General features: G+C 45.3%; 3 long non-coding RNA genes and 1 pseudogene across 4 annotated transcripts in view; 3 read left to right on the top strand and 1 right to left on the bottom strand.

Moving 5' to 3' along the window:
- LOC134471490 (uncharacterized) overlaps nt 1-1,289 on the top strand; it is a 5,501-nt gene extending 4,212 nt beyond the window's left edge. Inside the window, exon 3 of one of the 2 annotated variants that reach the window (XR_010040939.1) lies at nt 598-1,289. This is a non-coding gene — a long non-coding RNA (uncharacterized LOC134471490). Of the gene's footprint in view, nt 1-352 lie in introns of both variants that reach the window. The other variant, XR_010040938.1, reaches the window with a different exon arrangement.
- Nucleotides 1,290-11,669: 10,380 nt separating this feature from the next.
- LOC134471489 (uncharacterized) lies at nt 11,670-30,053 on the bottom strand. The gene is made up of 3 exons (XR_010040937.1): nt 29,946-30,053; nt 26,528-26,646; nt 11,670-11,828 (listed from the first exon to the last, which is right to left on the bottom strand). It is a non-coding gene; the product is annotated as an uncharacterized LOC134471489 (long non-coding RNA).
- Nucleotides 30,054-30,078: 25 nt separating this feature from the next.
- Nucleotides 30,079-70,126, top strand: LOC134471488 (uncharacterized). The gene is made up of 4 exons (XR_010040936.1): nt 30,079-30,254; nt 36,412-36,608; nt 56,885-57,018; nt 69,887-70,126. It is a non-coding gene; the product is annotated as an uncharacterized LOC134471488 (long non-coding RNA).
- On the top strand, nt 38,775-41,489 carry LOC100716072 (transmembrane protein 11, mitochondrial-like; annotated as a pseudogene).
- Nucleotides 70,127-71,914: the final 1,788 nt, after the last annotated feature.

Here is a 71,914-nt window from a genome sequence, read left to right as displayed (position 1 = left end):
TTACCAGAAGAATCTGAGCATAGGTAATGAAAGAATCTTGCCCGGGGCTGAACACTGTAGCTGGGAGGAGGCTGGGAGGCAGAACCAGGGTGTTCCATCTTGAGGTCAGCTTTTTCCACCCCTAGGCAATTTACCTGTGGTGCAAAATGAATACCAATGGGCTACCTGTGCATCACTAATGCCCCTTAGGCACCATCCCAAACCTAAGCTACATGTATGGCCCCCACACCATGTTTCTGACGGAGAGAATGCCAGCCTCTGGGGACAATGCCAGACCCCAGAGGGTCAGGGGGTCTCTCCCCACATTCTTAAAATAAAAGTCATTTATATTTCATACTTCTTATCTTTTCAGCCGCACCAAAATTCTATCAGGTAATCCTTATGGATAGAATTTCTGCAAGTTTCTTGGGAGCCACAGAGAAGAGGAGGTCCCCCTGGCTTCACAGTAGAGAGCTGGAGTGGTCCTAGTGGGAGGAAGGCCTCACAGTGCTCGAACCAGCTCCCAATCAGTCCCCTGCCTCAGTGCATTCTAGCCTGGAGTTCACCCCACAGATCCTTTCTTCTGCCTCCTGACTCCCATATCCTCATGCTTGGCAGTTTTCCTCTGAGGAGCATCACACCTGAGCCCCTGGAAAGAAGATGTGGTGGTAGGGGTGAGAAGAAGCAATGTCTCCCCCTTCAAGCTTTTCCTGAAAAGAAGACAGACACCTGCAGCTTTGAGGTCTTAACTACCACTCCTGGCCATGCTCTTCTCCCCAACCCATTGCTCCTGCCTTGACTGAATCACTACAAAGGCAACACCCCCCAACCCCATCACCATTTGTTGTCTGTGCTCCAGGCTCCCTCAGATCCATATCCCACATCACTCCCTTCAAATACCAACACCTGCCACACAGCATAACTCATCAAGGTTTGTCCTTGGTTCTCAGCATGGAGTCCAGTTTCCGAAGTATACCTCCAAAGTCCTGTCTGATCTCTCACTGGGTCCTTTCTCTTGCACCATATCCAGACACCTGCATTGTTCCCATGTTCTTGTACCTACTTTTCATCACTAGCAATTTCCAGAGCGTTCTGTACCCTATTTTCCCTGGCTTCCCTGTCTGCCAGGACAGTACCCAAGAAGCACCTGCTTTCTTCCTCTGGTCCCAGCACCAAGGACAGCGCCTGGCACAGAGCAAATGCCAATAAGTAATGATGAGCTGATGGGTATCAGACCCTGTCTACCCTCCCTCCCTTCGGGCTGGGTTAGGCACCACTACTGGGCTAGTATTCCTTAGCATTACATTAAAATAGCCTGACTACTTATGTAGTTGAAAAGATTTTAGTATCTTCGTGGATGTGATTTTTCATCTCAATTTTTATTTTCAGCCCAAGCTTTCTACCATTCAGGCTAAGCTAGAATGTGAGGCATCAATGCCTCAGGGAAGGGCTATTTCAGTAGAAAAACAGAAATAGATTTTTCAGCGTTTAATCCTGAGGGGTTAGAAGTGATGAGTCTATATAAAATGCTTAAGATTAGTAGTGAAAGGGACACAGGAGGAAAGCAGTGAGACCCGGACAAGAAAATACTGCAGTGAAAATGTATTAGTTACTATTCCATCACTGGGACAAAGCACCTGACACCTGCAACTTACAGGAGGGGATTATTTTAGCTTAAATTTTTAGCCCATGGCACAAATGGCATGGCAGAAGGGCATGGCAGAAGAAAAGATGCTCAACCCACAGCAGCCAGGAAGAAGGGAGAGAGAAAGGAGGAGTTGGGGATAAGCATACATCCTCCCAGGTCACAGCCCCAGTGATCCTCCCCCTACCAGCCTCTACCCTTAACAGCACACTATTTACTGAACTCATTGTCAGTGGTTCACCCCACTGACAATTTAACCACCGGCCACCATCCAAACACATGGAAAGGGGGTGATTTTAGATCTGAATCATAATAGAGGAACCATGGGAAAGACAATGGTGGGCATCACTCATTATAACACTAAAGGGCCATGCAGTGTATTCCAAACTCCCTGACCTGCTGTGGGCTGGGCTCACAGGATGTCCTCTCTGGTATCTGCAAAGCTCCTGATACTGGCAGCATCTACAATTCTTCCATCTGGCCATGAAAAGAAAAGCCTCTCTGTGTATTCTCTGTCCACTCGATACTCATCCAATTCATTCACAGTAGGCCCCCTCCATTACCACAATATCCCAGAGATGTGGGGCTTGAAAGAGGATGGTGAGGACAGGAGGCTAAAGAAAGAAGTTTCCTATGCCTGTTTTCACATTTGACAGAACAGCTTTCCAAAACATCCCTGCATGCAGGACAGTAACAAAGAATGCACAACCTTGATTTTCTTCTCTCTGTTCAGCACAAGGCCAGGAGCACTGGGTCAGGTATATCCTTAGCAATTAGCATCCTTCCTGGCAGGTTGTAGCTTCTTGATGAATCTGAAATAGTCACTCTCCTCTCTTTCACTATCAGAACTTCAGGTCTATTCAGTGTGATCCACTGAAAATATTTAGATTTCTTGAATTTCTAGCAAGTCTGGTGGCATTAAGACAGCACCTACTTCTGGACAATAAAATATAGGTGAAACAGTAAGATGAAATATACTGCCGGAGGGGCTTCTGGGAAAACTTGTTAAAGGGATGGACTACCTGCCAGCTTATTCCCAGCTTTTGCCTTTAACTATCCATCCTTCGTCTTTCATTCATCTTCCTGCTTGGAACATGGGCATGTCTAGAGGTGTGGGAACTAGTTTGCAACGACAGAGACAAATTTCATACACAGAAGACAGCAAAACAAAATGGTAGATAAAGCTAGCCTTTGATAGCCTTTAGAAGGTCAATTTATACCATCCCTAAATTGCCTATCTTAGACTTCCTGTAGTGATTATTATCAGTTAGCAATAGTTTCAGAACTTGCCTAGCAAACCATCTCCAAAGTCAATGATTGAAATAATAATCGTTTATTCTCACCCGTACATCTGAGGATCAACTAGCTTTGGGCCAAGTTTAAGGTGGATCTGCTCCCCTGAGTCTCAGATTCCCCTAGGCCTACCACCCACCCAGAACATGTTTTTCCATAGAGATAGAACCCAAAGGGGGTAAGCTCAACTGTGCAAGTCCCTGCTTATACAGATGGAGCATCTATAACTTAAAATTCTGAAATTTGAAATGCCCTACAATCCAAAACTTTTTATTTGCTAATATGATGCCCCAGCAGCAAATTCTATGCCATGAAACTTTGCTTCATGAAAAAATTATCTAAAATATTCCATGTATTTAAAATATAGATTGGTATATATATATATATATATATATATATATATATATATATATATATTTACATACACATGACATAATTTCATGTTTAGACTTGGATTATATCCCCAAGATACACCATTCGTGTATATGCAAATATTCCAATGTTCAAAAGAAATCTCCAATCCAAAATTCTCCTGGCTCCAAGGATCTTGGGATCAGGGATACTCATCCTGTGTCCCAACCTCCAGCATCTCATCAGCCAGTGGGTTACATAGAAGAAACCCACACAGTTGAGGGTTGGCAAACTTTATCTCTGGTGAGAGGAACCAAAAATTTGGCAAAGGACATGCATAGATAGAAAAGTGAGGAACTGGAGCCAATAATTAGAAAATGCCTGCTGAGAACCACTGTATGCTAGTTGTTATTTTGGGTGCTTTTTGTTCTCAATCATCTCATTTAACTTTGTAATAACTGATATGAAGCAGGCTTTATTACATTTAACTCTGCAGATTAAAAAAAAAACTATGGCCCTGAAGAGATTAAAGAATATTCTTTTGAGAAAGGAAAGGGCTGGGACTTGATGCTGCTTTTGACCTTCAAAAGCCTGCCCTCATTCATTACACCGTGTGCCCTTACTTCTGAGAAAGAAAAAATGTCTGACTTAGAGAAACAACAGTGGCACTGGAGAGAAGGCCAGCTTGGTATCTTGTGTCTGCATACAGACTGCAGGCCAAGTAGATTCTGAGTAAGGGTAGAAGGTGGCAAAGGCTTGAAAGACGCTGAGAACTCAGATTGTGTCTGTTGTCAGGAGTAAAAAATTAGTCTGGCTAATTTAAGCAGAGGATGGGGTATTGTATGGTTTTCTCAGAACTGCACATAAGGTTGGAAAAGCTCAGAGAAGATGTGATCAGGGAAAGCTGAAAACCCAGAGCAATCTCGAAGCTGTAAAAGGGTCCTTAAAACGCGCATGCCCTAGGCACCACTGCTGGCACTGCTGATGCTGCTGTCCAAACCCAAGGCTGCTGCTGCAAGCACCTGAATTAATTCTTCCCTGCCCTGGGTTTAAAGTCCAAGCAGGGTGCCTCCAGTCCTAAGGATCAGGTAGCTGCTCATGTCTCGGTGACATGGAAAGTAAACTTCTGGCTTCAGCATCTACAGTGGGAGTGGTAGATGGAATCTGTCATGCACTGGGATTCTTTTTAGTTACAAAATTCTCCAAGCACAGGAAAGGGGCTCCAAGATTAGAAAGCAAAATAATAATAATAATGAGGAGGAGGAGGAGGAGGACAAAGAGGAAAATGAGGGACTCGAGGAAGGGGAAGGAGGAAGAGGAAGAAGAGAAGGAGGAGAAGGAGGAGGAGGAGGAGGAGAGGAAGGAGGAGAGGAGGACAAGTGTCCTTTCACAGCCTCTGTCAGTTATCAATAATTAGTGCGGCCAGTGAGCATGACCAGGAGAGGGAGGCCCCTGGATTCCCAGTCCTACTCACACAGCCCAAGGGAGTGGGTGTGGTGAGGCAGTGGAGGTACAGAGCTGGAGCCCGTGCGTCCTGCCTGGTGTCCCCACCTTGACACAGGCCTCTGTCTGATCCTCATTCTCCCCTCAACAGTTTCTAGGCAGATGAGAGGAAAGTCTTAGCCATAGGAAACTGCTGAAGAACAACACTGGGAAAGTGATGGGTCTCAGTCTCTAAGGGTTGTGTCTCCAAAACGGGACTAGACATGCCAGTGGGGGTGTGGCTAAGCCAGGCCTAAGCAGAAGGCAGACATCTCAGGATGGGGGAATGAGGAAGAGCACATTGCTGTGAGTGGAGTTGTGGACAAGAGGACTTCCCTGTCCTTTCCCCACCTCCCACTGAGATATTCCCATGATTCCCTAGGTTGGCCAGCTTTTGCTGAGGCTGAGTCATAGGGGAGAGTGGAGGAGTCCCAGCACTGCACCCAGCTCACGAAGTTTGTAGCTGGCAACCCTTCTGATGTTGGAAGAGTGTAAAAATCAGATCTTGTTTCTGCCCCTGCTGACTTGGAGCAGATTACTTCCCATCTCTGAGACTCAGTGTTCCCATTATAAAGGGAGAACGATGGTGGTGACTCCCTCATAGGTCTGCTGGAGGATTACAGTGAGCTGATTGCATAAAGTGCTCAGGGCATCACCTGACCCATAAAAGCAATTGTGCTGCTTCTGATGATGAAAACACCCTTGAGGATGAAGTGATGAAGGTAGGGTGTATAGGGGGCACATAGTAATGTTGGTTCCTTCTCCTGTCTTGGTTCTGATGGCCCCCTCTTCTACCCCGGGTGTGCAGAATCCTCAGGGTTGCCCCTAGCAGGAATGGGGCTTGCTGTGGTCACAGCCTCCACTCAGGTCTCTAAGCATGGGAAACAGAGTATGTGTCGAGGACAGAGAGGGGAGGAAGGGTGGGAGTGGCTTCACCTGCTCCTGCAACCTCCACACCTGAAAGAGGCTCCTCTTCGCTTATTCAGCCTCAGCCGACTCTGACTCCCTCTGCCCAGGCCGGTGCCCCCTAAACTGCTGAAGCTGAATCCTTTCCTGAGTGGAGGGAGAGCCATGCCTGTGATCCACCTAAGGATGGAAGGCTCTCTTTCCCGCCTCACCTCTATGAACACCCAGGGGGAAGCTCCACTGTAGCCACGAGGCTTACAGATTCTTAAGAGTTGGCTGGACTTCCCTGACCCTCTGGAAGTCCCCCTGCTCTGACACCCCCAGGCAGACACACCCCAACTTTTTGGGGTCAAAATCTGGACACTTCGACCCTCCTTCTCTGCAGACCCAGGCTTTGGCTCACCCAGCTTCTTTTCCAAGCAACCAAAGAACAGCCCAGGATAGGACCAGCCAGGCCGTCTACTCCCCCTCCCATATGGTCCCCAGCACAGAAGCCCTGTTAGGGATCACTGCAAAGCACCACATGGAGATCTAATCTGGGGTGGGGGTGCTGAGCTGAGGCAGGGTGGAAGGGGTCGACGAGAGGAGGAAATTAATGATTAAATAATGGGTTCCAAATGCAGCGGCTCCAAGTGAAATCCCCAGCCGCAAGCCGGCAGGCTGCACGCTCTCGGCCTGACTCCAGGAGCCCAGAGGAGGCCCAAGTAGGCGTTTGAGATGCTGGTGGCGGCGGGCGGGCGGCCCCTCCCAGGCCTGGTAAAACAGTCTCAGCCAGACTCAGGGTCAGCAGGGTGCCTGGGGGGCCTTGATGATTCCTGATGACAGGTGGGAGTCCTGCCACTTGGAGTGTGGCCGACAAGCAGGGTCCCATTGTGGGGACACGGCAGCAGGGGCTGAGCCAAGCAGAGAGGAAGTCTTGGCTGGCAGCTCTGCCAGGCTGTAGCCATTCCTGGCCTCCGTGCCCAGCACCCCCACCCCATTTCATTCCATAGCTTCATCATCCGGGCTACCCTGAGCTTCAGCCCTCCTGGAGGAAGCCCTCAGAAGGAATATGAGGACAAGGAAGGATCTCCCTGCCAAGATCATCATCGCTCTTACACTAAATCATCCCCCGTGGTTCTCTTTCCTCTGTCAGACTGCAATGCTTGATCCTTGTGTGGGGCACACTGTCCCTTCCACTGAAGCTTTGGTCTTGTTTAGAGAAAATGTCTTCCTATCATGCCTCAGTTTCTCCTGAACACTGAAGACTGAGATGCCTATGTAGTATTCTCCTGGGAGCCAGGACTGTTGGCATGTGTCTTTCTCTTTGCCTGGTAGGGAAGGTGCCCGGCCAGCATCCCTGGACCTACACAGATTGGTCCTAGGGAACACTGCTAGGCCCACTGTGTACCTCCTGCTGGTTGGGGAGGCCCAGGCCTGAGAATCTGGGGACAAGCATCTTGGCCTCCTTGCTCCTTTCTTTCTCTTCTGGAACCCCGCTTGGAGGCTGAAACTTTCCACAGTGAACCTTTGGCTGCGGGTGCTGGAACTTTTGCAATTTCCTGACTTGAAAACTGTTCCCCCTGTGCCTCCTCCACATCCCTTGTAGATCTTGTGGGAATGATCACCTCAGCAGGGCTTCAGACCCAAACTGTTGGGAGCACAACCTTGGGCTCTCAACTGTGACCCACGACACTGAAAAGTGCACTGTTGGGCTGTAAGTTCCCATACCATGGTCTGCCATCATCTGTCTGTCCCAGGGCCTGGCTGGAGAAAGCCCTGGCTTGAAGGCCCAGGAGAATGGAGATCAGGGCTCAAGAGGGAAACCAGTCTCCAGGTAAATTGGATTGGATGATGGGAATAGAATTTCTGTGCATAAGTCCAATCATGCAAAACAGAGTTTACTCTAGAGTTTGGAGCCATTACTCCCCTCCAAACCCAGGCAAGAAATGCCAAAGAATGTCTGGGCGTAAGGAGGTGACACCATAGCCCTGAGGAAGGAGCATGGGATTTGAGACCAGACCAGTGATCAAGAAAACTGGAAGCCAAGACACTGAGCCTTGCTCCCAGGAGTGCCTGCATTGCTGAAGTGTCACAGGTTGAAGTGTCTGCCTGTTTCAGAATGCTGCCTGTGCCAGCAGAGAGTGGCCAAGCAGATGGGCACTCTTCAGGAGCCCATAAGGAGGAGCCAAGAGGGAGCCTTACAAGCTCTGCCCAGCAGAGCAGGGTACTGTGACTGCCCACTTGCATGCATTCCTGAAACTTCCTGAGTGTTTGGGGGCTGTTGGACCAGATCCAGCCAAAGCCTGCTATAGACCTTGTGTCATACCCTGTCCAGCTCTGAGGCATAAATCTTGGGTCACTTTTATGGACTTCCATTCTCTATTACTGTGGAAAGGCAGGCCAAATAAGCCTGAGGCCTTCCTTTGCTTAGGTCCCTCCCCCCACGCCTCATCCAAGATCCACACACCATCCGGCATTGCGCGTGCAGAAAAATTTTAATAAAAACAAGCAATTCAGAAGGTCTGGCGGGGCAGGCAGGCTGGTCATGTAGACTTGGTGCTATTCCTGGCCGGGGAGGCCAGGAGGCTCTCCTAGGGGCAAACATTCCCAAGACAAATACAGGGCAACAAGCTGGCTTTGTCTTCTCCCTTTGATGACGGAGCTTCCAGGCAGGGACCTGACCACACAGAATGAGGCAGGAAGGTTTTAGGAAGGAGGGTTGCAGGGAGGTTCGGGGTTGACAGTGGTAGGTATCTGGGCTCTGGTCCTTTGAGAAGCTCCCCGAAGAAAGGTATTTAGGTTAAATGATATAAGCTTACAGGCAGAAAGTTTTACTGGTTTTGCCACCTGTCTGGCCTCAAATTGTCACTTCACCCAACACCCCTCCCTCCTGTCTCAGTCAGGTGCCTGCTGTCCTCAACATGAAAACCAGTCACAGAGGCCCTCAAGCTATGACACAGATGGGCTAAAAACAAAAATCAAAAAGAAAACTGAAAAATTTTAATCCCTTGGTTCTGCGGATATGGATTTTTTCCAAAAGAAATTTAATTAAAGACAGAAAAAGACCAATATAAACCAAGAAATCACACACACATGTGAAAAGTGCCATGAGGGCCCTGGAGTCCTGGCCTAAGAGAGGGGAAGTTTTGGCACATAGTCTCTGGAGCCTTGGAAGAAAGATTTGAGGGGACAGTCGTTCCCCTCAAATCCAGACAGCTTTCAGCCTTTTCAGGTGGGAACTGGCCAACCTGCTGTTCCCAGTCCAGGAGCTCACAACAGTTGTACGTTGAAGACCCAGACACTGTGGTCAGGAGCCAGCTGCTCACCTTGGGACAGAGCCTTTCGCTGCCCATTTGCAGAGTGGTGAGATCAGTGCTCCTTGGTGCTGACCACCTGCCCATCCTGGATAGGTGTCTTACCCTTCTCTCTTAAGAAGCTCCTCTCTCTATCTCTCTATCTCTGTCTCCATCTCTGTCACCTCTCTCATTAAAATATATCATTGTTGTGACTTTAAAACTTGAAAAATTGTCTTAATCCAGATCGATCTAGCATATTGTGGTCACAACTCCTTTAGACCCTCAGGCAGCCAGTACCAAGCACAGCAGGGCTTGGGACACGGCTTAGTGTCCTAAAAGTCCTGCCACCACCTCCTTTGTTTCCCCTTGTGACCTAACCCCAGTCCTCTCGGTTGCTGACATTGCAGCTTATCTTCCCTCCTGAGCTTTTGTGTCATGCCTTACCAAGCTTCTTAGCACAAGCTGGTAGTTTCTCCCTGTCGCCAGGATGAGTGTTTCCCATGGCTGTAGTGCTGCTGCCACCCTGAGGAGATGCCTGCCCCAATTCAGCCTGGCTCTATTTGCCTGTCTCTGGTCATAGCTCCCCACAAACAGTGTAGGTTTACCATGGCACAAAAGTGGGCTGGAGTGAATGAACGAATGGTGAGTAGTGGACCTCTATTTAGATTTACCTTTTCCAAATGGCCAGGCAGGAACCCTCATTCCATAGTAACCCTGGCTTCATAATTCTTGTCACACATTTAGTACAAGGATGTCCAATTTTGATTCTCCGCAGGTCTTCCTTGTGCATCTGTACACCTTTCTTTCATTTAGAACCATGCCTAGTACATAGTAGTAGATGCTTAATGATTATGCGTGGAAATAGTGACCTAGAAGTAACTGAGTTTCCTCACCCTGAACTGTGACCCTCTCACCACCTCTTGTTTCCATGCCCCTTATGAGAAAGCTTAAGTTTTCTTTCTCTTTCTTTTCCACATCATAATCATTCAAAATTTTTCCTGGAAGCACTTTCTGGAGATTGTAGGACTGTATGGGCCTCTGCTAGCTCTTAGGCTGTGGGCATCTCAAGGGCAGTGGGCTTACAGTTTTGTCCCTATGTCCCTTGTCACAGTTTTCTGTCTGGGACTTAATAAATAACTGTTTTAAGAATAAATGGAGATGGGTTAAAGGGAGGCCTGACTGACTGTTTTTCTCAGAGCTTTTGGAAATCACACTAGGTATGGAATGGTCACTATCTTCAGAATCCCTCTCCCTTTCAGCATTCAAATTACTCTCTTCTTTCTGGTCAGAATTAAGTACAAAAAAAAAAGGTTTCCTTTTCCCTCCTTGTTTTATAGACTTCTGGAAGATGACTCCTCTCTTTCTGTTTTCCATCTGTTCTCTGCAGAAGGCATATTGTGGTCAGTTTGGTATTGGTCAGGATAGACCCTGTTAATATGCAGTAATAGCCCTCAAATATCTGAGACCTAGCAATAGACTGAGAGACTCCCCAAAGCAGGGTCCTTCGTGCTGTTGCCCACGTGAGCAGGTGCTCACACCTCAAAGCATGTCCCCTGGTCACTCTTAAAGTACCAGCCTCTCATGCACCCAGAAGAAGAGAGCTAGACACATCAGAACACTAGTGACCCCTGCCCCACTAGAATCAGGGGCAAACTGAGGCCTACAAAGCCAGGTTGAGGTTCTGTCCACAGTTAGGGAGAGGAGATGGGAAACAGAACAATGAGAATAACTCCACGCTGGATCTGGACCAGGACTTGGACTTCTCACTCAAATTATCATACCAGTCACTTCCGATGATTTTTGCCAGGAACTCTGCCAGCAGCTCTGAGTAATCACAGCCTCATAGTCACCATCAGGGAAAACTTTGTCAAGATGCTCTTAGGCTTGAGCTTCAGCCCTGGGAGAATCTCATCCAAGTCTTGCTCCTCAGAGAAGAAGGGAAAATTGGTCACTTGTCACAGCTTCACCCCTGCTGTGACCCTCACCAACCTCTGCCTCTTCCCTCCTGCATCCTCACCCCGACTCTGCATGCTTCCACCATATCTCCTGGAGGTTTTTCCCTTGTGATTTTCTTGGCCTGAGTTCCTGAGGTACAGTCTAGTAGCAGAGCCAGAGAGTGACTTGATATCTGACTTACAGAATAAGAAAAAGAACACATAGGAAGAGAAGGCAGACAAGCATTAAGCCCTCCAATTAGGCCAAGATAAATATGCAGATGAAGTTGTTTGATGCATGACTCTCCCACTAGATTGGCAGCTCCAGCCAAAAAGGATCATATCTGGTTAATTTATGACTAATCTCAAGTGCTGTGTTGAGTAACTGATACAGAGCAAGTGTTCAATAACTACTCTATGAGTAAATACATGAGCTGCTGGTATCACAGTTGGACAGACTGAAGATCAGAATGGCCAGGTTACCTGCACAGTGTGCAAATGATGAGCTTAAGACTTGAACTTGGTTCTGGGAGTTACTGGTTCTCTCCCCTACCATATCACTGCTACCGCAATGTAAGTTTATGTCAACATTGCTACTTTAACCGAAGGACTGGTGGTGGGACATTGGTGGGGAAGAAGCCACAAGGCAAAGTGTGCCACCCGGCAAAGCCACTGTGTTCTCCTTGTAGTCTCAGCCTTGCATCCTTCCCTGTACACCCCACACTGTTTACGTCTTAGCCCATGGTCCTACTGCTGCTACCCTTCACCACCCCAACCTTCCCCAACATACTGGATCTGTGCAAAGTTTATCCATTCCCACTGTTGGGAGCTAGAGAAGTCTTAGTGCCAAGTTCTCCTCTTGATACTTCATGAATGTAGACCTCTCCCTTCTCTGAAGATGGTGGATTTCAAAAGGTGGGGGCCATCATTCTGTACCCTCTGTGATGATTTATGCTGAGCCTGAATGCCAGAAATATATCAGGGAACAAGGTAGTATCTGTGCTACCTCTCATGGAAATTAGTGGAGGCAGACAATTAATAAGTGACTAAATAAAGTTATTTCTGAAAGAGATAATATGGCATTGGAGAGTCTGATATACCTTGGGTTCTGCAAGCAAATGACATCACAGGACATCACAGGCCTACAGGATGGGAGGGATCTGAATGGCCTGGGCTGAGGACTGGGAAGGAGAGATCAGTTTTAGTCAGGAGAAGGGTCTCTTTTACCTCTGGCTCCCCTGGGAAGGGAACTTGCTGAAGATTCTGAGGGAATGTGATAAGGCACCAGAAGATAAGGATGTCTCCTTCCTGTGGGAAGAGATGGCTTCTGTGCTTGTTTCTGTCCTAACCTGGTCTCAGAGCAGATGGTCAACACTGCCTCATAGACTTTCAGTGAGGTCCTTTCTTGGTGCCTATTCTAAATTCATGTAGCTCAGCTTGAATCTCTGAGTTTAGCGCGCAGTACTTCCGGGTACAGTTCATTCATACTGCCCCCTGTCGGTCATTCTTCATAGAGCATGATTGAGCCTTTCTGCAGAATTCTCATGTCTTCTTCCCTGGGCTTACTGAATGTGAGCTACCCATGGTCTGGGTCTCAGAGGCAGGCAGGGAGTCATCCAGCCTAAGGCTGACCCCAGTGTGGCCTTCTGGGGCATGCCACCCTTGCTTTCTCCCCCTCTCCACCACAGCACAATCATGATCCAGTTCCAAGGCTGCTGAGTTCTAACTGAAGTATGCATATTGAGTTTGCACATTTAATTGGAAGGAAACAATCCCATCCTGTGGGTGGGTGGAAGTCAACGCTGACGGCCAGAAATACTCTTTTCAGAGAAGTCCTCACCACTTGGGACTGTTACAGAGGGACAGAGAGGAAAGGACCAGAGTGAGTCACAGATAACTCAGAGGTGAAGACCAGGGCAATACCAGAGCAGACTTTGGGGAAGTACTGACCTCAGGGTCAGGACACTGAGTCTGGGCCCTCCTCTCTGGGGGCACATTGCCTCATACAATGGGAACTGGCTCACCAAGAATAAGTACCAATGGGCAGAAGGTGCCCAAAGGATGGGGCTCTGGGTGCTACTGGCTTAGAGAAATCTTACTAGGCTGCAGTAATGAAATGGGCTTCCCTGGAGCAGAAGATGAAGCTGATGAGCTCAGGCTGTGACCATGTTCTTCGAGGCCTGATAGTGTTCATTGCTTGTTCCTTGTTTTTGTTTTAGGACAAGGCATTTCCTTTCTTCTCTACCTTCAATTTTCAGCCTCTGCTGGGTCTTCTGGAACCATTTCCCTGCCAGTGACCTGCATCAGCCCCTTCTCAGGCTGGGTTTCTCACTCTGAAGGACTCTGCTCCCACCCCCTCCCTGACTCACCCACCCCCACCACTCTCTCCTGCATGCTCCTTGGCTCGCATAGCTTTAACAGTGCAGGTGCACACACTTGGACACTCGCATACGCACATACACTGTCTTAGAGTTCAGCATACTCCTTCTAGAAGCAGGCCTTCGCCTACTTCTCTGTTGTCTCCAAAGCCTTTTTATAAAGCTACATTTCTTCATCTTCCCTGACAGGCAGGACTTTTCCAAGATTAGGGAAAAAACCAAGCCAAACCTGGTCCCCCACACTGACAGTCTGCTGAGACGTCTGACAGAAGGATAAACATTACTAGAAAACAAAGCTGAGTGCCACATTGCTGGAAGAAACACAGAATACATACATCCAGGTTAGGTGTTCCCAAAGCAGACTCTGAGACAAAAATTTGAGGGAAATAGTTTATTTGATAGCTGGTTCCAAGAGTCACCAGCACTGGCATGCCGACATGACAAGGGAAGAGAGGGAAGACTGTGGATGCCCTACTAAGACTGCGACCACTGTGGTCAGCTAGAGTTCATTCTGCTGGGAATTCTCTGCAGGTCAACATAAAGCATGTGTTTAATAATTTCACCCAGGAGAAAGGGAACAAGACATGTTTGGATGGAAGGTATTTTCCTCCAAGATAAAATCCCCATACTTCTAAGCCTGCTTCACAGAGGGCAAAACTTCCAGTGACCAGAGCAATTCTTTGGGACTATCAGAATAGGCCCTGGGAGTTGTGTTGAGCCAGAATGCACTACCATGGAAAGGGCACTAGATACGGGCACTGACATTGTGTGTTATAATGTGCTGAAGGGTTTGTTTAAAGGATGTGGAGGTCAGGAATAGCTTCAAATTAAATGAATTTGGGTAAGGTCTCAAATACCTGAAATAAAAGTAAGAATGAGCTAGGAGAAGGATTTAATTACACAGAAATGAACAAGATCATGGAAGTGAGACACAGGAACATTGGCACCTTGGACTGAGCTGTGGGTTTAACTTTGAAATGAGAAATAGTATCAAGAAATCCCATGGAAAGTACAAAGGCAGGGGTGGGAAATGACAGAGTGTTGTTTCTGACGGGACCATGGAGGGTTTTAGGAGGAAGATGTGACTCTGGGTACCTTGAATTTAAGGCTCCTGTGAACATTCAGGCAATAATTTAAGGTTCTATGAATCATCCAGGCAGAAATGTCTGTTGAGGTAAGAGACCTGAGCTAAAGATGAAAAGTCAGGGGTCATCTCCTTAGAAGTAGAAGTCAAAGCCAAATGATTGATGAGACTATCAGGGAAAAAAAAGAGCAAAGATAAGGGTCAAGGAGAAGATAAGAAACGCGGAAAAATACCTACACTTAAGAATTGGAAATGGGGGAATAATGTCAAGCCAAAAAGCAAATGAAAAATGGGCAGAATTCAAGAAGCCAAAGCCTAAAAGTCTCTAAAAAAGGAGTAAAAAAGCCATAGCAAACCCTATCAAATTCAAGGAGGATAAAAACCATACATATGGAGCAGCTGAGGGGTCCCATCAAAGTTCTCATCAGAAGTGATCCTGGGGTATAATTTAGAAAATCTGATAGTAAAATTTTCATCACAGCCCACTAATTTTCCAAAATTCTTTCCTTTTGTGATTAAATTAACAATTGGAATATGAGCTGAGGAGAAGAGCAGATGATGAAAATTGTTTTAAATATGGAAGGAGGTAAGATTTTAAATAAATACATATGGGTGTATCCACACACACAATAGGAGAAAACCTGGGCGGTGGTATCTGTTGCTATCTCAGATTAAGGCCTGCCTCTGCTATTAACTAGCTGTAGGACCTTAGGAAAGTTATTTAACTACTCTAAGCCTTTATTTTCTCATCTGCAAGGCTGTTTCAAGAATTAAATGGAATGATGAATATGCAGTGTTCACTGGAGTGCCCGTGTTATCTTGAAGAGGCATCAAGTTTCCCTCTATTTTCCATTATGTAAGAGAAGTTGGCTGTGCTTCCACCAATCTAAGAGGTTATGTTTAGGCAATGTTGTAATGTATGAGGGATTCTCAAGTCAGGAATCAAAAAGCTTGGGCTTTAGTGCCCATGTGGAGACAGGAGACCATACACAGACTCATGAGAGTTAAGGAGGGGGCATTTATCTCTTTTTTAATGCCAGGTTCTTGACATACACCCTCAGCAAAATGGTGGTATAGAATATTTAGCTATGCATTTTCTCTGTGTGTCTTCTGGAATTTTAAACTATTTATCCCTCATCTGAGTTTATCCCTCATACTTCTAGTCCTTATAGGATCCTCAAGAAAAGAAGTTTTATCTCAGTGATATCCCCAAGATGCTTGGAAAAAGAAAACAAAAGCTCTGAAGGACAGTCAACCTGATGGCACCAGATTCCTGTAAGTTAGGATTCTCTGAAGGCAGGATTCCGGGTAAAAAATGTCTAGCATAAGCAAGAACTAGTAAATAAGATGTTAGATTTACTCCTGAGAATCCAGGTGCTTGAACTACCAGAAATATAATGCAAGAGAAATGTTTTAGTTATTAAAAACTAAAGAAAGAAAGAAAGAAAGAAAGAAAGAAAGAAAGAAAGAAAGAAAGAAAGAACAAAAATGCTTTCTAAAGAATCCAGGTAAATATGAAAACAAAACAAATACAATCTCTAGAAATAGAGCTGTCAAAATTTTAAAAATCAATGAACAAGCATGTCAAACACAGCTAAAGAGAGAATTGGTAAACTAAAAGACACCCAAGACAGAATGAAAAATGAAAAGAAAATGGAAATTTTAGGTAGCAGTTTAAGCAATGTAACAGGTGTTCTCAGGAAAACAAACTCACAAACTCAGAGGTTAGTACTGTGAGGTCAGAAATTACAGCAAGCTAATTAAAGATCAGCATGTAGGCACATATAAACAAGTATTGATTCTATGAAGCAGGAATTATTTTGAAGATTAATTTTGAGATATTACATATCTGTAAATAAAATGCTTAAAAATAGTGTGTAAGACTTGGGAGCTGCTACTTCTTTGTACTGTCGAAAGAGAGTAAATATTTTGTGCAGCTTTAAACATTGCTAAGCAGTAAAGTAAAAACGTCTTTTTTTTAACCAGGGATTGAACTCACAACCTCATGCTTGCCAAGCAGGTGCTTATGCTGCTGAGCTAAATCCTCAGTCCAAAAAGTCCTCTTTAAAAGAGAAATAAATCTGTATTTTCCAAATAAGAGAGATAAACTGGATGTAATGGCACATGCCTGTAATTTCAAAACTCAGGAGGATCACTAAGAGTTTGGGGCCAGCCTAGGGTACAAAGTGAGCTCAAGGCCAGGCTGTCCTACGCAGCAAGACTGTCTCAAACAACACAAGAGAGATAAAACAGTGTTAGGGCCTCCTATAACACAAAAGAATACAGAAACAGAAAGGGAAAAGAAGGCTTTTAGTGTTCATTCTTTACTAATCCCTGTTTTCCTCAACATTGTCATCAACAATTTGAATGAAAATAATGGCTGGATTCTAATCAATTTAACATACACTATACATAGTAACACCAATAATTAAAATATTAAATGATAGATCCAGAAACCAACATCTTGACTGGTTGACATGGGCCCCCTCAAGGTTCCAAGTCTTAATCCTCATGACCTGTGACTATACATCTTACGCGACATGGTTAAAGGAATCTTGCAAATGTGGTTACATTAAATGTCTCAAAAAAGAAAAATTATTCTGGGACTATGCGTATAGACTAAAAGTAACCTCAAAAGTGCTTTGTTTTGAAGAGGAGGAGCAGGAGATATGATGAAGCAGATTTAGGAAGTGGTTTAAAGATGTTACAGTGCTGAGTTTAAGACAGAGGAAAGGGTCATGAGCCAATGAATACAAGAAATCTCTAGAAACAGAAAAAAGCAAAGAAACTGATTCTGTCCTAGAGCCTCTAGAGGAACACAGCTCTATCCACACTTAGTCTAGTGAAACCCATTTTGGACTTTTGATCCCCAGACCTGTAAGATAATAAATCTGTGTTAGTTTTTAAGCCACAGAGCTTATGAAAATTTGTCAAACCAACCACAGGAAACTAATATACTGGCTGAGATTGCAAGGCCAGACTAACAAAACAAAGAATTTAAAATATAGTGCAGTGGGAAATCCTATATTGAGATTCAAGAAGCAATCAAATCTAAACTTAAAGGATATAGGTAACTAATAGGCAAAAGACATAAGAATGTCTATGAGCTTAGAAAGCAAACAGAGGCACAAAATATATGCAGTCTTAGAAAGGAAAAATGTTCATCATTGTTCATGTCATTGAAAGGTTCTGTGGCTATCACACCATCTTTGATGAATGGCCTTCACTTGTGGGTTCAATCCTATAAACTGGATACTGACAAATAGAAAGGACATCCTAATGGGGAGGGATCTGAAAACCATGTTTCCTTAATAAATAAATTGGGTATGAATATTTCACCAAAAGAAGAGAAAAATCTAAGATGATGTGGCATTTTCCTCAAGGCTGTAACTTATTCTGTGAGATCCCTCACAGGGTAGAATTCAAACCAAGGAGACCTATTTGACTCCAGGAGAAGAAATCTTTATCCCCCTGGTGGTCCTGAAGCAAGATGATTTCTTTGGTATTTCTGCCCCTAAATGTATCTGAACATAGCTCGGGGCTGTCCCCTCTGACCCTCAGAGAGTGTACCTCTTGAATGAAGAGTGAGTTAGGAGTAAGGTTTTGGAAAGGGAAGAGTGATTCCACTTTCTCCTTCAATCATCTCACCTCCAACCAAGCCACAACTGCAGAAATAAACCTAGACAGCTAGCAATCTGGCTTCATTTTGGAAACCCCAAATCCTGCTGATACAAGCGCTTGAGTCCTTGAAGGGTATTCATCCCTATTCCTAATGGAAGGCTCTCTGACCCCTCATTGAACACCAAAATGACAAAAGCTTGTTATTATACCAGTAGTGCTCTCCACAATGAATGAAACCTTAGACTTAAGAAAACATAATACTTACGTCTCAGGAAAAAAAAAAGTGAAGCCCCAAAATTACCTGTAGTATTCTTTTATCCTAGTCAAACTCTATTGATCATGAAAACAAGGAAGCCCCGCCCTCCCCCAGCTCCTCCCTTCTTGGATTACTGGGCACATACTTCTCTGGATGCCCAGTCCTGCTGGGGAGGCATGGGAGAAATCCTTTCTCAAACTGAGGCACAGCTCTTGCCCTCAAGGATGGCTCCACCTCTGCCTTCTTCCTGTTGAATGTCAACCCTAAGAGCTGCATGGGTAAGGGGCAGATAAGAGACACAGATGGATGAAGGGGCAGATGATCCAAGCAGGATCAGGACCACTTTCAGGTTCCAGGGAACAGAGAGCTTTTGGGTATAGGGGTTCTGGTCAGGAGTTTGGGGACTGGGGTGGGGTGAAGCAAGGAATGTCCTGAATGGCTCCTTCCTGGAATGGACCTGAAGTCATAGAGTTGCAATTTCAATCCTCTACATGGTACCCCCCACCCTACTGCCATCTGTAAGGGAATTTCCATCTCCCTTTTGCCCCTTAGTTCACCCTCCACCTTTGCCCAGTCTCTAACACATATGGGAAGTGAACTGCGGAAATTCCCCTTTTAGGAACATGGGAGTTGCAGAGAGAGCAGACCAAAGGGAATACTGAGAAGTGAAAAAGTTTCTTCAACTCCCTGCTCCCCCATATTAATCCTCAGCCAGGGCACCCTCCAAAAGGGAGAGGGACTCAGCACCCTCCAAAAGGCAGAGGGACTCACCAGACCCTTCTGCAGGTGCTGAATTTTCCCAAGGCCTCCAGCCCACCCCCCTCCCATCTCCCAGCCAGTGTATCCCACTGGGGAGTCAGAAGTCCCAGCCGACAGCTGGGTTGTGCAATCGGCAGCCCAGATGTGGCTGAGACTCTGGCTTGCGGCAGCTGCCTCTGTCATCACCCAGAGCCTATGGCCTTCATTTCACCCTTGAGTTGTACTCTAGCAACATTCCTGTCCCTGTCCCAGACAGGCCCCACCCCACCCACCATCCTCCTCCAGCAGCTCCAGAGAATACTTGGCCACAGAGAGTCACAGACCTAGCTTAGCCATACAAGAATATGCTACCAGTTGGGGAGGCCTTATCCTCCCTGGGCCTCAGTAGGTACAAGCTAAATCTTAAGCCCTAAGTGCTCAACTGAATTTTCTTCTCATTCCTGAGATCCTTGAGTTTAGCAATACATTTATTGCTCCCCACAGGAATTGGATAAGATATAAAATCTCTTTTATTGTCCTTGGGTATTCTAATCAGGGCAAGGTCACTTCCCATTCTGCAGCTACCATGACCACTGTTTTCATGAATGCTTGAGTGTGGTCAGCTATCAGGCAATGCTCTTGATTCTTTGGCCTCAAAATTTGCAGTTGGTCAGAGTTACAATCATCTCACTGTACTCTGTCCTTCACATAGGACAGCATGCAGCGCAGATGCATTTGAATTATTTGCCAAATGGAAAAATTCAATGAAGATTCACAGAGACTTATGCAAGGCCATATGGTATACCAGTGGCGGAGACAGGATCAAAGGCCAGGAGTTGGGCACTGCAAGCAGATTCCTTTTCTTTGTGGCAGAGTCTCTGACTGCATAATGGTAGTGGTGGTGGTAATGGTAGTGCTCATGGAAATAAAGGATGAGGAGGATGATGGTGGTGATGGTGATGATGGTGATGGTAATGATAACAATGGTAATTAACACTAGTTGTGATGGTGGTGACCATAATGGCAGTTATGCTGATGGTGATGGTAGTGGTGGTGGTGATCATCGAAGTGGTAGTGGTGGTCCTGGCACTGGTGGGGATTACAGCGGTACTGGGATCATATAACAATGAGTGATAATGCTGTGCTGTGTTAATAGACATGAATTCCCCTCTCTAACACAATTTTCTCTAGAAATACATAGTACATTCAATAATTTTTACTCTAAATTTTGACCTTGGAATGATCTGGATTATGAGTGAGTCCTTATTCAAATCTTTATTGAGTAGCATTTCAGATGCTTTTCTTGGACTCCTCCTAGGCCAAGCACATAGACAGATGGCTCTGGCCAGTGTCCTTTTGATCTGCCACAGCCTTTCTGCCAAAGTCCTGTCTCCCAAGGGCTACTCCAGTCAGTGATCCAGCATAGCAGGAGTACAAATGCGGACTCATTTTGGAAAGGAAAGTCCTCAGCCAGGTGACGCTGGCTTAAGGGCTCCCCGTCAGACTCAACATAGATGACAGTTTCGTAGAGCTGCACTGTGACCTCTGACTCTCCCTCTTCCCTTCCCTCTCTTTTCCACAGAGCCACACCATCATCTGAAAGCCCTCTTTACTTCCTCTTTCTTCCTTTCCTGTATCCTCCACAAGCCATTTCCCGCAACAGTTTTTCTCGAGTCTACCCATATCATGCTCTATGCTGTTCAGAAGACCCCAACTAAGAAACCTGGGCAACCACACTGAATAATACCATTCTGGTGAAAATGAAGATGACAGATAAACATTTTAATGATAAGACTGATTTTCTTCAGTGTCCTGATTTTCAAGAACAGTTTCAAACAGGAATATATTATGTGCTTTAGGAAATGAAGTCATCTGCTATTTGATACACTCTTGTTAAGGACTTAAAAAATAATGCAGGTAAACCATGGCACAGGACCCTGAGACAGGAATAAGTTTGATATGTTCATGGGATTGTAAGCATCTCAAAATGCCTGGAGTGGAGGAAAGGACTAGGGAAGAAGAGAAGTTAAAGCTAAATAGGAGGAAACAGGAAGTGAACCAGGTAGAGACCTTAAAGCGATAGAAAGTGGTGTGGTAGAGAAGCAGGACGGAAAAGGATTGAGGAAAAAGACCACCTGGAGGCTGCTGGGATCATCCAGCGAGAAGTGGGACTGAAAGGGTAGCTGTATCAACAATTCAAAAGCACTGTTGAGAAGGAATTAACCCATCTTGTCTCATTGGATGTAAGAGTTGAGGAGGAGGTGTGGTCTGAAGAGGAAGCCGGTGGCACTTCTCATGGAAATAAGGTGGTTGGAAGGAGTTAAGTTTTGGAGGGAAGGTTATGAATGGTGTTTGCCAGTAGTCATGTCTACCAGGGACTTGAAAATGTGGGCCTGGAGCATGAAAGAGGCTTTAGGCTGTGCTGCCTGCGGGTTTAGAAAGCCGAGGAGTGAACGAGCACTCCTCCAGGAGTGGCTGTGGGTGTCCACAGATGCTGAGAGGGGAAAGCAGAGACTCAGAAAGCACATGCAGTGGTGGCAGGGAGGGAGGAAGTGGAGCCAAAAGGGACGGAGAGAGAGCAGAGAGGGCAGAGCCCCCTCTGACCAGGGGATAGGTAGACATCTGTGCTGCTCCATGATCCTCCACGCCTCCAACCTCAGGTTGGCCCTGGTGGGAATAAGGGACAGGCATCTGGGGGCCTCACACAGACCTCACAGAAACTCTCCTCTAGGGTCATGGCAGAGCCGAGTGGTGACATCCTGGCAGAGCACAGGACGGCTGAGCTTGCTACAGGGCGGCCTCCCACAGGCTGCTCCTGTGGTCCAGGACACGTCGCTCTCCTGGGGTCAGCGCCGGGGCGGCAGCAGCCTCTGTGTGAGGTGGTGGTACTGGCAGCTGCTTCCCTGGATCAGGGACTAGGAAAACAGATGACTTCAGGCTGAAAGCTCTTAGAATCGTTGCTTAGAAGAGGGCGGAAAAGACGAAGCTAAAAATACATGCAGACCCAAATTCCCTACCTCTCCAGAAAAAATGCCAAGTAGCGTGTCCTACGAGAGTGTCTGACGCAGGCCCCTGGAATTGACTGTTCCCTCACCAGCCTGTTGATCATTCTCTTCCACTTACGCACCTGCCTCCACCCAGGAGCACCTCCTCTCCTTCCCCACAGCAGAGCGGGTTCCTTCCAACCGCCCAGCACTGCCTGCCTTCTCCCCTTCCTGATGTGTGCTCTCATCTCTTCTTGGGCCATGCTTGGCTATTCCAGGACTCATTAACTTCCTTTGGAGCATCTAAGTTCCACTTGACAGAGAACCTGAATCTCTCTATGTATCATACATGGGCCCCCTTTTCGTTGCTTTCTGAAGGTTAGGGTCATCTCTTATAACCATAACAAAACCTCCTTAAGGGGAAACAATGTTATGTATTTTCTTTTTCTTATATCTCCAAAAGCATACAGTCCAAAAATAGTAAGATAGTAGGGTGTTGATAAATATCCCTTATGATCAATTGAAAAAGATAGATGCTAAGTTCATTGACTACACTCAGCTTTTTAGGGCTAAGGAAGATGAGGTGGGCAGTCTACAAGGAGAGTATGTAACAGGACGCATGAATGGATGTGGACCTCCTACCTCAGTGTGTGTGTGTGTGTGTGTGTGTGTGTGTGTGTGTGTCTGTGTCTCTGTGTATGTATCTGTGTATCTAACTTTACATATGACATTTTATGGGAGACTCTACTAAACCAAAAGAAAAAGCTAGAATGTTGGTAATTCTTGAGTGATTCCTGGGATTCTCAAGCTAGACCTGGACACATGAGGAGTCAGTGCCCTCAGCTTTTATGATACAGTTTCCTGGGCTTCGAATGGAGATTGGGGAGATTCCTGCTGGTAACATTCTGAGTCAGAAGCTTTTGTTCTGTCGCTGCTGTTGGGACTGATCGGCCTGTGTTCCTGAGTGGTAGGGCGAGGACACAGGACATCAAAGGCATTTCTAAGGGCTGACTCACCATCTCTTTACATTGTATCTTTGATTTTCTGTCAAGAGCTCTCCTCTCCTCCGACTCCACCCAACCCCCTCACTCCTAATTTGGGAGTCTCTAAATGAGAGACTCCTGGGCTAAGCATAGAATCCATCCCATTGTGCAAACCTCAAAGGTGAATGTAGACAGCAAGAAGAAAATGGGAAAAGGAGGGAAGGTAAAAGAAGAAAACTTGTTTTTAAATCTGAAATTCCTGGCAGAAGGATGAAAAATAAGCAATAAATATGCAGTTTCTGCAGCACATTAAATGTAAGGATAGATCATAAGCAGCATGATGACTCACAAACATATGAGCCTGGCTCAGTTTTAACAAAGTGACTATAGATGGTGGCCCAAATATTCAACGTTAAACTCTTCAATATACTAGAGAAAATGCTGATCCCTCCCAGTTCACAGTGACTCAGAGAGGGAGGCATGTCCACCTAGCCTCTCCCTGATCTGGGAAATGTCATGGTGCACCATATTGGACCCTCTCTTCATCTCTCTCCTATCTGCCCTTGGAAAAAGAATTGCGCTAGTCAGCGCTAGATATTCCCCTGGAGAGGTTACTCGGTGAGTAGACTTACAGCACTTGGGTTCCATCTTCTTTTTCTCTCATTTCCTGGGTCTCTGCCTTCTCAGACAGGTCCAGCTGGCTTCCTGCCTGCCCTTCTTCCTGCGCTATAATATGGCTCCCAAAGACAAAAGCAGCCATATCTTTCCTAGCTGGCCTGTGGCAGGGTGGAGGAGACACCGCCAGCTTATAGCTGGATGGGAAAGCAATTTCAGGCTTCTGCCAGGACCAGCTGCTGAAGCAATGGAGAATTGGAAGAGGGAAGTGTCCCTGGGGTTTACAGGAAGGGGCATCCCTGCTTCAGCTCACTTTGTAAGGAAAGCCATGCTCTGGGGACAGAGTGGGCACTTGTTTAGAAGTTAAACTGCTATTTTGATTCCTTTTGGAATTGTATCCTGATGCTTCTGACACCCTTGGCAGGAGACAGCAGAATTCAGGTTCCAGATTCCTCTGGAAGCCCTCTCAAGCTTGAGCAGTGGGAACTCAGTAAAGATACTAAATATGCCATTCTCAAGGTCACATTTTTCCAATGTTCTGTCCATTTGGAAAATTCTACTCACAAGACAGTATGATAAGAAAAGCTTAAGAAAGAGGAAACTTGAGATTCAACCCATCTCTGCTCCTGAGGAAACGTCCCTTCCTTCCACCCTTGGTTCCCTCCAACACAAATTGCAATCACTGAGGCCTTCATAACCTCTTATAAAAAGCAATCTTACGATTTGGATTTTGTTGGATACCTACAGTTTTGTGAGCAGGATAGAAGCTGGCTTGATCCTGGACCTTGAGACTTAACGGTAGAGTAGTAGTTAGGAGAGAAAGCTCACATGTGCAAACCAACTGGAGGAAACTGCAAGGCAGAGTTTGATTGAATGTCTGAGTTAGTGGATCCGACCAGCAGTGCCTGGCTTGTGGGCTGGAACTCTTGCAAAGGATCTGTACATCCAGATGCCCTACAAGCTTCGACCGAAGGCTGAATAAATAATACAACTTGCACATGTATGTGTGACTATTTTTCAAATCATCAATGTTGCTATCATGAATGAAACACAGATTCATATGGGAGTGGTCCTGAATGTACACTGTCTTTGGATGGCTGTACATTTTCTCAAACAGCATATATTATAAAGACAAGCGCTATTTACAGTGAAATAGAATGATATCTGGGATTTTATGTCAAGTAGTCAAGGGGAAAAAGGGAGGCAGTGGATAAAACTAGAAGAGATGTTAATTATTACCCAACTGGATAATGTGTAAAGGGAGGATTATTATGTTGTCTTGACTTTTGTATGTTTGAGATTTTCCATAATAAAATGTTTTTAAGTATAAATGCTCTTATGTGGCTATTCATGAAATCTTTAGACATTAAAACAGGGTTACTTTGAGGAGAGTTCACAATTCATTGTTGAGTGAAAAAAAAAGCACTTACAAAGCTATATGTATGACTTCAACTTTTTCTTTGAAAAAGTGTGTATGTTTGTGTGTGTGTGTGTGTGTCTGTCTGTGTTGACAGGGATTCCTTTTAGGTCATCAGGAAAATGTGGTTAACTCTAGGTATAGAAAATGGAACAATTTTTCTTTATCTTTTCATCGGTATTTCCAATGAACTTATATTCTGCTTGTTATCAACCCAAAATACAACTTTTAAAGTGTTGTTATAAGAGGCCTCAGATTCAAAAAAAGGTGGAAGGTGTTTGCTTGGTCACTTGCATGCTGTAGGAGTTCCAGCATTGGGAAGCTGTCATGGATGGCCTCATACTGAGTCTCAAGGATTTAAAAACCATGTGATGGGTGGGAAAGCATTCAAGTCAACATGAAAATAAGTACATCCTGTCTCGAGAGTGGCCTTACCAGAGCGGGGTGAACCCAGGGGCCAGTGGCTGCCGTGGGTGTGGAGTGGAAATGGAGGGGCTGGGTGGGGCAAAATCTTGAAGGGCTGTGGAGTTCTGGGAAAAGAGGAGCCCGGATGTCTAGTTCAAAATTGTCCTGGGTATGTGTGAGTGTGCACACGCATATTAACTGTGGCATTCAGATCAAGGGATAATTAGAAAAACATGACTAATTCTGAGCCACACGCATTTGGGGACATGTGGCTCCGGTTCCGGGATTGTTCGTCATTCTTTATTTGAGGAAAGCAGGAAGACAAAAGATGAAGCATTGAACACTTGAAGATTCCGATGTCACCGAAGAGTCAACTTCAGGCCAAGACCGCCATCTATCAACAGTCACCTCTTGGGGCTGCCACCACCCTATGAGCATCCCCCTCATTGGAGGACTGTCCATTGCACAATACCAGCTGCCAATCAACACCAGGGACCTCAGCAATAGGAGCTTTCGCACGCTGAGAGAGGGAACCCTGGCACCTTCCCAAGAGCTTGCCGGAAGGGAGCTGGAGGGGCAGCAGGATGGCGAGGAAGAGGCTGCATTACAGGCAAACTGGAGATGATCTGGGAAACTCCCAGAAACCCCAGCACAAACAGCAGAGAGAGCCTGGGTAATCCGCAGGAGCCTAAGTGACCCCAAGAAAAGTCACTGGCTCCCAGGAGGTGAAAAACTGATGGCACACGCTGCTGTGTTATTCCTTACTGGTAACTAAGCAGAGGCATGGGAATAGGGATTGCATGGAGGCTCAGGTCAGACCTTTTGGTGACCCAAAGAAGGTAAAAAACCTTAGAGCATTGAGAGCCTAGGCCAGGCAAGTGGACGCTTGCTGGGAGACCTGCAAGAGAATGACCATGCAAGCCTCCTTTTGGGCAAGGTAGTAGAGGGTAGAGTTGCTAACATGCATCAGGCTTCTCTCGAGAACCTGTCTCTCACTGCTACCACAGGAGGTTGGCTTTATCAAGTGTGTTTAGCTTTGGAAATTTTAAAAGTAGATGTAGTATTACCCAGCCTTAACCTTGCTCCTCGTCAAACACTGAATGCAGTGCTTAGCTCTGAGCACAGACATGAAGGTCTCCTTCTCAGCCTGTGCCCCTGGCTCCCCTCACGGAACTCACCTCTTGCACTGAGGTCCTTAGGAATGAACTCGCTTCCTCTTTGCTCTTCCAGCTAAGTCTCTTTCTCTCTTCACTCATCCAAAATATGTTTTGACTTTCTCACAATGTTTACTGGGAAACTAAGAAACAAACAAGGCAAACATGAAGGCAAGTGACGGAGGTTGAAAAGCTATTACAGGATTCCAGAATTTATTAGCAATCTCGGGTCAAAACCCCAACTCATATCTTCCAGGATTTTTTGTTTCGACATGTGATGATGTTTTATTTTTATTCTTATTTATTGTTCTAGTTCTCCTTCTCACGGTTATTTTGCTAATATTTTTTGAACACATCATGTCCTGAGGCTTTTGCAATGTGATTATTTATTATCAGGCTCAATCAATGTGTACATATATCATTTTATGATGCTCAGAAGGGTTAGATAACCTGTGTATAGCTGCTTTTCTGGAAAGTGGCAGTTCAGAACTGAAACTCTGATCTCAAAACCTCATTTGCTTATTTTTTTAAAAATTTTGTTTTCAAGCTTGATGTATTACATTTGAGATTTTTTCATTCAAAATTATAGTGTCAAGATTCATCCATGTAGTTGTAGATCTTTTCTTCAGTTCTATCATTTAAAACAAACAATTAATTTTTCAAGGTATTTTATCACTTTTGCATGTGTTACATCTTGCAATGTCTCTTGAATTTGTTTTCCATTTTAAAAGACACAACAAAGTGTCTTTATGTGCTTTATTGTGGTTGGTCATCAAAGTCTATTCATGGGTAGGACAATTGGTGTGCATGCGTGTGTGTGTGCACACACACGTGTATGTATGTATGTGTGTATTGTGATTCAAATGGCAGTTTGATTAGATATAAAAGTCTTAATTCACAAATTTCCACTCAGTATTAAAGAACATGTATCCTTTGTCTTTTTACCTGTGCTGCTGCCATCAATAAGCTACCAATATATTTTTATGCTTTTGTAGATCTATACTTTTAAAATGATCTGCCTTTTAAGTTTTTTTTTAAATTTTAAGGTCTTAAGAATAGAGTACAGAGGTGGAAAACAGAATAGTTTCTGCCAGGGCCTAGGGGCAATAGGAAATGGGGAAATTAGTGTTTAATGGATAGGAAGTTTCAACTTGAGAAGACAAAACTTTCTGAAGAAGGCTGGTGGTGGTGGTTACACAACTGTACAGCGTACTTAATGACACTATGCTGAACACTGTAAAAATGATTAAAGGACCAATTTTGTGTCATGTGCATTTTACCATAATAAAAACATAAAATATGAGGTTTAAACACTTAGAATTTTATGTATTAAATTTGCCCTATATCTAAGATTATTAAACGCAGTGTAAAATACCTTTTTTCCTACATTTAAATTATATTTCTATATTCTTAAATTTTACTGTGTTGTATTTAGGAGTAAAGCTTTTCTTCTATCTCTGCATCTCATTAATGCTTTGACCTTTTTTTTCAATGCTGGGAAATATATTTCTATTATTTCATTTCTTACTAAATACTTTTATCCTCATGTCCTTATATTTTTTATCTTTTTCTATGTCTTTTATTAACTGAATGTTAGCGTTTCTACTCCCATCCTCTGTGTTTTTAGATTTTTCTTAGATATGTGCTTTATTTCTTTATCCCTTCCTGCTCCATTTTAGGAGCTTTTCTTCATCTGATCTTTCAGGACACTAATTTGTCCTTCATCTTGTTACTTATTTTTCTATCATGGTTTTTGTTTTATGTTTTAATATATTTTCCTTAGCTAATATTTCATTCTGGTTCTTTTTTTGTTCTTGGATCGTGCCTCAGGTATGGTGTTTCATTTCCATAAATGTATTTAACTTATTTGTTAACATTTCAATCCATTTTCTGAACCGCTTCAGAGAGAACAAGCAGATCAAGCATGGCTTCCCTCTTGAGGTGGTCACACTCCTTCAAGAGTTTAATTATTTGGTTATGTGTGCTGGAGGAGTCACTCTCTGAGAAGATTTCCTGGGGAAAGGAGGGCCAAACTCTCATCATAGGGCACAGTGTCCCAGGACACTTGCTTTCTATCTATGACAAAGCAGCTCTGCAAGCCAGTTGGAAGACAGTCTCCCTGGATACGGCACACTAGCCTGAGGTGGGAGAAGGGCAGATAGAATATGGAGCTGAGTCATTGGAAACCATTCTTCCCAGTGACCTTCTCCGGAGGGGCCAACACTTTGCACTCTCACTACTCCTGTGGATATTTGTCCAGACTCCTGAGTCATTGTCTCCAAAATCTGTGAAAAGAGGTACACTGTGCTTGTCCCAATGCAATTTGGAGACAACGCAAGAACAACTATTAAAATTTTTCTCTAATCTTTGTTATCTTCCATCCGGGCCTTTTCTACACCCAAAGCATGAGTTCGAAGCATCCTGGAACTGTAGTTTGTATGTGAGAGAGACACACATGTGAATTTGTTTACTGGATTCTGTATCTTCTCTTTGTTTGATCCTTGGAGAAGGAGCCATCATGCTCATGAATATTAATTCATGGTATAAACCAAATACCCCTATCTTCATCAATGTTTTATCTGTATTCTTAGCATCCTTCTATCTGAACATTGCTATAAAACACATTGTCTGTAGTTCCTTTGTTATTTAAAAAATCTTCTCAATTTCCATCTACAACACTAAAACACACTTAATACAAAATGCTCTGAGATCACACGAAAGCCCAAAACCTAAGATTTTTCCCGTTAACTTAATGTGGAGAGTTGTAACTGTGTATATGTTAAACAAGTATTTGAGATTCCTACTTCTCGACACCCATTACTAATGCTGTAAATAATTTTTTAAAAAGTTTTCCAAGCTGATAGCGAAAGAATGTAATTCCTTATTATTTTAATTTGTGTAACCAGATATACACAATAGTTGGGTATTGTTTATTGGCTATTGGCACTTTTGCAAATTGCTCATTCTTACCCTTTGGCCAGTTTTGAGTTGTTTACCTTTTTTCCTCACTGATTTATAGTGTGTCTTTACAGATTGTCCTTGACTTTCAGTAGGGTTACAGCTCTCAAAAGCCCATTGTAAGTTGAAAATATTGTAAATCAAAAAAGCATCTAACACATCTAACTGACTGAACACCATAACTTAGCCATATAATATGTTGTGTAGTATTGGTTGATTTCCCTGAAATTAAAGTGCCTGACTGGGAGCTGTTGATCACCATCGACATCTAGCGTCATAAGGGAATATTGTACCAAGAAAAGGTACAGTTGTACAAAAGTACACTTTCTGCTGAAAGTGTCTCACTGTCACACTATGATAAGGTTAAAAAAAACCTCAAACTGTTGTATGTGGTAAATGTCTGCATATATTGCTAATATTAACCCTTGTTATATATTTCAAATATTTTCTGCTCTAAAGCATAGAAAATATGATTTTCACTTACACTGTTGTGGCTTGAAGTAAATGTCTCCCAAAGGCTCATGTGTCCCCATATGATGGCACTGCTGGGAGATGGTAGAACTTTCAGAAGATGGAACCTGGTGAAAAGAAATTACATCATAAGGGACCTTTCTTGGCAGGAATATTGGAACACAGGACTGACTGACTCTCTGTCTCTCCCCCCTCTATTTCTCTCTCTCTCTCTCTCCTCTCTCTCCCTGTCTCTCTATCTCTTTCTGTCCCTCTCTAGCTCCCATGAGCTGAGCAGTTTCTTTCACCATATCCTCCCTGTTGTGATGCACCAGGCTCAAAGGTAATAGGACCAAGTTATCATGGCCTAAATCCTCTAAAACTATGAGTCATAGTAAATCTTATTTTACTTTCAGTTGATTCTCTTGGGCATTTTGTCACAGTAATGGGAAGCTAACTAACACAACAGTATTTATGTCATCTTTGAAAATACAGGTATTGAAATTTTTTATGCCATTGGATCATCTGTGAATATTTTTAACACTTATGAGTTCTGTGCTTTACCCATCAAGGTCATACTTTCTCACAGTTAGAAATATCAAAACCCAGACTAAAAGCCTCCAAAAAATCCAAGAAATTATCTCTCCAGAGCATCTGGCCAACAAACACATGAAAACACATTCAATATCATTATGATTATGGAAATTCAAGTGAAAACTACAGTAAGGTACTACTTCATACCCACTAAGGTGACTATCATCAAAAAGACAGATAAAGGAGATCCAGAGAACATGGAGGACAGATAGCAGCAGCTACGCATGCTCTCTCCGAGACCCAGCTTAGAATCCAGGAATGGTGCGGAGGGAGGAATCCTAACCAAGAGGAGATATACCCTGCTGACCCAAGAACAAACTGGGCTGAGAGATACCAACTGGGAATGCAATACTGGTGCTATAACAGGAACAGATAAAGCCTGAGTGTGGAAGCTGGAGCCCGTGCCATTGAAAGCCGCGACTTGGGTTTCCTGCCGCCGCGGCTGCATCTGAATCAGCTCAGCAGGGAGAGAGACATGGAAAAGCGCTGAGAACAGGAATCGGTGAACAGAGTTAAGAGCTGGGCGGGTGGGGAGCCATGCATCAACCTCCGGTGAGTGAGGGGAACTGGGACTCTCCCACAGTCTAGGAGGTGCCAACAGAGGACATTCTGGGACCGGGCAGACTTGCTGGAACAGGGAGCTGTAGTGACTTCAGTCCACATATCCCCCTCTCAAGTGGGATTGGTGAGCAGTGCCTAGCCTATGTGATGCTGCTGGCTGAGACCCAGTAGGCTAGCACAACCCAGATCCCAGCACCTGAAGGTGCACCCTAACGGTGAGGCCTTTCAGTAGGTTGACCTGGAGGGGCGGGCCCTGCATAGATTGCCTGGTCCGTAACTCCCTGGTGCGAGGCAGTGGGCGGGAACACCTAGCTGATGCAATTCAGTCAGACTGTGGCCCCCAGGAAAGGAAGCTGGGCCTCCTATATATGCTTGTATATATAAGGAACAAAGAATATGGGAAGAGGGACCAACAAGAAAGGCTCCTCGGCCCCCAGTCCTGAGAAACAGGCAATAGCAGACACGCCACCAATAGACATAAAAGGCTATCTCCAGAGCCTCATAGATGAGTTCAGGAATGAAGTTATTAATGACCTGAAGCAAGACATAAGCAGAATAGTCAGAGAAATGCTAAGCACCACCCAAGAAAAAGCAGATGGTAGAATGGAAGAACAGAAAAAGAGGGGAGAATTATTTGATGGAGAAAATAGAGAACACATAGAATACGTGAAGCAGGTTCAAAGAGATTACCAGGAAACTAAAAACTCTATCAAAAACTGGCATAACAGCTTAAAAGAAACTAAGGACAGGTTATCTGAACTGGAGGGCAGATTTGTAATATGGGAGCATGAAATGAAAAACTTCTTTAAAATAACAAAAAAACAAACAGCAACAATACAAAAACTAGAAGATGATAAGAGGATCTGTAACTTAAGAATTCAGAACATAAGAGAAGAAGTGGGGACACAAACAAATGGACTACAAAAGCTATTCACAGAAATAATCCAAGAGAATTTCCCTAATTTAGCAAATGGTAAAGATACTCAGATATATGAGGCATACAGGACTCCAGCTACCTACAACCCAAATAGAGCTACACCCAGGCACATAATAATCAAAATTCCAGAAATCCAATATAAGAACAGAATATTAAAAGCTGTCAGACACAAGAAACAAATCACTTACAAGGGAACACCATCAGAATTACAGCAGACTTCTCAGCACAAACCATCAAATCATGAAGAGCATGGGGAGAAATAATTCAAGCTTTGAAAGATAATAACCTCCAGCCAAGATTGAGATATCCTGCACAACTATCCCTGGAAATTGATGGAAAAACAAGGTGCTTTCAGGATAAAGAGGAACTAGGGGAATATGCAACCACCAATTCAACTCTACAGAGAATATTGCAGGATATTCTAAAAAAGAAAAATACGAAAAATCCAGAAATAGTGGCAGAAAGGCCACAATGAATGGAGCAGAAAAGAAAATGAAGAAGACAAGCTGACAACTAATGACAGAAAAAGAGCTCAAGAGAAATGAGTCAGAGAAAATTGGATGATAGGAACAGCTATCTTGGACAAAACGACATCATAATAGGTAGTGCTGATTTGGTATCATCTTATTTTGAAGTCCCATCAAGCTTTTGTTCTTCTGTCTCCATAGGTCTTAACATGTTGTATCTTATTGGATTTTATTATATGTGATAGTATAAACAAAAAATTTTATAGACAAGGAGATTATACAGAAACCATAGTTCATTATCTGTTAGTTGATTCTAAATGCCCTGTAATACTGTCATTCTCTTGAATGGTTATACATTGTGTTGATATATTTGATGCTACAGTATATGAAGTTATACTCAAAGATCTCAAGGAAAGAGACAATATGGTAACTACTTTTATGTCAGGATTATATTGTGGTGAAACACTAATTTGCTTAAATGGTTATGTATTAATCTGCACTGTTTAGTTGTTATGCCCTCTTTTATCTCAATCTCCATTTTATTATTTACTTTTTTATTTTTATCCTTTTAATTAAAGGAAAAATAAATTTTAAAAAGCAGGATATATTATAGTAACCCACTTTGATATTCTATTAACTTGATTTGAAGCCCTGTATTGCTCTCACCATCTTGTTTTGACTGATGTTCCTCTATTCTGCTTTGCTTGATAGTACCAGATTCGAAAGTTTAGGCAACAGCTGTGAAGATAGTGGGATTCATTATGATGCCCATACTGGTTGACTATTATCTACTTTTGAAGACCTGTAATGTCTCCAATGTTTTGGTTTTGTTGGTTTCATTCTTTACTGTTTTGTTCAATTTTATTATAACTGATGATATAGGCAATTCTATTTGAGATAGTGGGAGGCATTATGGTAACCATTGTTGGTCACCATGTATTATGTTTTTACATTATCTATTATGTCCACCCTTTTGATTTAACCAATTCTGTTCTGTTAAGTCACATTTGGTTTTACTCTCTTTCAAAAAAAACAATAAGAACTGTGGGAGCAATAAAACCCAAAATGTGTAATAGTCATTGTACAAAAGAGAGGAAAAGAAAGTGCTCTAAATGGTATAACTGCATGTAAATTTAAGTGTATAAGATAGACAATGATATTACTGAGTTTTGTTGGATCATTGAACAGAACTGTTTGCAGTCTTGCTGTTTGAATGTCCACTTTATGTACTTTAATCTTGTAACTTGAACAAATATTTCTAAGATGACAGTATGTAATCCATTAACTAGTGATTTCCTACTGTTTATTTTTTTTCTGAAATTCTGTATAACTTGTACCCTTTTTCTGCTTTTTTTTTCCTTTTTCTCTTAAAAAAAAGACACATAAAGACTTGAGGGCTGGAACTCTCATATACTAATGTGAGAATTTTAAATGGTGAAGTCATCTTAAAAAACACATTTACAGTTCCTCTAAATTATAGTTACTATATAATTCAGCAAATCCACTACTAAATACCCAAAAGAAATAAAAATCCAGTGTTCAAAAACTTGTATTCAAATGTTTATAATGACATCATTTTTAACAATCAAAAAATAGAAACAACCCACATGTCTATCAATTGATGAATGAATGAGCAAAATGTATTATATCCATACAGTGAGACATTATTTGGCAATAATAAGAAATGATGCTACAACATGGGTGACCTGAGAAATATTATTTTAAGTGAAAGAAGAAAGTCACAGAGAATCACACATTTAATTTGTGGTTGTATATACATGAAATGTCTAGAATAGGCAAATGTGCAAAGACAGAAATAGAACAGTGGTTGCTTCGGGTTGGAGACGTGGTATGGAGAGAAAAGAATTTTTGTTGTTTCATTGTTTGGATTTTGGTTTCTTTTTTGTGTGTTTCTTGTGGAGTAGTGGTGACAAAAGTGTCTTAAAATCAATTATGGTGATGGTTGTACAACTCTAAATATACACTAAAAGCCATTGAAGTTTATACTTAAAACAGATGACTTAAGTAAAATATCTCAATGAATCTGGTTTTTTAAAAACTCATATTTCACCCTAATTTTATAAAATCCCTGTTTAAATCTTTGAAATATATAATTTGCTATTTTTGTAGGATGTCACAAACTATTTTACTTTTATTTGCAAGAGGAGAGTTACTATTCCCAATTAAATTTTTTGCATAAATTATCTGTTGGCACTTTTATCTAAATAAAATATACTAAATAAAATAATGTGAAACTTTTTTAACTTACTAAATTCCTTAATATACATAGTTCTTTTGCTAGATCTTAGAGCCTCTGTTTTGTCTATTTGTATTTGCATCAATATTTAATGGTTTTGTTAAGTGGAGCTTTATAAGATATTCTACTAGCTGAATATGTCAGGTTATACAAAAGATTCTAAGCTACTTTCTTGCACTTACTCTTCAAAATCAAATCTACAGTGACCTTTTCAATTAGTGTTATCAGAAAAGGTCAGAATTGACCACAGAAAAGGTCAATTAGTGTTATAGGTACCGATAACAAAAGACAAAAAAGACAAAAAAAAATCAAATCTACAATCAAATAATTTCACAAAATAAAAGAAAATTTATATGTGATAGTATTACATTGGCTTTATTGATTGTCTTGGCAAAGTGCTACATCTTTAGAAAATTAAATTTACCTTTATATTGAAATATATATTTATAACATTCAGTGGCCTCTGTGGTTTCTTTAAAAGTTTTGAATATTTATTGAGAAATTCATGATCCTTTTACTATTATTGAGAGATAATTTCAATTCATTTTCTAACTATTAAAGAATACAAAAAATTATCTATTCTTATATATTTATGTTATATCTGGCCACCCCAGGTTACCCCCACATTACTTACAGCTTTTCCATCTATTTTTTTATTTTTGGAGGAATTTTAAAATTTTAAGTTAAAAAGGGGTAAGTTTTTCTCAAATGAAAAGGAAATTTACTCACTCTCAGGATGAAAAACTCCAGTGCAAAGAGTGACATGAGACACATTTAACTTCTCTCCATTTTTCTCCTCGGTCTTTTGATACATAAAATTCATTCTCAGGCTCCAGGTAGTTGATCACATGGCCATCATCAGATAACCCAGAGCCATGGAATGATTTTTTTCTGAAGGAGGAGCTCCATGAAGATCATAGGTGAAGGAGCACATGAAGCAATGACTGTTAAGTGAAATTTGTGAGCTATTTCAGGAATAACAGGAAACTGATATCGAGAGGCAATAGGTATTCAATATGAAGAAAACTGAATCACTGGAAAACAATGGTACTCCTGCCTCTTCATTTTTCACACACTACACATGCTTTTTTCTTACTGCATTGTTTAGGATATTTAGAGCTAATTTGAAAAACTAACAAAAGTATTCTCTGACTACCATTTTGGATACAGTGATTTGGATAAAATTTGATAGTCAGAAATACCATTTTACATTAAGCTAATTGAAATTTTTTCTCAACATTAGACAGCTTCTCCTTTTCTATGAATTCTTTTATGGATGAAGGTAGAAGATAAAAAGAGTATTTTTTCTTATAAAAGGCAATAGATGATTTAGTTGTGGCATTTTTCTATTTCAGATAACGTAGGAATCAATCTATGAGTTTGCCCCTAACCAGGGACAAATGAATGAAAAACAAAAAGACACAGAGATAATTTTAAAAGAAAGGCCAGAGGGCTCTTGTCTCCTTTAGACAGAGAATCCTGAGTATTTTGGCTTTCCTCACTTTTATTCACTTAGCCAGGGGAACGGGCAATTGGAATAGCATCCATCTGCTCCTATTATTTATAGTATATGATCAGGTAAACAACTGGATCTCAGCTGTGTTTACTTTTCCTGCAAAATGCTAGCATATTTGCACATTACCAAAGGAATATAACTTGCTGTTTTTCTCCTTTATGTTCACAGAAAAGGTCAATTAGAACTCCGTCCCGATTATCTGGTCTCCTACCAGGAGATAAGTACTCTTAGTTACAGGAGAAAAGAAACTTCCTAGGCATCGGTGGAGGACAAATATGAGTCAAGATTCAGGACACTGCAATTGACACTTTCTTAGGCCTGTGCTTGTCCAGGACAAAATGCACTGATGGCAGCACGTTATCCAGGTTAGTCCAATCTGTCAACATCTCCTTTTACATGACCTCTATTCGGATAGTCAGGGTGGTAAAATAGACAGGATTATGACAGAGAGAAGAGACACTCAGAGGAAAGAAAAACAGTCAGCACAGTAGACCTAGCCCCTGCTTTCACAGAGTCTAGAATCTAGTGAAACAGTCCACAAGAAATAGCAGAAGTTTTTTGGATTGTGTGTGAAAATGATCTACATATGTTCTCTGTGTATATAAATTTGCCAGAATGAAACTTATAAATATGCATAAATAATAAAAAACAAGTAGTTTTTTTAATATTTCAAATTCTGCTATGAGAGGAAAGTAACAGTGCTATGGGACAGGAAGAAAGGTGATAAGTCATCTCAGTAAGAGTGAGAAAGACTATTCCATGAGTAAAGTCTTAGCAGTAGGAAGGCACTGCCTTATTTGAGAAATTGAATACAGTGTGGTGCACTGTGTCATGAGAGCAACTCATGCAAAATGTCTTCAAAGATGTATCAGGACAAAATCATGCACATCCTCTTTGGCCTTGTGAAAGAAGGGAGCATGAATTTTATTCCAAGAAAAATGTGAAGCCATTGAAAACGTTTCGGGCATGCAAATAAATAATAGCCTTTCTTTAAAAAAGTTTTATCTTCTGTATGTAAAATAGAAACTTGAAGACAAATTCCCAGATGATAAATTATGGAAGTTTGGACCAGAACAGTGTCAGAAATGGAGAAAAGTAAATAAACTAAGATGTATTTTTGAAAGAGAATCAGTGAAATATGCTAACGATGAAGATATTTCAAGAAATAAGGAAAAGAAGAGAATTCACAATTGTTCCCAGATTTTTGGATGGAGAATTTGTTGGACGGTGATGCCATTTTGAGATGGGAAAGATTGGTATAAGGGTGACTCTTGAAAGGGTAAATATGACTTCCATTGAAGACATGCAGAAAATAAGTATCTGTCTTTTCCAAGCCCACCAGAGCAACAAGCTGGGCTTCACCTCTGAGGAACTCCAGTCTGATGGGTGTGATGGGAGTCCTCCCAGACAATCACCAAGGACTCCAGAGCACAGAAGGGCCTTGAAAGATTCCATCACATATTTCTTGCAGTCCCCACAATAGATGTCCTCCAGCTCACCATTGAGCTTCAAGTATCCCTCCCTCATTTCTCCATTTGGATAGGAAGATAAGATCAACCCCCGGAAGCCACCACTGTTGGCCTCCACTGAGAAACTGGCCCCCAGTAACCTCTTCCCCCTATGTCAGTCCTCTTCCCCTAAATGCTTCCCAGCTTTCCATATGGTCTCCAGACACCCCGCACCCTCTCCCCTGGATGCAGTCATCATTCCCAGGGTCAGTTCAGCTCCTTGGATCCTTCCGTCTTGGGGCAGTCATGAGTCCATCTGTCATCACCTAACTCTTGAGGACTAAGGAAGGCAGACAGCCAGGCGAGAGGGCAGAGCACATCTGCCTGTCCTTGCTCAAACCCAGCTCTTCTGGTTAACCTATGGGACATCTCAGCCGGGAAGTCTACAAAACTTGCAGGAATTGCTAGTGTGAACCTTTTACGCATAAACACTCCTTCCCTATAATCAAGCACATCTTGCTCATCATCCCAGACTTAGCTCAGAAGTCTCCTTCTTTGGGGAGATTTCGAATTTCCAGGAAGATCCAGTCACTCCTTCTCCTCTGTTTTCTTGAGTAGGCCACAGAGGCATCCCTGTGCTATTCTGGTCATGGAATGATCTGATGATCTTTCTCTCTTTCTCACTAGGCTTGTGCTAGCTCCCACTAGCCATCTGTGGCATTTAAATTTGAATTAATTAAAAGTTAATAAGATTTAAAAATCAGTGCCTCAACTGTCCTAGACATTGCAGATGCTCAATAGCCACATGTAATTTCCATATTAATCCGCACAGAGAGAATATTTCTATCATCACAGAATATTTTATTGAACAGCATTACATCAGGCTATAAGTTCGCTGAAGACCAAGCTGGGTCATATTCATGTTTGCACCCTGGGCACCCAGCATAGTACCCAGAATACAGATGGTGCTAAAAGCACAGAAGATGCTAGAACATAGATGACACTGATTATATTCTGGATAAAGAGGAATACAGTTGGCCTATATGAAACATGCTCAGAAAACAGGGGCCAAGAAAGAGTATGATGCCAGAAAGGGTAATTCAGTGCAGGCAGGGTACCTCTCCTGTCCTTCGCCACTAGGATACTGTTGCTCGTGGCCTGTGATAGCACCTGCTCTCAGTGCATAGACATGCAGGGCTGCTCATTCCTGCCAACCTGCCTGCATGATTTCTCTTTTCACTTTTCTGCCAATCCTTGTTCCCCATTGCCCTCTCCAATCCTGAGAAGGCTGTGATGGGTAGCCCTGGCTGGTCCTCATGGTGTGTCCAGGAGAATCTTACAGCAACACTTTTGTATGTTCCAGTGGATAACCTCACACTCCTGTTTCTGTCTCCTTTAGGCTGACCAGTGGATTTCCAAGGGTGAGGAGCTATGGTACACAGGCTTACATAGGGTAAGAACTGTAATTAACAAGGATACATACATTCACCAGCAAATAGTGCCTGCTTTCTCATAAGGCAAAAAATGTACAGGGGAGGGGCCACGGGTCTGACCTTGTAGGAATGAATCAGCCAGAGTCCTGTCCACACAGTAGACACAAAGCAGAGCATAGGAAACTCAAGATGACATTTTTTCTCCTCCATAGCCTCAAGGGAGCCTTACACAACAGTATCTCTTCCAGGCAAGTGCCTGGTCCCTGGGCAGTAAGAACACAAGTCTGGGTTTAAGGTTCTGAAAAAACTTAAATCTCTCCTCTTCCACTGTCCATCGTTGTTCTTTTCCTGTATTAACTTCTATTTTGGGACCTTGAGCCTAAAGGCTCATCCTTTTCTCTTTTTTTCCTTTCTAAAAATCCATGGGAGACAGACTTGATTGTTGTTCTCTCTGGTTTTGCACTTTGAGACTTCCTAAATAACCCTACAGCTTTTCTGGTATTCATTGTTTCTTAGAGATATTCTTGCTTTCAGAAATTTTGCTGCCATTTCTCTGGCTGCTAGGCTTGTCTAAAGTGTATGCACAGAGGATTCTGGGAGTAGAATGTTCTGCGATTGAGGTCAGTCTAACTTCTTACCCTGGAAGAGCATAGGCCATTCTCAACAGTAGGGCCAAGGCCCAAAATGGCAGTCCCATCAATAACTAGCATGTGGGGTGTATTGTGCAGTTTTTGCAGTACCTCCAGACACGCACCCCGTCTCACTGGGTTCTCAACACAGTGTTATTCAAATCCTGAAAAGTGGACATCTCTTGTGTTCCATGTACCATTCTCGTGGGTTCTGTCAGCAAGAGAATCTCTTATAATCTTGTTTTTAAAAGTTTAACACACTTCCTCTCTCCATGGAGGGTGTTTTCATCCTGTGTAGTGTGAGAGATGTTAAGGAAGCTTTCTGATGCTCAATGTGTTTTAACATTTGCCCACTAGATCCAATCCTTTAGTCGGAAGTTTGCTTCCCCAGACCCTTATACTGAATGTAAGTCTTCCTGCCTTCCGAGAGGCTTCTGAGGCTTCTTGAGGCCTTCTGAGGGCACACAGAAGGAGCTTTGGTAGTGCCAATTTTCAGTAACTATTCCCATAGAAGAACAGTGTGAGCAGGTGGCCAAACTAAAAACTGTCCCTCTGTTCCTCTTCCCTCAAGTGACACGTCAGAGACTCTTTTCATGTTCAGTGCAAAGGAGGGGGAAGAGCTGGAAGTCATCAGGGTGTTGTTTTTGCCAGTGCAGCCCTTGAAGTGGAGACAGGAGAAAAACAAATAAACTCATGTCATCTCCCCAGGGCCCTGGAAGAGGTCCCTTTCACAGCCAGGAATGTGACAGGGAATGAAGTCAGCCAGGAGGCTGTCTGCAGAGGGAGGGGTGCAGGCTGCCCTGGGGCTGAGGGTCAGGGATGCAGAACCAAGGGATATGGCCATGGATGGCATGTGGATATCCACTGCCACCCACATCCCTGGGGGTAGACAGGGAGTTATCAGAGCTGAGCCCCAATCCTGATACAGAAATATAGCAGTCAGTGGGGTCACTTACAGTCTATTAAGGGAATTCAGCAGATGTTCTTTGGAGAACAGTTTTCTAGTCCACATGCAGTAGGCATCACACAAATTTGTCACCGATTGGTCAGAGTATTCATAGGGGGAAAAGTAGAGACACAAAGCAAAGAGGGTCCCAGCAAAGGGACAATGTGCCAGGCTCAGGCAGAGAAATGGAGGTGGAGATCCGCCCTCGTGGCCCCACAGCACTGACACTGTCCACATGGGCAAGAAAGCATCTGGGCCCAGGCAGCAGTGGGCAGCAGCACCCAAGGGAGTAACCTTGGCAGACTGTTGTACCTGAGATCTACAATGCCCAGGACCGGTTTGACTATGAGCTGGAACAGATCCCGGAAGCCCAGTACAAGTACATTGTCATTGAGTCTACCTGAAATGACGACGAGACAGAACGCTGGTTGCCATGGGTAACTGCCTGCACAAGACACCTGTGCTGGCTGGCACCGCCTGCCCCTTCACCCCATTGGCACTGCCCCTAGGTTATCCCCAGTATGTCTCCTTACCTGCTGGCGGGCTGAGCTTGGCCTGGTACACTCCCTGTGGGAGCTCCTGGCAGTTTGAACTTTGCTGCAAGCACCAGGTAGAGTATGATGCCTAGAAACTGTCTCGACTGCCTCTGCACACACACACCTCCTCCGCCCCGGTGATGCTGGTCCAGAAGGACAATTTGCACAGAAAGAGACTGCACAGCACAACAGCACTGGCCACCTTGGTGTCCTGTGTAAAGATTTACAAACTCTATGCTGTAGGATTCCAGTGAACAGGGAGAGAAACAGGAGCACACAGCCCGCAAGAGATGAGGATGCCAAGGATTTGGATTGCCGCAGTAACACTTTTTGCTCTGTGAGGCAGTGGAGCCTGGGAAGGTGCTTGGTTTAACATTTATTATTTTTTAAAAGAAGATACAGATTATGGGTGTACCAAGGGTTTTCTCAGCTCACTACAAAAGATTTCCATAATCCTGGAAGGAGCCTGGGGCTATGGAAGCCTCACTGGGCAGAGGACTATTCATGGACGCCAATGCTGCTGAGGGGGTGGGAATGCACTTGGAGGTTTTTAAGCACATAGTTTAACTGTACCATTTGGAGCCAACCAGAAGCTATCAACCAATAAAATTATGAACATAAAAAGAACAGGGCTGGAGAAAGACCAAGAGGGTTAAGGTATACAGAGCTTGCCCAGGTCCTTGCATCTCTGTAGGACCCTGACAGACCAAAGCTGGCCACATGCATTAAGAACCTTGACAAGGTAAGACATAACACATACTGCCCACAGCTCTCTGCTATGGCTGAAGCCACCAGACAGCCTTGTCCCTCCACTGGTTCTCAGCTCACTGCAGCCCCTAGGAACCAGGAACCAAGGAAGAAAAAGCAACAATATTCCCTTAAACATTCCCTTTTCTCCTCCTCCAACCTAAATAGTTAGAGTTCTTTAAATCATAATCATAAGATAGCCAAAGTTCCTGCTCTCTGCCCATTTGACGGAAATCCTAAGGTGTTCTGTACTCTAGGTCCCAGAAGTATGAGGAAATCTGGATCAGCTGAGCAGATCTGAAACACAGACCCCATGTACCACAGCTCTCTTTGTAACACTGGGTCTCCCCCAGAGGTCAGGGACTCCATGTGCCCGGGGACCCTGATCCCTCACTTCAAGGCACAGCTGTGGGTAAATATGCAGCTGAATTTGCAGAACACCCAGGAAGCAAAATCAAGAAGCTGCAGCATTCCAAGGGAAGGGCCTCTCCTTGGGAGATCTCCTGCTGAACATGTTGAATCCCTCAGCAGCCACAGACCACACAGCCAGCTACGTACAACTCCCCAGCACGCATCCCTCTGCTCGCTCAGCTCAGGTGGGCCCCAGGGAAGATGGGTATTGGGTTTGAACCTCAAGTGCCATCCAAAGATCCATGTGCCAAAGACTTGTTCCTCAGGGTGTACTAGTGGGAGATGCAGAGCCTTCAGGTGGTGGAGCCTAGTGGGAGGACAGGTACTGGAAAGCGACAAGGGACCCCTGTCCCTTCTTTTTCTCGTTCACTTTCTTACCAGCCAGGTAATTGGTTTTGGTTTGCACACACTATGGTGTGCTGCCTCACACTGGGCCTAAACGCCACGGGGACATTCAATCATGGACTCTGGACCTCTGAACTGTTAGAAAAACTAACTCTTTATTATTATGTTATCTCAAGTATTTATTTTTATAGAAACAGAGAACTCCCCCACACACAAGGATCATGGGTAATACCAGGCCCATCTCTGGCAGCCTGGGTCTTGTAGCCACAGTGTGATAAATGGCTTTACCTTGTACCTGAGATCCAGTCCCCACTCAAACACTCCCTGCCTTGAGATTCTCTGAGCATCTTTGGGAAGCCCTGGCCTAGTCTTGCCTTTGATCTCCTCCCAGAGGAGCAAGTTCTGCCCTAATCTCTAGCCCAATGACCAGAGCTCTCTTCCTGCTCTCAGAATCCTGGACACTTCATACAACTTTCCCCAAATGTCTGGACTCTCATAAAAAAAAGCCCCTTGTAGGCAGTGATCTTGACGTGCCTTGTTCATGGATATACCCTAAGTCCCTTCAACTGTGCTAGCACCAAGGCGCTGCCCAGTATTTGTTAAACAACACATGAGTGAAGGAGTGAATGAATGAGAAGCCTAAGCCAGCTACAAAAGTTGGTGAGAGAAAAATTCTTGGACAGTGTGAAATAAACAAAAAATGTAGCATTAGGCTCTCTCCATCTTTGCTCATTGCTATAATCTGCAGCCCCACTAATCTCTACAAAATTAATGCCCTCTATCATGCAGAGGACACCTGCCTTTGCCAGTTGACATGCTTTAGCTCCCTATGGCCTGGCTGAATCTTCTGGGTTTGCCTCTCTTTCTAGACCCTTACTTTCTACTCTAGCCTTGGGAATGATTTGTCATCTTTCCTGATATGAAGTTCATTAGACTCCATCTGGTGGCTGCTTCTCAGTTAGGATGATGAGTGTTCAGGGCTCATCCTAGCCTAGTGGTTTTCAGGGTAGAAGACATTTGGCAGGCCCCAACTCCAGAAAATCTAGCAAATCTTGTGAATTTCTCCAGCCTCCCCGCTTTCTCCCCTACTCCCTCAGCCCCACCACATCCTTAGCATACCCTTCCACTTACTATCTTGGTGGGAGGTCCAGATCCAAGGCCACTTCCTGCCACCACCACCCAGAGCACAAGGCAATGACTATCTCTTAGCCCTGCACTCAGTATCCTAGGGAAGACCAGGACCTTATGTTCCCCTTCTACATTCCAGGAAGGACTCTGGGAGTGATAAGGAGGCCACCAAGGTGGTCTGGGCTTCCAAGAGCAACTAGGCTCTTCTCCCCTGATCCACCACCTTTTTTAAAAACTCCTGGCTCTCAACTGCTTGCAGAAATCTTGTCCCAAATCTTCATGATCTCTCCATCCATTCCCTCTCAAGCCCACCTTATCCCTTCCCCTCTGTTAGGGTCTGGGCACCACCTCCTCATCAGGAGGTTCCTTCCTGTCTTGTCATTTCCTTTCCTACTGGCTGAGAGGTTTTAGAAAAGCTCGCACAAAGATGGAAGCCCAAATCATGCCCCTCATGTAGGAGGGCACCCCATTGCTCCCTTTACTCCAGCACAAATGGAGCCATATATCAGGCTCAAACTGAAATTGTACTCTAGTCAGGAACTGAGTGTGTCTCGGTGTGTCTGAGTGTCTCCTAAGTCTGACCTCAGAGTGCTCTATTCTGAACACAGACTGACCCTACCTAACTCTGGTCTTCATTTAAGCCCAAAACCCTACACACAATCACTCCAAGTCCCACCAGGCAATTATGATGTATGGGATGTGAGACGCTTGGAAGAGTAGGTATCTGAGGCCTGGGACTCCACTCAAAGTCCACCTTAGGTGGAGAGGCGCTGGCCTTCTGGAATTCACTGTCTTGTAGCAACCCTCTGTCATCAGGAAGGGCTCTCTGGCCCTGAGTCCTTAAGTCCTGCCTTCACCTTAGAGCCATTTCTCTATGCCTTCTGGCCTACATGAAGCTTATGGATTAAGGTGGTGTCAGTAGTTGCCCTTGAGGATAGTTCAACTTCTTCCCTTCCTAGAAAAAGTCCATCAACAATACCCAAGACTAGGATGGTGGCTCTATTGATGGCAAGGTCAGGAAAGGTTATACTGTATTTGCAGGGTTCTCTGTCATTCACCTTGTTCATTCCCTGGGCTTCCAACACCAACATCTTTTGTTCAAACACTACACCTTCCAGAACACCACAGATGTACTTAATATAGGCTCTGTTGCTGTTCTGGTCTCCTTAGGTCTGCATAGCACTTTGAGCTTATTTCGCTGGCGCTCACATGAGCCCCTGAAGCTCCAGATGCTAAGTCACGGCTGTTTGGATACATTTAGATCTCTGCTGTGATAGCCCCAGAGAGGCTTTCAGGTTCAAAACTAGAATCATAAGCAGACACTGGTTTTAGAATTTCTAGCTCAGCCCTAGATGCCCCCTCTCCGCAATGCTGCCTCTTCTGCATCTGGTGACCATGGACCCTAAAAAGGAAGACCTGGAGCTTATTGGCAGTTGGAGGGCACAGTAGGTGGAATATGAGGCTCTTATAGTTAGGTGCACTAGAGAAAGTGATCTCCAAGTAGCCAGAGTTCCAGATACCTGCCTTGTCTCCCACTGACACTTTCCCTTCCCTTCCCCAAATGCCTAAAAAACGTACCTGCTCTGAATTTGCTTAATAATGGGGGACGGGATGAGTAAGTCCCTCTACAGAGGCTAAGCCTCACTCTCATGCATGCAAGCCATGACACTTCTGCACGTCTGGCTGAGACCAGGACCTGAAGGGCATGTAGGAGTTTGGAACAGGTGGTGGGTAGAGAAACAGGGTTCCTTTGTGAGTTATAGTGGGCAGGCACAGTGATTGTCCTTAACTGGTCAAAAGAGGTGCCTTAGAAATGGTGCTGAGGGCAAGTCAATGATAAGGCCTCTAAAGACTTTCTCTGTAGCTACTTCTTGATTGGGGTTTTCCTTCTCACCGTTCTGTTTTGTGTCTCCTCTTTCTACCCCTTCTTTACATTGACCTTGGCCATATGTCTACACCTTTGGCCATTATAGAACTTTATTAACTTACAGAAGGATAGACACCTCTAGTGATGTTTTTCACTAACTCCTGTTGTTTTACTCTATCTTTGTTTTTCAAATATTGATAGAGACCCTACAGTGTACGTGATGGGTGCTTTCTCCCTTCTTTCTCCATTTTTGTAAACTAAAGTTAGGATCACAACCAAGATAGAGTCTGATCAAATAAAACTAGACAGACCCAGATTTGTGTTGGGATACAGAACTTAGTGTTAAAGTGGAAACTAAATTCCAAGAGCCACCTTGAGGTTAGATGGAATCTCACTGGGCATTTGCTTCTCCATTACTGCAGCCTAACCAAGCATCTGTCAGCCGACCTGCCCACAGTGCCTTTCACTCAGTAGCCAGGGGGACTTTTCAGAACACAAGCCTGAGAATATCTTACTTCTGCTTAAAATTTTTCCAAGTTCCAAGTCTCACAGGGTAAAAGCCAGCATCCTCCTTGATGTATAAACCCCTGCATGATCTGGCCCTGAATACTGTCCACTCTTATATCAGGGTTGTGCATCCTCATCCTTGCACTGACTTCAGCCACTCTGCACTTCAGAAGCTCCCGCGTCCAAGTTTCTTCCTTCTTTATGCATTTTGCAAATTCTTACCTCAACTTCCTTGGCCCCACTCTTCTTGCTAACTCCAACACTTTGCATTTTATGTGTCACTTTCTCATACTGACGTATCCGACCTGACCTGTTATATACTCTTACACTACTCTTCACATGATGATGCTTAAGTAACCATTTGTGAAATCATGGTCTTCTTCTCCCTTACCTCTAATAAGCATCACAAGGAGAGGGGCTGAGTCTGTTGGCTCAGGTATCTGACTGACTTGATTAACTCCAGGCCCGCACAAGGGAAGAATTTGGAAGACACTGACCTGTTGTCCTTTCCAATTAACTGGTTATATGTCTTTAGGTCACACAAGAGCCCAGTGACGGAACCACCATGGGTTAGGGTAGATACTCCAAGCACTGTGAAAGCAAGCCTTCTAGTAACCTGGAATATGTCTTTGTGAAATTAAGAAAAGATGCTCCTTTTCCTGAAAGGATGCAGCTCCACCACAGAGCATAGTCCTTGATGTGCAGCATGTGGCCCTATGTACTTCATGTCCAACTTGCACCTTTATGCTGAATGTGCCCTGATCAAAACTCAGGTATAGAAATAAGCTTGTCTTCAAGATGCCTAAGGAGACTGATCCATTTTCAAAAATGCTAAAAGTTTTCCAAATATGTAGTTGGGGCTATATTCAAGAAGTTGAGTATCCTTTTCCTTTGTAGGGCTTTTGAAATCTCTTTGAGTTTTATTTCCTACTCTGAACATCTCAAGATCCTCTACTTTCACTTTCTTTTGTTCTTCCCAAATCAGTGATTCACCTTCCCTTACATGCTTTGCACTTCTGCTGACACCTGTCATGGGTCCTTCCCAGAATCATGTCTGAGAAGCTAGCTCACTACATGGAAAAGACATCCCCAAACCTACATACTGCAGCAGGGTCCCAGTTGTTCCTCTATATTCAATTATTGGGAAGGGGAGTGTATGTCTTATTTTGCTAGGGAGAAGCCTGAGCTATAATCCCAGAGCTGAGTCTTAAGAATGAGCTGCGGGGCTGGAGATTTAGCTCAGCGGCATAAGCGCCTGCCTTGCTAGCAGGCAGTCGTGAGTTTGATCCCTGGTACCGATGAAAAGGAAAAAGACAAAAAAAAAAGAATGAGCTGCAAAGAAAGGACCTTATCCAGCCAAGCAGCAGAAAGGCCTGTGCTGGGTGATAAAACCACTACAGCAGCCCCAGTTCTTTGCAAGGTCTGTATGACCGGTCAGTGAACAGCTGCACTGCAGCTGGGACAACTCTGGCCAGCTCTGTCCTCCCCACGTCTGACCTCCACATGGCCCTGTGGATCACACTGTCCCCATGCCAGCAGCCTGTCGTCCACCTCTTCTTTCACTCTCTTCCATCCTCCAGCCCGCAGTGAAGTCTGTGGCTAGAGCCTCACAAAGCCAGTGTGGGTCCCTCCTCCCACTTTTCGTAGTAGATGTGATAAGCACATCAAGTCCCATCAATACGGAGTCTCGGTCCCCTCAAAATCTTCCCTATACATTACTGTAGTGACTCAGTCTGGCCAGTTGAGGCCAGTTGAGGACATCATCATGACCCCTGTCTCTCTTCCTATGAGCAAGGCTCCTTATTGCAGAGGGAGCAATTTGTTGTGGTTCCTAGAGACCCAGACTACAGTTTTCTGGATCGAGGGCATATAGCTTTGCCCTTTCCTTCTCCCTCCAAGTGGCCAGTCTTTTTGTATGCTCCTATGTGCCTTTTCTTTCTTTTTGCCTTCAAAGAGGCAGGAAGTGTTCACAGCATAGGCCTTCATTCTGCCACTTTTATCCTGACTCTAGTTAATGGAAAAAGAAAAGAAAAGAAATTAGGGCCATGAGTTCTAAGCTTCCCAGTTCACAAATTATTTGCTCAGAAAATCCCTCTTATTTGGGATTTAGGTTTGCTGTTGGGTTACAATGGGAAGGAAAGATCCAGGCCGAGGGGCATACTCACCATAAACATACGAGTACATCTAAAAATCAGCGTCATCAAATATTTCCATAAAAAACATCATCTCCATCACCCTGAACAGCATGATCACTGCCACCACCACCATGGTCCTCACTGTCATTACTGACATTGCCTCCAATGAATAAGCAATCACTCTATCAGCACTGCCATCATTAACACTGTCTCCATTGCCTCCATTATGTCATCATCACCATAAATGACAGTCATTACCACCACTCTGTCACCACGACCACTACCACAATAATCTCAAGTTATCATTACTATCTCCACCACAAATCACTGTGACACTGTCATTAATTTCAATCACCACCCACACCACAATTATACACCATCTCCTTCACAAATACCATTATGTACTTTCATTACCAGCACCATTACAATATCATCATTAGCATCAACACACATTATGACCACCCATCGTCAGTATCCCCATCATCAATTTTCTTCTTAATTCAATTGCCTTTCTCTTTATTGGATTCTATGAAATTCAGATTTGTTCTGAGAATCTTTATTAAATATAGTGTATCAGTTCAGCACACATTAGGTTATTTGGACTGCTGCATAACAAACAATTCCAAGATTCAGTGACTTAAAATAACTACCACTTAATGTAATGTGTGATTCTTGGGCCACAGAAAAACAACTACCAGGAAAAAGCTAGTAGTTCTGACCTAGGTTTACTCAACTGATTTTTACTGGGCTTCCTCCCGTGTCTATAGTTAGCTGATAGGTTAGGTAGCAACAGGATGAACAGTGGTAGCCTATCCTGTGTCTGCCAGAGCACCTCAGTTTCCTTTTCTGTAGTTTCTTATGCTTCCATGGGCAACTGAGACTCATTCACAGTAGTCTCAGAGTTCTAAGCTTAGCAAAAGTCCACACCCCAATGTTCAAGGTTACTTTCAAAGTCTCTGAATGCACCAGGTTTGTTAATGTCTCATTGTCTAAAGTAGGTCATATAATCAACACAGATTCAAGATGAAGGGGGAAAAGCTTCACCCCTGATTGGATGATCTACAATATCATATTATAAAGGCAAAGGCAAAGATTCATGGAAAGGGAGAGTATATGGGTATTTTATAATATATTACACAGGTGAGCATAAAAAATGGAAGATCTACTCAGTACAGCCAGTAGTACACACTGGCTGAGAGGGTTCTAATTCAATGTGCCTTGTTATCCAGAAGCAATTCCCTGGGATAGTTCCCTATTTAGAAGCACTGAGTCTTTCCACTTTGCCTGTTTCCATTTCCCTGAAGCTTTCAATTTTCTAGTTTCTCTTTTCTCTCTGTTCTTTGACTTTCCATGATATTGAAGGATCTTGTCTTTCTGCACAGAGCCCTGCCTCTCATTCTGGCTCCAAGACCCCCTCTGTTTATTTGGCACATTTTATGTGTCTCCATAGATTCTCTTTAGAGTTTGTTTAGAGTTTCTAGCAGGGAAACGCAGCTACTTGTATACCTTGACGGAGGGATGGGCCTCCTCTATCAGGGTGGTCATCGTTTCTGATCAAGTACACAGCTTCTGCACATGGGGCACTTAGGGAGAAAGGGGAGACCTGCCTAGCTAACCAGATCAGCAAATCAACCCTATGATCAACTGGGGTGAAAGATGCCGCAGCCAGATCACCCTCAAATCCAGGACTCTTGACCATTTGCTTTTCTTCTACCAGTCCACAGACTCCTTGAAAATGCTCACTGCTGTGCCATTAGAGGTGACCAGCTGCCCTGCCAGAGTCTCGGGCTCCTACTGCACTTTTAGATTCTAAAGAAACAATCATATACAGTAGGGACCTGGATTTCTAAACCATTACTAAGGGCTGGGATGATTCCATCAGGAAGTTTAAACAGTGTCCAATGAGATGGATTTTTAAAGACAATAGATGGAAAATAACGGAAGGTGAAATTTTCTTCTTTCCCCTTTTAATAGACTGTTCTGAGGCAAAGTTTCTGTACAGGCTGCCCGGAGATGTCTTCCTGACAGATGGGATGCATCTGCATCCTGGTCAGCTGTATCTCTTTGTGCAGAAGCCACAGCCAATGCAAAAGCATATCAGCTTGCGTTGTTCTCTGTCCTCTACTGCTTTGTCTCACTTTTTCTGCCCTGAGTTTGCACCTCTGAATTAAAGCATCTAGTGCCAAAATCTTGCCTCAGCCTCTCTTTTCTAGGGAAACCAAATATATAATCTTAAAGGAATTCACAACCAGAGATGTGTTGAGAGGAAGCCAAGGACATCAGAGATCTGTGTAGTTGTGCCTTTAGCAAAAGAAGGCCCTAGATTTGTTAAAGATATTTATCTTGGTACAGGGAGTTGGGATAGTGGGACATTTCTTTTTCCAAAAATGTTACTAGTTCATTTCTAAGTAGAGTTGAGGATCTAGGAACTCAGGGATCTATTATTCCAGTTTCCTGGCAAATGGATCTTATTTCTTCTCTTTTTGCCTTGTCATAAGTTCTCAGGTGCAGGTGCAAAGATGATTAGATCTAAGAATTAGATCTACTTCCTTACATGTGTGTTTCTACCTTCTACCTAAATCAGTGACTATGAAACTTCCCAAGTCCAGAGATCACCTGACCATCTGACTGGCAGGTCCTTGTTGATCAGGATTTTTACTGCTTCATCAGGCTAATTCACAGGCAGTATGTACCTAATTTCCATCAAAATCTGCCCCAGGATGACGTTCATCAGTCATGGCAACACTGCCTTAGCCATAGAGCTGAGGTGGACACTCCATTCCCCTCTTATCTTGTAGTCTCCACGTCTGTAAGAATCCTTCCCCCACTGCATCCTGGCTCCCCACTCCTCCTTTTCAGCACCAGTTCTCACCTGAGAACTCACTACCATCTTCCACCTAGCCTCTCCATCCAGAGAGTTAAGTCAGATGCATGTCTTGCTGTGTGTGTTCACAAAACTAGGTGGTTGAATTTTCAACACAGCTGAGAGGAAAAGGCTAGCAAGTATTCTCACAAAGTAATGCATGAAGTAATGCACCTTTTCATTTGCAAAGGTGTAAAGACCCTCTGCTCTAATCACTTTGCATGTAAGTTTCCTGAAATTCCCATCCAACAAACATGCTTCAGTCCCTGTGCTTCAGAACTGTGTCCAAGTTCACACATTCCTGTCCAGGTGGACAAAGAGTGATAGGTCATCTGGTCCCAACCTCTCAGTTAGGACAGCACTGACTCTGCACTTGTCTACTGAATGGCTTCTCTGCCTTTAAAGGTACTTGAGTCTAAAACAAGCAGAGAAAATTGTTTTGGTAGCTCACTTGTAGCTGTGGCCCCAACAGTTATTCAGAAAGTTTCCTGATAGCTGTTTGCAGCCAAACCTCCCCGCTGTGGCTCAAACATCTTTCTACCTGCCAATTCACCATGAACACTGGATCTTTACTGCCATGCTGTGATCAGTGACTCTGGATTACAAGAGCACAATAAAGCCCCAACACAAAGGCACAAGACATAGCTGACTCTGTGGTGCCCTGGCCAACACTGGTCAATGAAAAGTCTAGGAGCACTGGATAGGGGAGGCCAAGTTACACACTTTAACTGGCTTGGAATTCCCTCACCAGTCATCCCAAACCCTTGGTTGTAAGTATTCTCAAGGGTAGATGCTGGAGTATGGAAGGGGCTGCTGTCCTTAATATCAGACTCCTGTATTCAACTACAAGGTGCAGATCATCCCCCAGTAAGGTTAAATCCTGCTGAAAACGTATGTGGCCCTTGTTTGCTCAGGTCATTTCTCTTTGTTGAAAGCCACTGTGGTTTGCTTGGTTTGGGATCAGAGCAGACCTTTGGGCTTCTTCCACATGAACCCTCAGATCCCCTTTCTTTGCTAATGGTTGTCCTCAGCTCATGGAAATCAAGGAAGACTTTGGCTTTGCAAGCAAAGATAACAGGGAAACAGGGAAGGAAGGACAGTCTAATGAGTCTTTATATTATCTATTATCCTAGAGAGGGCTCAGAATGGCCCAAAAAGGCAGTCTTTGCCACCTCATTTAGTCTCAGGAACGGTCAACAAACCTCAGATTACCCCCTCCCTCTGGAAAAGGGGAGGAAGGCGTGGAGGAAGTGCTCTCTGATCTCACCAGTCCTAGCTCAATGTCAGCCGTGGGCATTTCTCCAGGTACATGCCACCAACTCTCATCAACTATACAGGTGGCTGCTTTACAGCTGTAAATAATGTGACATCCCACTTCCAGTCAGACTACATGATGAGTCTGATCATCTCATCTTCCAAGAAGTTCATTGGAATTCTGCTCCATGTTTTTGAGAGGCAATCAGCCTTCTTCCACTATGCCTCATCTTGATCCCCAGATATTGTAAGAATGCGATGTATCTCGTGGAGGCAAGAATGTACTGAGAACAAGGCAAAAGGACCCACCTTCTTGTGTCTGTGTTTCTTTCTTTGGTGTGAAAAAAGCCCCCAATAGACTCCCTTTATATTTCATCCCTAAATTGAAGCAGACAGGAAAAGTATCATAATCAACTAAATTAGAACAGTCAGCCAGGATTCAGGCTCCATGAGTCCCCATTTCTCTATGAGACTGCTCCAAACCTCTTGAAGAACATCTCCTCAGAGCCCATCTGCACCCAAGAGTATCACAGAAAAACAAATAGTAGGTCCTCCACCATTCTGTCCCACGGGCTCACAGCCCAACAAGAATGTAAGATAAAAACAGAGCTATGTAGCTGACTATGTAGCCAGGCAATACTGTACTCCAACTTGCTCCTTCCCCAGTCTCAGCTGGGATGTTCTCTGCAGCTACACAGGGAGGGGTCCTTGGGAGAGAGCCTCTTTTGGGCCCACACAAAGGCATTTCCCTGGAGCAAAGACCCAGAGGCAAACCCAAATCTTGGACCCTTAAGGTACAGTGTAGAACTGAATGGGGTGGGATAGCAGGAGAAGAGATGAGATTGGGAGCAAGGGAAGCAGAGCTGAGAAGGGGAAAGATTTGAGTTTGCACCTGGGCAGGTGTCTCCCCTCCTCCAAGTCATATACTGGCCGTGGAGAAGACCTTGTGAGAATGCGTGGGCCAGTGAGGACAGGAGGAATCAGGGGACCAAAGGCCAGCACAGGGGATTGGAACATCTTGGGAATGGAGATGCCTGGACAAACTGTAGGCAGGGAGTCTTCCTAGCTCCCAGCTCCCTGGCAGGGAAGGAGGCGCATAGCATCCTGCTCATCTCTTCTGGTCCCAAGGACTATTGCAGTGGAAATGAGAAAACTAGGGAGACTATGCCCCCCACTGGCCAACACGTACAGGACTGACTGCCAAGGCAGGGCCCAGGGCCAGGCTAAGAAAGACTTTTCACTACCGCTCATCTTTACCAGGGGCCACGCAGCCTCAAGAGGACAATGAGCCCCAGTTTATTCACCTTTTTGGGTGGACCTGTGAGCCTCTCCACTCTGAAATCCAACCTAAGTGCTCCCACTACTGCAGCCCAGGCTTGCCCTCTGGTCAGAGAGCCCAGTGCAGAAGAGCCTCAGTGTGTGCACAGCAAAGGAGGCCTCTAGGAAATCTGTCTTCTTCCCCCTGATACTTGTACTGGCAGAGTTCCCAAGGACAGCAAGGTCAAGAAAGACAACATTGTCCTTCAGAGGTCAGGAGTTTGGAAAGCCCTGAATGATATGAAGAAAGGATCCCAGGAGAAGGCAAGAAAGGGCAGAGTCCCAGGGATTTCCCAGCCCAGCCAGCTGCAAATATAAGGTTAAAACTCAGGACTCTCCAGCCCAAATAGGACCATCTGCCCATTTCTCCGCTGTGATGAACCTTGCCCTAGGGAGGCTGGGAGCCAGGGTTTTCCAGCAGTGGAGTCTGCTCTCTCCAACGTTAGGCTTATAATGGAGTCGAGCAGTTGCATGAATTCACTCCTAATTTACAGGAGATATCACACCTTTTAAAAAGTTCCCCCAGACCTTTGTGATTCACAATGGCATATCCTGTCACTTTCTTTTTCCTTCTTACCTGACTGTTTCTGTTGCAGTTCAAACCTCTGAGACAGCAAGACATGCTAGGCCAAAGGCCACAGAAGAAAAATGATCCTTATCCTTGGGGTCCCAGCCCAGTGGTTCCTTCCCTAAAGAGCCCCCCAGCTTCTGGGGAGACAGGGTAGGCCCTCCTCCAAGAAAATAGGCCTGAGGCAGACAAATATACAAAGTAGAGCAGAAATCATAAACACATTTTATTTCTAAATAATTTTAAAACCACTGGCATTGTAGCAAATTGGAATATATTTCCAGAAACGACTCAAAGAGATTTTTTTTACAGCAACATATGAAAAATGTCATTTAAATATCCACTAGCAGCTGCACCACATGTTGGGCTCTTAGGAAAACACTTTCATTCCTTTCATCAAAGTCCCTTGATTAATGTTCCACTTTTCTTTGACACTTTTTCCGTAGTTTAAAAAAAATCAAAGCCTACACTATTATCTGGAAGAAAATTAAACCAATAAGATTTAATGTCTGCTATATTCTACAGTCATAGCAAAAAAATATACAGTTTAGGCCGTAGGCTAAATGCAAATGAACCTTAAGCAGAGGGTGTATCCTTACTCCAGGCTTTGGGAGGGCTGGGGCTAGAGACAGATGAGGGAGCAGAAAGGGTCCAGGTCCCACATCAGGGCATTGGTGGGGAGAGACCTGGGGAGGTTTCCAGTCTGGCAGGAAGGGAGGCCTGAGCAGAGGTGATGCCTGGCAGCAGTGGCCGGGAGCAAGGCGGGAAGGCAGGGAGATGCAGCCCTGTGAGAACGCTAGCAATGCTGATGCCACCTGCAGCAGAGCCTGCTTGCGTGGCTGAGATTTTGTGAATGAGACTCAGAGGGAGGCAGCTTATGGAGGCAGAGGAGAGGGAAAGACAGAGCAAGAAGGAGGGAGGGGAATGAGAGACTGCGCCAGTGGAAAGGCAAGGCAGATGGAGTAAGGGGAAATCACAGCGTGTCTGGCACGGCAGCTGATGCCATAATTTAAAGGTCAACTCAGTGGAAAAGGAAGAGAAAAGGGGGAGGGGGTGGTGTTGGAATGACTGCTTGCTCAGTATGGCACTTAACCTCTCCCATGCCGGTGCGTCTCCACTGGGTTTTGTGAGCCCCTGCAAAGTGCTGGTTCTCCTGCCTTGACATCCTCTAGGGGTCCTCCTCTGCCTCGACCTCCAGCATGAGTTACAGGCGGCAGACCTAGCTCTGCAGCCCGCCTCCTCTCATTCCCATCAGCGCAGGCAGACGTGACTTAACCTCCTTGAACCTCAGCCTCTTCATTCATTAAATGGGGTTGAGAACACCTAATCTCCCTGGGGTTTATGGTCAAAGTTAAACTGTATGATGGGCATAGATGCTGGAAAAACAAATTTCAAAGTTGCAGACCTTTCTGGGTTTGTCTAAAGGAAATGGCTTCAATTTGTCTTTTAGAAGAAATAGTTCTTTTGTTCTGGGAAAACCACCATTTGGGCACATAAAAACTAGTAGCCATACTTTGTCCTAACGTTGGAGACAATGGCCCCCTTGGACTGAAAATCTGGGGAGTAAGCCGGGAAATAACATCACCTCTCACCGTCCCTTTCCTGTTGTCTTTCTTCAGTTCTCAGATAAATAGGTCATCCCTCCCCCCAACAGCCCTTCACCGGGTTAAACTGTTTCTTGGGGAGGAATGTTACTTTCCTCTTTATAGATTTGGACTGCCTGGTGTCTATAAATTATGGCAAGTTCTTGGGGAGCTGTGGAGGTTTTTCTTGGAATGCTTATTTGCTAGAGGCTGGAGAGGAAGCCCCAAAAGCTGCAGGAAGGACTCACAGCCATGGGTTTCTACTCAGGCTGAGGGAGGTCCTAGAAAGTAGCTAGACATACTCATAGACTATTTAAGGACAAAAAGCCCAAACTGAATCCATACAGGGTACTACCTGCTAGGGCCAGGAGGTAAGCCCATAGTGCTGGTTGTCTATGGTGGGACAGAACACAGGACTTAAGACTTCAGAGCCATTCCTGTGCGACCAGACCTGAGGATCCTGGAGAGCTAGAGTGCCTTGATCTCATGGACCCAAGCACAGGCCTCAGTCCCACTAACCCCTTGTTTCTTTTCCGTTACTTCCAACCATTTACTGACTCAAATTTAAAGTCACATCCTAGAACTTTCTCCTGCTCACACTACCAGGACTTTGAATGGGAAGATGGCGAAAATAGTCACAGGAGTGGGGCGGGTAACAGGGAAGATAAAAGATCTCCTTCAGTGTCCTTATCATTGTGGCTATGTGTATGCTAGGAGTAGGCAGGGTGGAATGAGAATATTCAGGAAAAAATGCCCAAAGAGTACTGCAAGGAGATGGTGGTGGACATTAACCTTGACCCTTGACCCTTGACCTTACATGAGGTGGGTAACCCAGAAAAATGTTATACATAGGAAGCTCTTAGACATAAGACTTAAACATGGGAAGCCCTGACAGGGAAAGATGCTCCTTTTGTCTACTTGCAGGCCAAAAGAGATCCACTGGGGATAGAAAAGGTGCTTCACAGTGACCACAAGGGAGCTCAGAGGGACCTTTAGGAGACCTGCTTTTGGAGAAGAGCCCACAGTGACCCCTGGCCTGGCTTAGAGCTCCAGAGCAGGTAACAAAAATATTGTCAACTAGCAGGTGGTGAGCGCTCCGTTTCAGCGGTTATGTGACGGAGCATAGAAGAACTGTCTTCCAACAGGGGCTCTTTTTGGTCATGCAGAATGTTGGGGGTCCACCCAGTTCCGACATGGTGTTGACATGGCCCAGGCAAACTAACACTATGTTCTCATTAGCTGACCGCACACATAGCACTTTGCTGCTAGCCATCCAGAGGACAGCAAGGGCTAAAACCAACCTAGACTATGAGAGACAAACACAAGTTTCATTCATAGTCTCAACTAGGCCAAATGTAACTGTTGGCAATTCCTTGCAGATAAACGGACAGCTAACATTTGCCTAAAATAACTAAACTGAAGGAATAAAACCATTAGTTGCAGAGTAACAGAGACTAAAGCTTATATGTCAATATGATATAAACCAAAGAGGGACCAACCTAAGGGCAGGAACAGCATCTCTACTGGGACAGAGGTTCCCTAGAGCAAGATCTCTTCCCAGTCCCATGTTACCCTTCACCTGGAGCTAGGGCCTCTATGGAGGCATTTGAGAGAGCAGGTAAAGGACAACCCCAGAAACCTCAGGCCCCCAGCAGCATCTGGTCCCCTCTTTGCGGCCCTAGTCCACAGCAGGACCAAAGGCCACAACAAGTCATTATCCCACTGAGTTTAGCACCTAACACTGCCGCCAACATTTCTCTATTCAGTGTTTTCAAGATCCATATAGCCTAGGACACAAGTGTCTTTCCCCAGAGACAGCTCCTGCCTCTCACTCCCCGCTTCTGCCTTCTCACAACAAGTAAATTTCCCTGACTGCCTGAGGTCACCAAAGCCAAGTGTAGCCACTTCATCATGACACTTTCTGCTTCATTTCTCCCAGCTGCTGGTCTTTCTTGCCGGCTTGACTTCTACTATGTGCCAAGCCAGCCCAGGCACTAGGGATGCCTAAGCAAGCTGCATTTTGTACTCAGATTACTGACTGCCTTGTGATCGTGCTTTGTGGAAACCTGTCCCAGATCACAGATCCAGTCACAGGCCAAAGGTCACGACTTAGAGCAGGATTTTAGAGCAAGGAAGAGACAGTCAAAATCAGGCCTGGAACAGAGCTGTCACACTGGGGTGCTGGCCTGGAAACTGAAAGGCATGAAGAGAGGAGAAGAGGCTGCCAGACTGAGGTCTCGGGTCAGAGCTTCTATAAGTCTATTTGGATTTGGAGAAAAGGATGCTGACCCAAACTAACAGGGAACTAAGTGGGTCTCAAGTCTGGTTCCAGCATTCTCTCGCTCCAACTCCAGTTCCTTTCTGAGAAGAACTTGTCAGAATCACCCCTGTCCTGAGCCCATACATAGATATGTAAGATCACACAGGACACTATGAACATAAAAGATACTATTCTTGAGCCCACACTTACGTACTTACAGGACGGGGAGCTCACTGCCTCTCTGGTTAATGCCCAGTCTAACAACTTGATGTTTTCCTCCAGCAGTTCACCAGAAGAGCCCTGGAAAACTAGAGAAAGGAGATTCAAGTAGATTTGGTTGGAAACCATGGTTTTATTAAAATTGAAGCTCTGTCTGAAAGAAGGAAAGAGCCTGGAAAGTCAAAGATGGTGTTTTTGGCCTTAGAAGCCTTCCCTGAGCACTAACCCGGCCCTGACCTATTCTGTGGTGGAGGTGCCTGTGCCAAGATCTAGGTCCTATTGGCCCACTCTGAAAGGGACATCTCAGAGGCAGGTTCTGCTTGGTGAGCAGTGACCGCACCCCACCTCCACCCCAACACATACCCCCATCCCTGTGACTGGGTCCTCCAGGAGGATCACTGTGGGAAAGAGGGCGTTTGGGGTAGCCTAGGGTACTGGGATGAGAAGCAGGCAGCAAAGGCAGGCAACTGGTTCAGACCTGTGGCAGGAAGTCACGACCAAGATTCATCCTGGAAAAATGCAACTAATGCCGCGCAGCTGGGGCCGCTAATCAGAAACACAGGCCCAGAGGTGGCAGCAGGGACAGACCCCAAGGGCAGGGCCAGCAGCGAGGTGATAATAGGCCACAAGCTCTGGAGCCCTCTCCCCACCCACTCGGCTGCTGTTTGGAGATAGAGGTCCTCAGATTGCAGTGAGGAAAAGACAGCCCCCACCCCGGTCTGCAGGAGGGGGACTCATCAATCCAATAACATCAACTGAGTTAATTGCTAAAGCCTTGACTTGCTCTCTGGCACAGGGTGTGGTGATCTTTGCTTCTGCAGCCTGCTGCAGTGACTGTCCTCCCCAACTCCCAGCACCCATCTCCCTTCCTCTGCAAGACAGCCAGGAGGAAAGTTCTGAGATGACCCCTCAGCCCTTCCTGGCCTATCTCCCCAGGACCCCCATCAGATGGACAGAGGCTCCTCCTTGGGGAAGGCATTATGGGCAGGATTCCCAGCCAAGGTTACTGGGAGAAAAGTGAATGGTGACTGAGCTGCGCCAGTGCCCTTGAAAGTGCAGTTCACTTGGGCCCATTATGCATTGATCAAGCTTCTGCTATGGCCCACATGCCAGGCACTGGCTTCTAAGGGGACTCCTTCATATTCTCTGGCCAAAAGACATGATGTGTAGTTGGAAAAAGAAAAGATTTTTAAAAAGGTGATTTCAAGAGAGCTTAGTGCAAGTACTCAGAGATTAGAGAAGGTATAAATGCCCTAGGTATAAAATGTCCCCCAAAGGCCTAATGTGCTCAGAAATGGTGCTTTTGGAAGATGATTGAATCAAGGGGGTACCATGCTTATCAGTAGACTGATCTATTCAACTGTTCATAGCTAAATGTGCTGTTAGGAGGTGGGGCCTGGTTGGAAGAGGGTCACTAGGAGGTAACTCCCTCCCTAGCTCTTCTCCTCTCCCTCTCCCTCTCCCTCTCCCTCTCCCTCTCCCTCTCCCTCTCCCTCTCCCTCTCCCTCTCCGTCTTCCTCTCCTTCTCTGCTTCTTGGCTGCTATAAGGTGAGCAGCTCTCCCCTGCCATGATCTTCTATCATGGTGTTTCTGCCTTGGAGACAGCCAAGCATGAACTGAATCCCCTAAACTGTGAGAGAAATTAAATCTCTGCCTCTTAAATTATGTCCAAAAATATGAAAGCTGACAAATAATAGCCCCACTCAGGAATGAGAGGCAAGGCATGCCTGCTCAGTTCTCCAGGACCCCAGACATTCTGCCGGCTCTCATCCCACACTTCCCTTCTCTCGTTCAAGCTTCCCTTGTGCTTTCAGCCATGCCAGCCTCAAGGTTTAAAAGATGGTATGGCCCATTCCCAGGGACAGAAGATGGAGAGCCCTGCCCAAGATGGAGGAGCCCAGACACTGCAGATCCCCAATCCAGAGGTGGTCCTCTCTGAAGGGACCGTGCCGTCAGATGATCCTCCCCACCTTCAGTCTTTCTTCTGCCTAAGGTTCACCTTGCTGCATGTGAAGAGATTTAAGGGCCATGTGGCCCAACAGCATTCAGACCAGAAGCTTCTCTGGGCAGGGTGTACCCACAGGTATGAATATCTTCTGGAAGTGTGAATACCCTCCTGGAGACAGGGATGTTCACAGGGGTGTGAATATCCTCTGGAGACATTTAGAACCAACCATTTTTGATAGCTCTGTAGAAGTAGAAAGTTTCCCTGCCTTCCCTGAGCCAGACACATCCTCCTGAAATCATTGGTCTTGAGTTCCAGTTTTATCTAGGCTCTGAGACTTCATAAAAATAGCATTGAAGAACATAGCTTATATGACTCCAGTTATCTCAGGATAACTTGTAGATCCATTCCCAGGAGATTTGTCCTCCCTGCCCCCAACCCTTGCAGATTCTCTGGCCTCCCACCTATCTACCCGACCTGCCTCTCACCCCACCTATGATTTCAGGAACTCCTCCCCCTGCGACCCAACACCTGGTAGCGGGCTCACTGTAGCACAGTATAGTCCTCTGCAGCAGTCCCAGATCAGAGAGCCTTGACTATCAGCCCAAGGGACAGAGAACTGTGAGCAAGGGCAGGCTTGATATATGGAGAAGGAGGAAATGGTCCAAATGGAAAAGACCTGGTTTAACGGAAGAAGGGGTGAAGGGGGGATCTAGCAGGCATGCAGTAGGGGGAAGATGGGATGGGCATGACCTCAGGGAACTCACATGGAAGAAGCAGTGGCCAGAGGGTTACAAGCAGGTGAAAGGAGATGGGGGAAATAATGGCCATGGCGGGAGCTGAAAGCTACTGTCTTGGAGGTTCCCTTAATGTCTGAGTATCTGCTATGGAATTTCCCAACCTAATAAGGAGGAATTTAAATAGACCACAACTTGCTTAATGTTGACTGTATAAATAATCCAAATCCCCAGTTTCCTTTGTTCCACAGGCTATTTGTGTCAAGAAAAAAAGGAGGGGTAATCCAACAGAAGCTGCTGTCCTAGTTATCAGGATTTGGGGACTCTCTGTTCTCCTCCATCAGGGCCCTAGGGAGAAGAGGTTGAGGTCTGGGAGAAGAAGCTTTAGTTTTCCCATCCAAGCCTGATATTGATGAGTATGCACATACAAGGACACAACTGTCACACTGGCTTATACATAAGGACATGTGTGCACGCACAGTACAGTTTCCCACATTCACTCACATGTATGCATATGCACAATTTTGCAAACAGAAAGATACACGTGTATATACATTGACATTTATGGAGAATCCCAGAGGGAAAGAGCTGAAGATGTCTGTCACAGGGTCCCTTCACAAGTCAGGTCTGCACCCCTCAGGACAGGTCCCTGGTTTAAATAGCTCAGAAGTAGGATCCTGACACTCTAGTGACAGAGCGGCTTTGATCACGTTGAGTCACTTCCAAGAAGGTTCATGTTAGAGAAACCTCAAGAACCAAGTTCAGAGTTCTTCTCCAACTCCTACTTGGGCCGGTGACCAATCATCTCCTCCCCTCCTCCCATGAGTACTCACTCCCAACCACGCCTAGATATGTGGAGGACTCAGAGGATGAGGGGCACCACTTTTCTGAGAGCACGGGGATGCCAGCACAGTGGCTTCTAGCTCCTTATTTGTAGGCATGGCAGAAGAAGGGCAATTACTGCAGAGCCCCAGCATCACCTGATCTGAGGTATCCAAGAGGGAGAGCAAGGAGGACAGGGATGGAAAAGAGGAAAAGAAAGGAGAAAAGATGAAAGATGAGGACAGAAGAGGAGTGGACATGATGGGGGAAGGTACCATAGGGTTACCCTGCAGTTGCTTATACCTGGTGTCCACTCTAGCCACTCCATTCCATGTCACACTGCTGCCACATCATGCTACACCAGTGTCACATATTTTGCATATGCTTTTGAACAAATTCGCACAAACACACATGTCACATAGAAAAGGGAAGAATAAATCCTGGGGATGGGATGCGGGGTACTCCCAGGTTAGAAATCACTAACTCAGTCCTTATTACACTTGGCCTCTGAATACAGGGTCTTTCCTGGTCCTGTAAACCACGCTTTTACCACTTCACTGCTCCTCACTGTTTGCCCCGCCCACAGGGACCCAGCTTGTCTTGGAACACTGATTTCTGACTCTGTATCTAGCACCGATATCTGCAAAGTCCAACCCGTGTCCCATGAAATCAACAGTAGGGACTGCCTGCAGTCTAAGATCACGATACAGGAACTTTGTGGAGGTGAGAACAGAGGCCCAGTATCAGGAAACCACAACCTAATTCCATGTTAAGAATAAGAGACAAAGGTGAGCTAAGAGAACCCAATTCCCTTGCCAATCCTGGCTGCCTTATTTCTGTGAAGCCTCCAGCCCACTGATATGACTCCTTCCCACACACACCCCCTCCTGATAGAGGCACCAGGAACAGAGGGACAGGGCCAGCTCCCTCCTTTTCTGGAGGCTTGAGAGTTAGGGTTGCCGCAGATGGTGTGCATCTCCCAGACTGTTTGGGAAATGGACAGGAAGGGGGCTGTCCACACGCCCAGAGTCTTCAAGCTGTCACCGGGTTCCCTTGATCCTCCTTCCAAGAAGGAAGAGAGGAAAAAATGTGTCTTTCCGGGACCTAATCCTCTCCACATGGGTGGGCACCATGCAGCAGCCAGGGTCCACTGCAGGCATGAACCTGGCAAGAGCAATGGCATCCTTGCTGGAGGAACCTGGCCCCTCTATGGCAGGTTCTGGCCCCTCTATATGAGGACAGAAGCCTCTGCCTGCCTGCTTCCTCATGCAGCCTCCACACCCACCTGTTAACCTCCATCCTGCTTCGGCCCCAGAGCCCCTTGCATACTTCTGCCAAAGGGGAATTGAGTCAGCACCAATTGGTGAACATCTAGGTAGAAAAAAATTAGGCAAGAGGTGGTTTGCCTGAGCCAAGACAGCTGATTTTGAAGTCTTCTGAAAGCATCACAGGCATAGATGCCCAAGAAAGTTGCCTGATAGAGTTCAAAACAGACTCTTACAAATCCTGTAGCACTCCTGGAGGGACTCACCTGCATTCCTGGACCCTTAGAGCAGGTTCACAAGTGGTCACCTTCTCAATTGTTAGATGATTCCTGGGGCTGCTTTCTTGACGGGAAGCAAAAGCAGGGTACTTGAAGGTTCCCTAGTATGGAGCTCTGCTAGTCCAGGGTAAGGTCCTTAAGAAGAAGATCTGTGTGGGGAACCGTTCTTCAAAACACCCCAAAGTTTCCCAGCTGAGATCCTATTAAAGGTTGATTTGCATGACCAGGGCTCTAGCTCTTTCTCGATGGATCCTTAGCCAATGTAGCAGACTGCAAACTCGAAGGCACAGCTTTTATAGTTGATATTGGCACAAGGGGCCCAGCTTGACAACTCTTCTCAATCATCAGTGATCACCATGGCCAACCTCTGTGTATCTCAGGATCCCAAGCCACAGGGAGATGTACAGAAGTACGTGGACAGCAGATACCATATGTACCCATAGCTTGCAGTCTCTGGCAACCCCAGAGTGGAAAAGGGCCCACTTCCTGGCCATCTTGGTCTTTTTGGATTTACCATGTAGGCCACGCTACCCAGCCCTCTCAGGCCACCACAAAACCTGGACCCTGCGGGCAAAGGAGTTGCCAGGAGCTGGGAGGCCAAGAGGGCCTGGCCCTGCTTTGATCTTGGGCATCAAAGGCCAGGAAATGCAATCAGCTCTGAGGAGCACTTGCTGTCTGGAGGTCCCCAGCAGGCACAGGCCCAGACCCCTCCCCGCCTTCTCAGGCTGGGCCAACCCTGGCGGGCCAGCCAACGGCCCTGGGCAGGGGGCTGGAAAGTTCACCCCCATCCCCAACCAATTCAGCGGAAACTATTTTAATAAGACCTAATTCTGCTGACATGGCGTCTTCTTTCTGCACCCCCACCCCGGTTTTGTGCTCCCCTCCAACCCCACCCCCGGCTTCCCCTGTGACTTTTATTGTCCCAGACATTTGCGTGAAAACAGGAACTTTGTGCTCTGGGCTCCATCTGCTCCTGCTTATTTCTCACTTGGAGTTGCAATCCTTGGTCACACATGCCCCCTCCCCGCCACCCGAGGCCTGCTTTTCAGGCTACCCCCAGAGTCAGGGACTTGGGAGGTCCCTGGTACCCACTAGGGTGGCCTGAGAGAGTGGTCTTCTATTTGGATCCTTTTTCTGTCACTCTGCTGGGATGCTGAGACTGGGTTTTGGAGCCTTAAGGCTAGAATTATGTCTCTTGCCCCTGTTCCTGTTCTTCTCTGCCCAAGGAAAGCAGAAGAACGTGCCCCTACTGCCCTGGGAAGGACTCAGGGAGTCCATGAAGGCCTCACAGACACAGCTACAGCCTCAGGCTGAGTGTCCATGAGTCAGGAGCTTAAGGAAATACCATCTTGTGTTGCTCAAGAGAATTAAACTGGGTAGCACAAAAAAGACCATGTCATTAAACAAATGAATAAATTAATATCTCATCAACAGACCTCTCAAAGGACACTCTGTGAGGTACGTCTATCAATGTCGTCACTGTCCAGATGAAGAATGGAGGCACAGGCAAGGCTGTCATCAGAGCACGCAGCTGGTGCGACTGACAGAGCTTTGCCTCCTCCTGTTCACCCACTGCTCTGGGCCTGAGCTCTGAAAGATTTTCCTTCTGTTCCCTTCGTAGCCTTAAAGCCCAGTTCCATCTTCCCCCAAAATTCCTCATTTTAAGGATAAGGAAACGGAGGCCCAATATTGTCATTGGATTTTTGGTTCTTTCAGGGGACAAGGTGGTATTTAAGACTGGGCTTTCTGCTTCTCTAACAGTTAGAAACCTCTTTTTGCTGTGACCCATGGGTGTCAGAGATGTTTGTTTCCAACTTTCCCAAATCGACTGCCCCTGAATGCCCAGAGAGCAGATCAGGAGCCAGGTCAGCCTGGAGGTGTGGGTGCCAGGCATCCGTCATTCTCTGAGGGGGCAGCATCAGTGGACCTCCATCTTGTGTCTGAAGGCCACACCTCCCTGGGCCACATTTTCAAAGACTCTGTCCTCCCATTTCTGCCAGCTTCCACAAACACACTGTGGAAGCTTTGCCAGGGCCGTATCATACAACAACAGGACTTGGGCATTCTTTCTGGGCCTTTGCAATCAGCTTTAGGAAACATGCACAACCACATAGACATGGTGTGACAGATCCCTCACTTGGGGACAAAGAGAGCTGGAGTCTACACTTGTTTTTGAGCAAGTTGTTTGGTTCTTTGGGCTGCCACTTCCCAAGGTGTAAAATAGGAAAGGGGCTTCCTATCCCTTAAGGCACTTTCAGTCCAGCCTGGATGAAAAGTGAGAACAATTTCAAATAGACTCACAAACCTCTACTGGTGCGAAGCCGAAGCAGGAAGTCCACAAGGCAAGGTGCATGTTCACAAACGATGCCATGGAAGTTACCGGAGGACAGACAAGGAACTTTCTGGCGGAGGTGAGCTGTGAGCCCATGCTGTGAAGGAAGTGACAGAAACCAACTATGCAATATGTGACTGGCAGAAGCCTGCGTGAGCTAAGAGCTGAGGGGAGCTGGTGTGCGCCTGGTGCACACGACGAGGCAAAGGAGGGGGCTGAAGCCCCACAGGAAGCCCCGGCTTGTTGTTGGGTAACTTCTCCTCCTGTTTTCTGGGAACAAGCTATTTGGAGAAGCGGGGAGGGAGACCTTAAAGGCTTCCAGATGGGGGGCCCTCCTGCCCAGGCCTGCTGCTGCGCCGCCACAAAGTCTGTGCATGCTTTCTAAGAATCCCAGCAAATGTTACCAGGGAGGCTCTGGGGAGGTCTTCTGAGCCATTCCCCTGTTTCTGTGATCCGCACCATCCTCAAGCTAATAGGAGGCCATCTCCCACTCTGTATTATTAATATTGCTGTCATTATTTCTCAAAAAGCTGCGGGGGCAATGAATTCCATCTTTCTTTGTTGCCCTCTCCCTTTTGCTGAGATGCAGTCTCTCAGTGTTTTGGCACCTACTCTGCCCACTTCATTCGGGATGCTTTTCCCTAAAAATAGGTAGTGGAAGGAAAGGCCTTCCTCTCCCCAAACCAGGGCAGGACAACAAGAGAAAGTATAATGACCACAGGGTCTCTGCAGAAAAGGAAGGACTAGGAGATAGGTCTGGGGGACAAGATGAGCTGAAACTGGGGCTTCCCAGTGGGAAGGAGAGAAAGGAGGGGAGCCTGAAGCTTTGTGCACATGCCCAGGGCTTGCCCCTCTGGAGTCTGCCCTCAGTGCAGTCCTTCCACAGTGCCAGTACTCAGCCTCTCTTCACCACTGACCATCCTGGCTCCAGTCCTCTCCTGTCCATCCCCACCATCCCACTCCAGAAGCTGAGGTCATCCAGACATGCAGTTCCATTCTTGGGGAAGCTGTCCCAGCTAAGCCACAAGGACAGAGCCCAGGAAACAACAGAAAAGATCCAAAGCAGAGACTTGGATATAAAGATTCTGCTCACCAGGGTCCCTACCCTTCTCTGTCCTGTTGGAATTGGCATCGAAGGGGACTGGGGCACTAGAAGGGGACTTTGAGATAGGACTGCATCTGGAGCCAGACAAGAGACAGAACCAGCTATAGACCCCACACTGCAGACAGAAAAGGAAGCCCCGAGACCTGGCTACCACAGTGGTTGGTTCAGAAAGAACCCCAAGCCCCAGCCGTGGGTCTTCATAAGATTCCCCTGAAGCCTCTCCCTCATCAGGCTGTTGCAAGACAAGCTCTAATGAGAGGGCATTTCTCAGGAATCAGTCAGAAACACATACGGCACTCATCAGAGGGGTGAGAGGAGCTGCCATGCAAAGCTGGGGTTGTCATCTGGGGCAGAGCAGCTCTCTGTCCTGTCCAGCTTGGACCCAATTGGGAGCACTGGATTCCACCCACATCTCCACACTTGTGCTTAGACTAAAGAAGGCCTCAGGATTTGAAGAAGGCAAAGTTAACAGGGCTACCATGACCGCCCCCCCCCCCGTCTCCCTCAGATCACTGAAAGATCTAAGCTTGCACTCGAGGGTCTTCCCATGGACAGAAGCAGGAACCAAGGGAAGGGCTGGTGGACACTGACCCTTAGGGAGGGCCTGCCAAAGGGCTCAGCAAGTCCACCTCTAGTATAGTGACCGGTGCTCTTATGAGGGCTCTCAGAGGGCAAAGGGCTCTGCACAGAATAATCTGGTGAGCCTACATGCCTCCCCCCAGGTTCTGACCTTTCCACCAAGCCACCCATCTCCAGGACTGGGCTTGAACATGGCAGGTACTAGCTCAAAGCAAAAACCAAATATGACCCTGGTCTATGTGATCCTGGCTTTGGGCTCATCTGCTTTATGGGCCTCCCAGGTTAGCTCCATGGCACTTTCTGTCTGTCTCCCTCTCTTCCTTACAGAAGTCCTGGGTGACCCCACACAGCCACTCCTGCCCTCTAGGACTGACCTTGGATCCTCTCCTCCATTCTTCCTCCATGGACCCTTCCTGACAGGTGTCTTTGGGGATCTTGGCACCCTTTCCTCTTTGTCCCCAGCACCTTCCCCACACTGTCCTCTTTACAAGAGTCCCCTCCTTACAGCCACCTTGCCCTCTTGGTCCTGCCTATGTATCTTATCAAATTCTGACTCCTCTGCCTATTTCTAGCTAAATCAAAGCTGCTTCTAGCTAAGGCCTTCCAGCACTGTATGTGACTCAGCCTCTGCCTTCCCTTATGCCAGGGACAGGTCCCTAACTCTCCCCGGCCTTGGTTTACACTTTCCAACAGGAGTTGAGAAAACACAGACTCTGAGTCCCAGCCACACATACCAGATTCTGTGAGTTTCAAGACAAGCAATTTGAGGGGCAAATGTATGCAGATGGATATGCAAATGGGCATCTCCAGGATTTATGAGTGGCCTTAATTCCAAAGGGAGGAGGCAGTCTCAGCCTGGCCGGGCCCACTAAATCCTGGCCGGTGTCAGCGCCATAAAGCACCATGATGAAGGGCAGGCAGCCACTGAGGGAGGCTGCTGATTTACAGCTCCTGGAGCCTCCTCCCTGAAGCTGCACAGGCGAGTGCCATGGGACAGGGATGAGGGAGGATTTATGTTGCCAGCTTCCCCACCCCAGCAGCAGGCATTTGGGAGAGTGGCGGAAGGTGACTTTCAGAACCAGCACTACTCTGGTAAAGCAGCCCTTAGGAGGGCAGGGATGGGATCTTGCCCAAACCCTTAGCCAAGGTTCTCTCTTCCTGACTGCCATTCAACACTAACAGTTCCCGCTTCACCCTGCTGAGCATTTACACTGTCGCTGTCACCGTGCATATCGGCTTGATTCCTGAGTTTGCTGGAAAATTAAATTTGGGAAAGGAAATACGTCCTCAGCACCTCACTAGAGTGTCACAGAATGAGTCATCTGTCATTCACCCAGCATTTACCACAGCACAGAGCCCTAGAAGCTGATGTACAGAGGATGGAAAGCTCAGGGGCAAAATTCTCCACTGGGATGTTATCAGGGCTCCCCACTTTCTCTTTCTGAGTGTCACCTCTCAATAAGCAAAGTTGCCATTTCCTTTTCTCATAATTAAAGAAAGCCAGCCAAAAGTTCACTGGGTTAAGAAAGGCCCTCTTGAAGAGAGAAACACGTACAACATAGGCCTGGCTTGACTGAGTTGTTTGTCTGCTGAGTTGTGGCTCAGAACTGGAGTTGTCTTGCTTGACTGTTTTAGGGAGAGATGATGACTTCTAAAGAGATGTTCCTCTGACCTTTACCTTAGGGTGCTAAGAATTGGTCTCCAGGCCCATCGCATTTCCCAGGTATAAAACATGACCCCGGCCATATAGCATGAGGTCCCCAAATATGTGTCCTCTGTGCTTCTCTCCGGCTCCCCTCAAAGTCCCACTCCAGTTTCTATAAATGCTATTGTCTTGAATATATCTCTGTGATATGAAGTGACTTTCAAGAACCAGACTATTAATTTAAGCAGAATTCTCTAGAATTCAACAGAGATACCAAACATCATAGAAAGCTCTGGCGGCAAATATGATCCAGAGGTTGGTGTCTGTGGCCTCAAGGACACCAGGTGGCAGGTGGTGAAAGAGAAAAAAGTCACCACACTGAGAGGGCTGTGGGAAGAGAGGGGCAGGCACCATGTGATACGCACCTGTCTCTTGGTTTTTAACTATATTTGTTTGAAATGTTTTTGCTGAGCCTTTGTTATAGGCCAAACAGCATCATGGCAGATAATTGTGTACTTTGTGTGCTGCTCAATGTTCTTTGCCTAGAGGGCAACAGCTTCAAAATGCAGCATCTAGCATCCTGACCAGGGCTGCATGAGCCCAGAAAGAGGGGCCCCCGTGATGTAATTTATGTACACACTGTATAGCCTAACAGAAGCCCTGAGGTCGAGCGATGTGAAGCTATGTCCACTCCCTCACTTAATTCACCAAATTTGAATATTATGTTTCCATTTTGCAGGCAAGAAAACAGAGCCACGACAAGGTCCAGTTGCTTGTCCAAGGTCACTGTGTGGATAATGGAGGTATGATTCCCACGACACTGTTCAGTTCCCAAGCTAATCTCCTTCGTGGTTGTCTTGCTGTCACGTCATTGTCACTTCCAACTGCGTCTTTTTAATTTGCTGTTATAACAGACAGGACCTCCGCTGTAAAGCAAGAAGAGTAACAATACCAAGTGTTGGCAAATAGGCGGGACAATCTGTTCTCTCTTACATTGCCCAAGGGAATTTAAAATGGGACAACTACTTTGAAAAACTCTCTGAGTTCATTGAAAAGTTAAATGTATCCCTGCTATAGTTCTCAGTCATATCCAACAAAAAGTAAGATGATGTGTCTCTACAAGACTTGAACTTCACTGCGGGGGGAAGGAAGAGGATGACATGAAAAGGAAAGAGGCCTGGAGGAATGGCACCATCTCTGAACTTCCCTATTTCTGTTTCTCCTCAATGCTAATCCAAAATTCTCAGGGTCTCTATGCCAACATCGCAGGGGTCATCTGGAGGGAGCCACAGAGAGACTGGGTCATGCTTACAGTTCCTGGACTGAGGTTAGGTGAGAACAGAGATTAGAAGCCCATACAGTGGGTAACAGGCAGAGGGCTGAAGCATGGGGTCCCTGAAGGTGCCTGAAGCTTCAGCCTGTGAATGTGGGCTGCTCATGAAGTGTTAGGGATCTTCCAGATAGACAGAAGACCAGCCTGGATAGTTTTAGCCTGTGGATAGTTGGGAAGGGACCCTTTCAAAGGCTGCTGAATGGGGCCAGGCAAAGGCTTAATGCCCTCTCCAGGCAGGCCACACCCACTACTCCAACTTCAGCCTAGGCCCTGGTAATAGGAAAACGTATTAAGCCTTGAACCTTAGCTCCCAAGGAGCACAGAGAGCTGCTAGCAGTATCTATGGATGTCTGTGTAGCAGGCCAATGTAGTCAGAGCTCAAGCATCCCCAAGAAACTGCCTTTTCTACCTCCGCCCTGATCTCTGTTTTTATTTCTGCTTTCTTCTGAAATGGAAGCCTCAGGCCTCTATTCCAGACCACCCTACCCTGTAGGGTCCCGCTCTAGCTGCCTCCTAGGTTACATTTTGTTATATCTCTCCTTGGCTGCAACCCATATAGATAATTGGGCCACTGCAGTCAAAGGACAAAGACAGTGTCCCTTAGGCTATTTCCAAGCATCCTTAAAATGCCATTATCCCTAGAGAAAGACTCAGTGTGGGTGGATTTGGAGTAGAGAGGGCACTCTGACTCCCTATACCTAGCCCAATATTTTCTTTACCATCCAAGACATCAGATACCCCTCTGTCTTATACTTAAAATATGCTAAATGTTTCCCACGTCAGTGAAGAGTGTGTATATTCTATCGCCCACTATTTTAGAAGACCTGAATGAACACAGCTGTGAGCAGGGCCCGGGGAGCACCTGCTGGTCTGTTGTTTTACTGGGGAACACCAAGGAGCCCGATCTCTGCTGTGATATGAACTCTAGCCTGACCCCACCCACCCACCCCTACTTGCAGTTAATTTTTGTTTTGCTCTTCTATGACTTCAATGTCACTCACATTTTCCAGCCAGAAGATAACCCATTCTTGGCTTGGTATGAACCCCAAACTGCTCCCTAAAGTACGTCTATGGACCTTGGAATAATTCTGAGCAGAGAACTGATACATCAGTGGAATACTATAAGAGGAATAGAGCTCCACTAAGTCACAGTGGTTTTCCCTAGAGTGAAGTCGACTGCACAAATACTCAGAGACTGGAGTCCAAAGTCTTCTGAACTCTGATCATATTTATTGCGATTTTAAAGGCTCTTATGGTCATTTTATGATCTTATGATCCCAAAGCCCACTTCAGACTGACTTAAACAATAAAGGGAATATATCGACGTTCATGCCAAACTCAACAGATTGACCCAGCTGCCAGGAGGTCACCAGGGAGTCGGTTTCTTTCCATGTCTTTGCTTTATGCTGGGCTTCACAAGGGGACCCTTTAGCA

Source organism: Cavia porcellus, unplaced genomic scaffold (genome assembly GCF_034190915.1).
Source record: "Cavia porcellus strain 051 isolate PalLab524CR breed Dunkin Hartley unplaced genomic scaffold, mCavPor4.1 scaffold_18, whole genome shotgun sequence".
Classification (NCBI taxonomy): domain Eukaryota; kingdom Metazoa; phylum Chordata; class Mammalia; order Rodentia; family Caviidae; genus Cavia; species Cavia porcellus.
This window is presented reverse-complemented; position numbering and strand designations above follow the sequence as displayed.